Source organism: Chenopodium album, chromosome 22, assembly GCF_948465745.1.
Source record: "Chenopodium album chromosome 22, dcCheAlbu1.1, whole genome shotgun sequence".
Lineage (NCBI taxonomy): Eukaryota > Viridiplantae > Streptophyta > Magnoliopsida > Caryophyllales > Amaranthaceae > Chenopodium > Chenopodium album.
In genome coordinates this window covers 31,340,170-31,412,258 of record NC_137855.1, presented here as the reverse complement: position 1 = coordinate 31,412,258, position 72,089 = coordinate 31,340,170, and the positions used below count along the sequence as shown (strand labels likewise).

At 35.8% G+C, this 72,089-nt stretch overlaps 3 protein-coding genes, 1 non-coding gene and 1 pseudogene across 8 annotated transcripts; 1 reads left to right on the top strand and 4 right to left on the bottom strand.

Moving 5' to 3' along the window:
• Positions 1-5,333: 5,333 nt before the first annotated feature.
• LOC145606030 (E3 ubiquitin-protein ligase CCNB1IP1 homolog) lies at positions 5,334-8,213 on the top strand. Of its 4 annotated transcripts, none has more exons than XM_081662093.1 (8): positions 5,334-5,455; positions 5,680-5,752; positions 6,062-6,107; positions 6,267-6,297; positions 6,495-6,750; positions 6,874-7,037; positions 7,520-7,760; positions 7,843-8,213. In XM_081662093.1, exons 1-8 carry the CDS (start codon positions 5,386-5,388, stop codon positions 7,847-7,849), a joined length of 888 nt encoding a protein of 295 aa, XP_081518219.1. In that variant the 5' UTR covers positions 5,334-5,385; the 3' UTR covers positions 7,850-8,213. The 4 variants fall into 4 exon arrangements, with proteins under 4 accessions (XP_081518219.1, XP_081518217.1, XP_081518220.1 ...); XM_081662091.1 differs by having other exon boundaries at positions 7,490-7,760; XM_081662094.1 differs by lacking the exon at positions 7,843-8,213 and having other exon boundaries at positions 7,520-7,764.
• A 1,216-nt stretch (positions 8,214-9,429) lies between these two features.
• Positions 9,430-19,104, bottom strand: LOC145605466 (NADH kinase-like). Its single transcript, XM_081661522.1, has 5 exons — positions 18,821-19,104; positions 17,534-17,779; positions 17,312-17,392; positions 10,171-10,322; positions 9,430-10,099 (listed from the first exon to the last, which is right to left on the bottom strand). Exons 1-5 carry the CDS (start codon positions 19,007-19,009, stop codon positions 9,706-9,708), a joined length of 1,062 nt encoding a protein of 353 aa, XP_081517648.1. The 5' UTR covers positions 19,010-19,104; the 3' UTR covers positions 9,430-9,705.
• A 16,669-nt stretch (positions 19,105-35,773) lies between these two features.
• LOC145604764 (endoplasmic reticulum oxidoreductin-1-like) lies at positions 35,774-43,031 on the bottom strand. 2 transcript variants are annotated; one of them, XM_081660710.1, is made up of 11 exons: positions 42,771-43,031; positions 42,519-42,665; positions 41,222-41,356; positions 40,756-41,011; positions 40,322-40,432; positions 37,879-37,997; positions 37,289-37,393; positions 36,999-37,201; positions 36,569-36,692; positions 36,047-36,228; positions 35,774-35,923 (listed from the first exon to the last, which is right to left on the bottom strand). In XM_081660710.1, exons 2-11 carry the CDS (start codon positions 42,639-42,641, stop codon positions 35,905-35,907), a joined length of 1,377 nt encoding a protein of 458 aa, XP_081516836.1. In that variant the 5' UTR covers positions 42,642-42,665; positions 42,771-43,031; the 3' UTR covers positions 35,774-35,904. The 2 variants fall into 2 exon arrangements, with proteins under 2 accessions (XP_081516836.1, XP_081516837.1); XM_081660711.1 differs by having other exon boundaries at positions 35,775-35,923; positions 41,222-41,353; positions 42,771-43,030.
• A 1,655-nt stretch (positions 43,032-44,686) lies between these two features.
• LOC145604185 (secreted RxLR effector protein 161 pseudogene) lies at positions 44,687-45,463 on the bottom strand (annotated as a pseudogene).
• Positions 45,464-49,362: 3,899 nt separating this feature from the next.
• LOC145606440 (small nucleolar RNA R71) lies at positions 49,363-49,469 on the bottom strand. The gene has a single exon (XR_014105316.1). It is a non-coding gene; the product is annotated as a small nucleolar RNA R71 (small nucleolar RNA).
• Between the last annotated feature and the right edge of the window lie 22,620 nt (positions 49,470-72,089).

Below are 72,089 nucleotides of genomic sequence, written 5' to 3'. Positions count from 1 at the left end.
ACAGTATTTAAATTCAATTCTCTTACTTCTTTTGTCCATCCATTCTTTCACTTTACACTAGCTAATTACTTTGGGTTTACTTCCACTGTATTTTTTTAAAAAAAATTTAAAATTTTTTTGATTAAAATGTTTTAATTTGATTTATTTTACGATATTCACGTATTACAAAGCTACAAGTACTCCCCCCATTTTAAAATTCTTACTCCATTTCTCTAGGCGTAGAGTTTTAGGAGAATTTGGAAAAAGTAATAAAATATGAAGGTAGTGGGGTTGGTTGAAAAATAAAAAATTGTAAAAAACAAAAGTAGTGGAGAAATTGGAGGAGAGATAATATGAAGTATGACATTTGTTAGGTCCACTAGGTGAGAGAAATGAATTAAATATTATAAAAGTTTTCCAAATAAAGAAATGGAGCAAGTATTTAAAACGGCCGAAAAAAGAAAGTGGAACAAGTATTTAAAAACGGAGGGAATATCATTTAACCCTTGTTTATTATTTTTTTTTTTTTATTTTTTGACACAAACCCTTGTTTATGTTATTTTCCATTTTAATTAATTTTTTTGCTACTCCCTTCGTTTTTTTTTTATATGCATCACTTTGACAATTGCACTATTCACATAACATGATTGACTTAATTTTTTCACCTCTAAAAATAAATAAATGTTATTGTATTATATATCATTAGATTCGTCATAATGTCCAGTTTCATGATATAATTTTGTTATAATTTTAACTAATACACAATTAAAGATATTTATGGTCAAAGTAGCGTCTCGGCAAATGTGCCGGTCAAACTAATGCATAAAAAAAATAATTAAATAATAAAAAAAAACAGAGGGAGTTTATGCATAAGATCAATTATAGTTATGTATGCAAGGGCGGAATCATGGTGCTGGGTGGGCCTTGGCCTGCCCTTCAGTTTTGGTTATCTATTACTCCCTCCGTCTCCAAATGATAGTCCTTTATGACCTATTTTTAGTCTCAAATTGATAGTCCCATATGCTTTTTTCAAGTACCATTAATATCAATTTTTTATCAAAATTCCCTCCAATTGAACAATATTTGTGCAAATTTAACTTTCCCATGTAAATTTTGTTTTTCAATGTACTTTAATTACTTTATCTCTCTACTATTTTACATACCCAATGTAAATTTATCTTTTCAATGTAATTTTACTACTTTTGTTTGAGTTTCTTAATTCCTGTGATTTTTGCCCATAAGAGACTATCATTTTGGGACGGAGGGAGTAAATGTTAGGATAAGATTATATTAATTGCATTATACGGAGTAATAACTAAGTTGGTTTTGGGTGAAAATTGAGTTCTTTAGGTCTCAAGATTGAATCTTTCCATAACACTTTTTAGAGAATGTATTATACTTGCAACCTTAGGAATTTTGCATCATTTATACTCTCGCTTATTATGTCATATCATGATTTATACGAAAGAAAAATTATAATCAAGTGGATCGTGTTGGATTCATCTAATTTCTACCGATTAATTAATGATTGAAAATAGGTAGTCCATGATAAACCCTTACCGAAATTTATTATAACTACTGGACTACTGGTTGATTTGTAAAAAAAAATGTAGTCAAGTATGATCTTATTAGATTCATCTCAATGTTTAGTTTTATAATACCAATGTTTAAGATTTTTACTCAAATAATTTTAGATATTAACAACTAAAGATTTGTAATAAATATAAAAGTTAAAATTGTTGCAAGTAAAGTGTAATGAAAGAAATATACTTTGTAAATAATACTTCGTACATATGTAAGGTCAACTGGTTAGATGCTGTAAAACTTATGAAATACTCTCTACTATAAATCTATTACTTCCTTCGTTTTTTTTAATATTGCACCACTTGTCTTTTAAGGAAATGTCACAAATATTGCATAATTTCTATTTGTGGAAAAAAATATACGTGTTCACACTACAAATACCAAAGATACCCTTACTTTTCAACCCTTCGGTTAGGTTTTTAATTTATGCATATCATCACATGGATAATTTTGTATTTTTACCTTTCTTTCTCATCCTTTATTTCACTATCAAAAAATTTGTGCCCTACTTCTATGGTGCAATAAAAAAAGAAAGGAGGAAGTATATAATTTATAATTAAAAGATGAAGAATATTTAAATAAGTATGGGATGGGGATGGGGATGGGGATGGGGATGGAGAAAGGGATATTATTAAATAGGAGTGTTAAAATTAAATAATGGATGGAAGTGGTGGAAAATAGAGGGGAAAGAAGAAACACGTGGTGGTTAAATGATTGGTGTTAGTGGACAAGGCCAAGAACCTTGAGATTTTCTTTCAATTTCAATAGTCAAATTGGGGCTCATATTTGAGGAAGAAAGAGAGACAACAGAAAAAGATCTACGATACTTTCATGTTTTGAAAGCGCCTACACTCTTATACTACAAAGACAGCTTGTCCGCTTGTATAACTCACTGGCTTTATATTGTGCATCCTGATTTTGTAGGCCTCTTTGCCAACCTATATTGGACCATACGGAATGGGATCGGACTAATGAGTGATATTTTACCCGTAAAATTTAGAGACGGGATGGATTGCGTTAGGATCGGAATCTAACTAAACCAATAAATCGGTCAAAATTTTAACATGGACAAGATCGACTTTCTACATATTTGTAACTTTTTAATACTTCAAACGTTTCATAATGATTGACACACTTTGACTTTATTTTCTATTCATAATATAGTTTGTATTAAGACTTTGTTTTCTTCATCTTATCCAAACAGTAATACATTAGTCTATAAAAATAATTTAAGTTAAGTAAAAATAAATTTAGTAGCAAAAAAAAAAAAAAAAAAAATGTTCAGTAAAATAAGTTTACTATAATAAAAATAATCGGTAAGTTTAAAGAACATGTATAATAGCGAATTAGTATCATGTCTACCTCGTGTTTGTATCATGTCGTGTTTTTTTTTTTTTGTTTGTGTGTGTTTTGGGCCATGTCATGTCACGGGCTTTCTTGACTTAATACCATTTAAATGCTTTGATTGTTTCGGCTCATATAAGAGCCTATCCTTCTCATCTTCTTCACTATATTGGTTAGACAAACATCCATAATCAGCATTAAAGAGAGAGGAAGATAATGAACTCCTCCAAGGCCTTGAACATCAATGTCTTTTTCATTTTTCAAAATTTTATTTTACTACAGTATCTAAAATTGCTAATGGTGTTAGAGATTTAAACTAATAAAGTAAAACTGTTAACACTATTAGAGAATTTTTTTTAACTTTTCCTAAACATTACTACTCTATAGTCCTCTCTTAACTAGAAGTGATTGGGGTTGAGCACACAGACAACTATCCACTACATGTCTACATTATAGTTTGTACTCATATACACTTTTCTTCTGAAATTATTAGTTATATTACTTATATACTTATGTTAATAGCATGATTAAATTACTAATGTGTCCATAATTATTTAGCTTAAAAACGTTAAAAGTGAAAATTACTACAAAAAATGTTCATTATGCTTTCAAAAAAAAAAAAAAACAACATTCATTAACATATTTTGTTACGTTAAACTAAACAATGAAATAGCTTTAAAGATGTGTGTCATATGTTTTTTTTTTTATTATTATTATTATTTTTTATTTTGACAAATGTGTTCCATACTTCGTATGTTAATATTTTTTTGGCAAAAAAAAAAAAAAAAAAAAAAAAGAAAAAAAAAGAGAGAGAGAAGAAAAAAAAGTATTACTGTACTCCGTATTTTTTTTCCTTTAAATTTTTTTGGAAGCGGGAAAATGTTTATATATCTGCAGTGTTTTCAATATTTGCCCCTTTCGCGCTTTTCTCTTTCCGTTGCACGTCTCTCTCTCCTCCATTGAAGCGTATTCTGAGCTCTCCATTGTTGCAGCTTGTGAGCTTTCTCTATTCCCTTGAAGCGTACCCTTAGATCTCCATTGAAGCAGCTTCTGAGCTTTCACTCCTCCATTGAAGCACTTCTGAGGTAAGATGTTTTCCCCCCAATTTAATCATCGCATATCAATTTCACAATCTAGGGTTTAGTTTCGAATTATCGTTGCTTTAATTGTCAGTATAGTCAAATTAGGGTTCTTCTAAGGTTGATTATTGAACTTATTGGTTATAATTGCTGAAATTATGAAAGATTTGTAGTGAGCAATTTTGTTGTTAGAATTTTACTTTCTGCATTTTACGTTGATGATCATAAGAGAGTAGAAATTATGTGAATTTTCGAGCTTAATTTGATAATTGAGTCAAATTTGGTTGCTTATGTGTTAGAAATTTGCAAACCTAATTGAGTCCATGAGCAAAGCTTCTTTTGAGATTGTAGGAGCCCGAGCTGACCTTGGGTTTTGAGGCTCGTCGAGCTTCGAGCTCAAGCCTGGGCGTTACCGTTTTGATCTGAACTGAGTTGCAAAATCTTTCCTTCAAATTTTGTATAGAATTGATTTGGAATGAATTGTACTACTTTTGGAATTTGGACAATAGGTTTCTTCAATTTTTGATCAAGTAGTTCCTGTTTCCGCTGTTGATGAAGTAAAAAAAGTAGTTTAGGCTCTTTTTCTGTTGTTCGGCCTTGTTCCATATTTGATTGTGCCTTATTCCTAGAACTATAGCAGTCATGCCAATTAATTAGTGTGTATTTTTCAAGCCTTTGTTTTGAGCATGTTGTGTATTATAAACATGGAAGTGGCTAAAAGTGATAGATCAAAAGTGTTTGATAATTCGCCATACAAGGTTAGGTATTCCGTATGGGTATACAATTCACTACCTAGTATGGTTAAATTAGGCTAAAATGTACCACATTTAAGTATTAATTCAACTATTTTTTTGGTTCACGAGGGAGTATTAGGAAACTAAGTACAGCTACATGTGCTCATTGTCTCTACTGCAAACCATAATTGATTATGGCATTTGTATTGTCCATCTGTGTAGTCCACATTAGAGGTGATTGGAAAAAAAGATAGAAATTTAAGTTATTTGCCAAGAATTTTTGGAGTTGTGAGATATAGGGCCAAGCTACAATCAGCCTTGGTGAAAAACAAGAGTTTCATTACTTTTGTCCCTAGAGCTCTTAATCAACCACCTATCCTTTTCCCTTCTCCTGACCCTAGGCCGCAGTAGATAAGACTCTTGTTCATGTCTGCCCTGCAGGCTGTGCCACATAGTCCGTTTCAGTATTACCTTTGTATGCAATATATTTCAATTCTTAGTAGAGCATCTTTCATGCTGCTGCGTTGCTGAAAAGTTTTGTAAAAATTGTACTAAGTGCATTTTGGAAGCTTATGATAAAGTGTTATGGCTTTTTTTTTTAAACAGGATATCAGAATCAGAATCCTAATAATGCCATCAATTGAATTACTCACCTGAAGGTTAAAATGAGATGCAATGCGTGCTGGAGAGAGTTGGAAGGTCAAGCTGTATCGACCACTTGTGGCCACCTTTTGTGTATCCTGATGCTTGTTTCTGTTTAAATAGAGTCTCTAAAAATCTTTAGGTTTTCTTGTTAAATATTTGGAAATAACCTCTCTACTTGATATGGATAAACCAATGCATTTGTTGATCTCCTCATACTATTGTTAACAGGACAATGGTTGGTGATTAATTTGTTCCTCTATATACTCATTTTGAAACTCATAAGATTTCACAAGTTTCACTTAACATGTCATAAGGCACATCAGATGCAGGCAAGATACTCAACAGTGATGGAGCGTGTCCCATCTGTGATCAGGTGTTATCTAAGAGGTGAGGTCTTTTGGTGAATTCTGTGGATTTGCTGGATGTTGTATTGTTGTATTAATTGACTTTTTAATTTTTTTTTTTTTTTATTAAGAAAGAGAATTATTACTTCTGGTTCGTATAGTAAATATTCTGTAACAATTTTGGAATGATTTGCTCACTTGAAGTGTTTTGACAACTTGATTTGCTTGAGTTCTCTCTGGAAAATTCAGAGCACAGCTGCAATGAACTCTTGTTGCCCTTATCTATAAGTGATATTATCTGTAACATCTGACTGCTATGTTTAAATGATTTATCATTTCTCCATCCTTGCAGTCATATGAAACCTGTGGATATCAATCCAAATGATGAATGGGTTAATGTAAGTTAGGCGCTTTTTTAACTTTCTTTGTTTAGCAACCTGTTTGTTTGACATTTATCTATGTTCTGATCAGTATTTTTTAATTACATACTTTTGGGGATTGTTTTCTGTTTAATTTTTAACATATCTGTTTTGTTGTATTGTTCCTTGTAATTGCAGATGGCAATGGCAGGAGTCTCGCCTCAGATATGTATCCTTAAACTCCCTGATAAGTCTTAGTTGCAGTTTTTTTCATGGAGGTATAATTCTGTTTGGAATAAAATATGAGCTCAGTAATTGACATGCTCTGTGTCAATAAGCTGTTATCAGAAACAATCTTGTCAATGGATGAATTTTATCTATACTTTGTCTTGGCAATATGTTTTGTCTTTCCTTAAACAAGCCCAGTGATGAAAAGTGCATACAGAAGTGTGATGTTCTATATTGGGCAAAAGGAACTAGAAATGCAATGCAAGATGAACAGGCTAATGACTCAATGCCGACAAAAATGTGAGGCGTTGCAAGAGAAGTTCAGTGAGAAAATGGAGCAGATGCATACTGCATACCAGAAAATGGGCAAGAGGTGTCAAATGATGGAACAAGAGATTGAGAACTTGTCCAAAGATAAGCAAGAACTGCAAGAAAAGTTTGCTGAGAAATCTAGGTGAATATTGTCTGGTAGCCTTTTGATGTCAGGCCAATATGTATTATAATGGCTGATTATTTTATATATTTGAAATCCTTTCCTTGCTTCTAATACTTCATTTCAATTTTGTGCTGATGCCAGACAGAAGAGAAAACTTGATGAAATGTATGATCAGTTGAGGAGCGAGTTTGATTCAGTCAAACGTTCAGCCATACAACCTGCAAACAACTTCTATTCCAGACCTGAGCCTGATCTATTTTCTAACCCGTCCAACTTGATGGATAACCAAGATACATTAAGAAAAGGTTATATCATCTCCTTGTATGCAATTATGCATTCTGATTTTAGCTGCCTAATCTTGCTGCTTTTGTTAAATTCCTCCGTATTTAATGCCACTTTGAAATGAAATTCCTTGAGAAGCTTTTGTGTTGGGTGTCGTGGGAGAGCGGAGTAATTTTTCTAAGTAATGATACACCAATCACTATCACTGTGCACAATGCCAATAACCAAACAAAGTCAAATTCAACAATACATCAGTCTTTCATAGTGTACAGATTTTCAGTTACGATGACCTAATTTTTTCAATCTTTAAAGAGTTAAATCTTGTTATTTGAGGGTTTTTGATAAAATGTGTACTAATAAATTATTATAGTGTATAGTAAAAGTGTAAATATTTTTTGTTAGCATAATTAAGTAAGCGTTTTTGCATTTCTTTGTTAAGTCACCCAAGAAAAATCAGTTGACTTATATGTTGCAGATCGATTGGTTTTTACTCCTGATACTCCAGGACCAAGGGAGGATATCTGGCCAGCAAGGCAAAATAGTTCCAACTCTGGAGGAGCCTTTGATGTCTCAGCTTGCTCACCTGCAAGGCGAGCTCCAGTCCCAACTGATGCAGGAAACAGAAGGCCCGGTGGCCATCCTCCCTTTGGATCGGGAAATTCTAACCCCTCCATGACTCTCAGGAATCTAGTTCTTTCTCCTATAAAGCGGCCTCAATTATCACGTAACCGCCCTCAGCTTTTCACGTAAGTAATACCTCAATCTTCTAGATACAAGTAAGTTCCGTCTTATCTGGGATCTAATCACATGAAGATTTGCTTTTTTCAGGATGTGATCAGAAGTAAGCTCATTATCTTGCTGTTGCTATACATGCCCACAGAAGTCTTGAGCTACATTTTGGAGTATATTTTCCGTATAAGTTGAGCCTTGTCTGGCAGTTTAACACAATGATCAATTCTTGTGAAAAAGTTTGCAAACACGGCTGATGTTACAGAAGCAGTAGCTGGTTCAAGCTCCCCCTCTTGCCTTATGATATATCGAAATACATCTTAATGCAACAGAACTATAGAATTATAGTATTGACATTTAACACGTCAAATTGTACAAAAAAACACACAAAATAGCAGTGGTAGCAAAACTTTTATCTGTAGCTGCATAGTCAAAGGCTACGTTGACCTTTCCCTCTTTCAGGTGTGAATAAGGGGACATGTTTTATATATGTTGATTGTTCATTCATTTGCAAGGTCCATGAGTAATTTTTGTTGTTGGCAAGCGAAGGACAAACTTTATTGAAAATATATTCATTTGATTAGGGAAATATGCAAAGATTTGTAGGTTGTGATTTGTGAATAGATCTGTGACTACGTTTTATAATTTTCCAATGTTGCCTTACTAGTGCCTAATACTCCTCATTTTGTGAGGTTCATTCAGCTTATGATGATTGATTAAATGTATATTTTGAATTATGGCTTCAGGTTGAATTTGTTGGAACATATGGATATCTTTATTTACCAAAATGTATAAAAGCTTGCTATACTCCTAAATCCTAAATTAACAAGAAGCTAGGACACTGCAATGGTAAAATGTATATTTGTAAATCTCAATCAAATTTCCGTGCCATAAGAAAATTAAATCAAAAAAGGAACTCCCTCAGAGTATGGTGATTCCATTCATAGCATATCAGCAACCAAAATTGCGGGCAAGGGTAGCTAAAAATCTAGTAACTGTGATTTCTTTGCTGAACTTCTCAAGGTCTTCTGACCCGGAGAATTTCATTTCAGCATGTACTTCTGCTTTTGTCATTGCTCCGATCCTTAAAAGAGCTAGAACTATGCTTTCCTGCACTTGCTGAACACAAATGCTTTGGAGGTATTTCGCCTGACAGACTGAGATTACAAGGATCTTTCAAGTTGAACAGAACTATCTTATATACTTGTTAGCATCCCCAAATAGGCAAATACCCTTCGGAAGTGTAAAAGTTCAATTTTGTTTCTGAACGCAACAGATTTAGGTAATTGATGCTTAGTTCAGTTGCCCCTTATCTTGTCATGATGAGCCAGCTCATCCTTCTCTGTCAAACCAACTGTTTGCGAGACTCAAATGTCTTTGAATAGTGGACACCTGAAATAGAAATTGCTTGTCCTTTACACCAGTACATTTAGACTAGCATAGTCTTTAGTTAGGACTGTTCCGTGAAGAGAAATACCTAGCATATTGAACCAATATGTTCCCTGTAATTTTCATGTACAAATCCTGAAGTAAAGAGAACCAACAGATGATTTACACCAGCAGAGTCAGAATTGCCGTATTTAGATCAGGGGCAGAAATCATAATGAACACGTTTAGGTTACACCATCTCACCCTAATTTATCGAAAGACATTAACTGTTGGTCAGTTACCCCAAAAACAAGCAAGTCCGCAGAAAAATTATTTTTTGATATATGATGTAACCCTTTCTTAATCTGATACAGGATTATCTCAAGTGCTTCAAATATTCATCCTGACAACAAAAATGTGGATCAAACCCGAGTCAGTGGAATTTCCTGCTATGAAAACAGAACTATTTGTTATGTACAGACTTTTAAAATCATTCCCTCCAAAACTAACTACAATGAAATAAGAAAAAAAGACATTTAAAAAATTTATCCTTCTGTTTCATTAATCTCCAAACATGAAAAAGGCAAATAAATTTCACAATTTTGCAGCTTGCTCGTGAGAAGAGGATAACAAGTGAGGTGGCAGGAAAATCTTCAGAACAGGGGCCTTTGTTGATAATTCAATGATATCCCCTTTCTTGATAGGATGAGCAATATGACTACCATCAATGTATGCAAAACCTTCTTCCGTGGACCAAGCAATTTCCATGGTCTGATCGGACTTTACCCAACCATGCATCACGCTAGAGTTTGAACCCCTTGGCAATATGGGTTCTCTCACCATGTACTGGAGATCCTTAGACAAGATGGGCATCACAAATCCACCAGCAGAGCGCATAGCAGCAGTTGATCCGGCTGCTGTTGAAACCCTTAAACCACTCGACCGGCAATTTACTAACGGGCCACATGACTCCCCATTTCTTTTGAGCCTGCCAACGATAAGAAGATTGTATTACTTACATAGTTATATATGCCGCGAAAAACAAGATATACTCTTTACCTGAAAGAAAACCAAGACAATGTTGCAGGGCAAGGATGTGCAATCAGAAGATCATTTAGAGCGTGTGTCTTCAATGAGTGTGAATTCACACGCATGGATATTCTAGATAATTCAGAAGGCCTAGCACCTTTATTGAGAATTTCATCCAACACCTGCCAATTAGAAATTCAATTACAAGGTTCAAAGCCTATTAGCAAAGACAACAACCAAACAAAGACCAAAGAGAACAAATCACCAAAACTGTACGATGATTATCCATGTGCCTACAGACTATATTACAAAGTCACTCAACAATGAAAAGGAACTTCCTGTTTATTGCATTAAGAATTATTCACCAACTAATGAAAGTCATATAATTATACATAATATACATATTGTACGCAAGCTTATCTTCCCTATTTAACATTTCAAGCTCAGTATATAAACATGATGCTAAACTGAGAGATGAAGCCTTGCCACAAATCCATGATAGTCCTCATCACCACTTTGTATTCAAATTCAAAACACTATATACATAGAAAGCATCTGATCATTCAACTTTGCGTAAGGCAACCAGACCTTCCACGATATGACAAACAAGTGTGGAACACATGAAATAATCTACAAAATTGATTTTGCAAGGATAAGTAGTCATTCAGATCTTCCAAGAATTACAGTATTGGTAAGAGGCATGCTCGAAAATTTATCATCTTTCTCTAGTTTTCCTGTTTTAGTAGCAATGCCTCTTCATTTACCAAACTGCCACTCTGTCAAAAATTTGGAATTTGGTCCAATTCTAATTTCTACAAAATAATGGGTGATACATATGTTAATAATTTGATTGGAAATCATGGTACAATTTTCCCCAACTAATGGATAGTGTGAGCCATTTGGAACAATATTGATTGTACACTACATTGTCTAGATAGACTAAAACATCCGAAATTCATCCTGCTTTTATATTTTTATTCAGTGGTATAGTGAAAAATGAAGAGGGTAATGTGAAATTCTAGCACATCTAAGTTGCCATCTTCCCATTATAGCAAAATGTTTGAAATTGACCCAATCACGGCTCTGTAGTCTTATAAAATAATGGTCCCAACACACTTATATTCATCACAAATTCAATGAGGCACTAGCTGAACTGTTATATCACTCTAATGACAATGTAAGTGACATCTCAATTAAGGCTTTTCTTGGTAATAAGATATGGTTCGAGCTCCAAACTCAAAAATGGAACAAATAACGTAAAAAACAAATTGTTAATTAAATTATGCTTTGCTTATTTGATAACTCAAATGGACTGGAGCAATGAAAGAATATTTCTCAGCATTTACCTAGGCATGGAGAATTGCATGCAAAGGACTCTGTTAAGAGAGGCAGGGGTAAAAAAGAAGTTCACTTATAATCAAGAAAACAGGAATATGAAAAATAAAGGAGCCTCTATGAGCTTCATCAGACCCAATTTACCTCATTTAGTTCAACAAAATATATTGCAATTTCTTTCAATCCCCTATATCATAGGTATGAATGGAAAAAGTACTCCTCCCTCTACTTGGAACCAAATATCATTGTGTCCTATGATTTTACCAGTATGGGGCATTTGAACATGGGAATGATAGTTCATGAGTTAGAGAGTGGAATGGGAATTGAAGATTCATAATAAAATATTTAATTTCTTGTCTGGTAGTTGATAGGAATATATTCAGGATTATAAAAAGGAAAATTTGTGAGGAAGGTCCTTTTAGGTGGTCGACCTTGTGAGAAAGGCCCTTTTATAAAAAAAAGTGGCACAAAAGGTCCTTATATCATGTTTGGGTTGTAAGGAGGGTCCTTTGACCATTTTCCGGCGTTGACTTTTCTATTTTCCGGCCAAAAAAAGCCACGTGTAAAGCATGTGACTTATTAAGTTACCTTTTTTCTCTATTTTCTCTCATTGTGGGGAGGATTAGCCTTGAATTACTTTGAATAGCCTTCAATTTTAATTTACGGGATTACAATTGAAGTTTTTGTGTTAATTATTTTCAAAAATTAGGGTTTAATAGGGGAAAAAAAGGGAAAACAAGGGAAAAGAGGAGGGAGAAAAAAGAGAACCTAGATGTGGCTTTTTTTGGTCGGAAAATAAAAAAGTCAACGCCGAAAAATGGTCAAAGGACCCTCCTCACAACCCAAACATGATATAAGGACCTTTTGTGCCACCTTTTTTTATAAAAGGGCCTTTCTCACAAGGTCGACCACTTAAAAGGACCTTCCTCGCAAATTTTCCTTTTAAATATATTGTTGCTTCCTTAAGGATATAACATGATTTTATAAAGATACCTTATACCTTCTCTTCCATCCCCTACTACATATTAAATTTGAGTAAGTCATCGTACATCATTACTGGTCAAGGAAAGGAAACCACTTTTCTCATGTTTCTCAAAATATGGCAAAACACAGGAAAAGTATTAAAAGAACATAACTGTGCCATATAGTAACCAATACCACACAAGGCTTGGTATTTCAAACAGAAAAGGAATACAATGCACACAAAATAAAATTTTGCTATATTTTTCTCCCTTATTCTATTTTGTTTCTAATTATATATGCACATGTTTTGGTATTTTGATTATATTTTGTTTCCCCTTAAAAGATGTTATGATTGGTGATATTCCCTCACACATGATTAATTGGAAGGTCTCTAATATAATCAAAGATAAAGCTTGGTATTTGAATGATATAGAGCACCTTCTCCCCCAGCATGTTCTCAATATCATCAAGGACACTTTCTTGTCAAAATTTGCTAATTTAGAGGATTTTATAACTTGGGATTTGAGCAAGGATGGTATTAATATTAGATCAGCTTATCACTATCTTTTGAAAGGGAAGTGTTTAGTTTCTTCTAATTTAAATTCTTGGAAAAATCTATGGAAAATTCAAATTCCATTTAAATATAGAATGTTTTTGTGGAATTGTGCTCATTCGATTTTGCCAGTGGCTGAAACTTTGGCTACTTATATGCCTCTTATTTCTCCTATATGTTCAAGAGTCTCATATACATATTTTTAGAGATTGCTTTGCTTCTTCTATCTTATGGAATGATATTTTTGCAAAAATTTATCTTCCAAAAAATTTTGATTTTGGTATCTTTAAAAATTTTTCTTGGAAGACTTGGATTAGTTATAATCTCGGTTTAGATAGAAAGTGGAAATTGGTTTTTGGTACTGCATTGTGGCACCTTTGGTTACATAGGAATAATTCTATCTTTGAGGATAAACAAATTGGTCCTATTTCCCTTTTTACTAAGTTTTATTTCGATTATAAGATTTCAGTTTCTTTGTTGCAGGTGAATAATAAAAGAAAAAGCGGGGAATCAAGTTCTTCTGCTACAACTTGGGAAGCACCTAGAGACGGCTATTTCAAGATTAATACTGATGGAGCTTGGCTCAATTCAGCTGATTCTTCTGGGAGGGGGTGCAATAAGGAGATCAGATGGTTAGTGGTATGTGGGGTTCTCGTGTAAATATGATGCTATTTCTCCCCTTCTTGCTGAGTTATATGCCTTGAATGATGGTCTTTCTATTGCTGAGGATCTGGGGGTGAAGAAGGTGATTGTGGAAACGGATGCCAAGGTGCTTAGGGATATGCTCATGACAGCAGGTCCTAATCCTCATCACGAACTAGCTGCTACAATCTGTGATGTTGCTACTGTTCTGTCCAAGTTTGAGGTTGCTGTGGTTACTCATATTCCAAGGGAAGCTAATGAATTGGCTCACCGTCTTGCTGTTTTTGGAAGGGAGATGGCTGTGGGATACAAAACTCATTACTTGGTTCCAGATTGTGTCTCTGAATTATATGAAGCAGAGAAGAACAGGGTTGCTGCAGCAGCAACTAATCAGCAGTTGGGAGCTTCACCTTCTCTTAGTCATGGATGTTTATAGCTTTTGGGTTGGCTTTATGGATGTTAATGGTTGTTAGCTCTGCTTTGTGGATGCAGGAAGCTTTTGGGTTTACTACTGCTGTACATAATGCTCCATGTAGGAGTCTTAATTCGGATGTATTTATAGCCTATTGCATAGGCTTATTTTGCTACAGCATTGATTTTCAGTGTAAATACTTTGGGATGTACCTTGTAAATATTAAGGCTATAGCCTTTTAATCTATATATCTTCTAGTTATGTTAAAAAAAATATACTTCTAAAAAGAGTATAGCAGGCATACAGTCTTGCTGAACTATTTATAATCCTTTCCTTTCTATCTTGCAGCAAATTACAACTGCACATCTTCCTAATAAAAATTCTCTTGTGATGAAATCCCAAGATAGCCCATTAGAGGCCCTTAGTTCCTGGCAAAAAAGTTTAAAATCCTTTTCACTTCAAAATATTAAAAAACCACCAGGGTTCATCTGTACTCCTCAGTCCTCACGACAGACCTTTGCCTCCCTCAAATATGATTCGGTAATCCGAAGCTGCTACTGACCCTTAATGTAAAAGCATACTTACCCCCAATATGGTTCCAACAACAACAACAACAACAACAAAGCTTTATAGTGGTTCCAAATTATATTAATTCAACGAGCTGCTTAAGGTAAGGAGCCCCCACACACCCTTAATATACTTAACAAATCTTTGTGCACCATGTCTGAGGCCTGACCACATTTGTTGCTCACAGCAACTCAGCCAGAGGTTATTGTAAGTAAAAATATACTGCCTTAGGCCTTGATAAGCAGAAGAACGTGACAGCTTGCATATTCAGCTCCTATATTTCCTCGCACCGTAATGTTTGAAATTTCTCATACAGGTTCCAGTCAAAGTGCCATATCTAGGATCAAAATTTACCAAACATTTTCTTCAAGAACATGAAGAATTTTAAGAGGCTGTCACCCTCTGAAATACAACAAAAAGGAGAAACCTATTGCTTTGAAGAATACTATGTCCTATAGTCAAAATAACTATAAGCATTTACAATCATTTTCACTAATAGAAAAGGATATCTAATCATCTTATTTTCCTATTACAATTGGATTGCATCAAGGGTCTGCGTTAATCCCTTTTCTTTTTGCGACGGTTCTAGATGAAGTAACTAGGCCAATTCAAGATGAGGTCCCATGGTGTATGTTTGCGGATGATGTCATTTTGGTGTATGAAACTAAAAATGGGGTTAATGCAAAATTGGAGCAATGGAGACAAAGGTTGGAATCTAGAGGGTTTAAGCTAAATCGGAGTAAGACTGAATATTTGGTAAGCCACGATGGTACACAAAGGGGGACAAGCGATGTTGTAGTGAGTTTGGACGGAAAGGATTTGACTATGAGTGAGTGTTTTAAATATCTTAGGTCAATCATCCAAAAGAATGGTGACATTGATCAAGACGTGGCTGGGGTGGCTTAAATGAAGAGCGGACACGAGTGATATGTGACGTTCCTTTATAGTTGAAGGGGAAATTCTATAAGGTTTCTATAAGACTAGTGTTGCTTTATGGTACCGAATGTTGGGCTTCGAAGGAGGAGCACATTTAAAAGATGGAGATTACGGAAATGCACAAGCTAAAATGGATGTGCGGGAACACTCTAAGAGATAGAATCAAAAATAAAGTTATTCGCAAGAAAGTAGGTGTTGTAGGCATTGCACATAAACTAAGGGAAAATCATATGCGTTGGTTTCGGCATGTAATACGAAGACCCCATGGGCACGAAGAGTGGAAGAGTAGGACCATGGAGAGGTCAAACGAGGTAGAGGGAGACCGAAAATGACGTGGTAGGAAGGGGTTAGGAAGGATATGAAGCATATGGATTTGCATGAGAATAAGGTTTTTGATTGTAAGGGATGGAGGAGGAAGATTTGTGTGGATGAATATACGGAATAGTCACTTTTGGTTCATGTAGCCTACCCCACTTTTGGGATTAAGGCTTTGATTGATTGCGATTCAAATTACATGTCAAGCTTTCTATTTAACATTTTTTTTGTTTGATTTTCAACTTTTTTTTTTTTTTATTAAATTTTTTAATTTTTAAAATATTTTTTACATATGATCTTAGCAATGATAAATATTAATGCCTCTAGTAAGTTAGAGTCTTAAAAGACATGACATATATCATCTGAGGTAAATAGACATTACATCTGGGCTTCTAGCCTCGATTTTGATAAATGTTATAAGCTTCAGTAAGTTCAAATTTGAAAATAATCATTCTGGATCAATTGCAATCTATGAAGTGCAGCAAAGTGACATTGATTGTGCTAAGAATCAAGCTAATTATGAGTTAACTTCACACTCACTGAATGTAGAAAACTTAAACTCGCTGAATGTAGAAAAATGATTAAATAGAAATTTAAGCAGAGAAGAAAATACAAATAAGATATTACTGAATTGATGAAATCAGGGTATATAATCACCAATTACAACCTAACCAACTTTCCAGAGGTCAGCATTCACTTTGAAGTGATTACTGATCAACTCCTCTAGCACTAGACAATCTCTAAATGGATCTGCATAATTTCCCTAGTCCTTTTAAAAAAAAAAACATCACCTTACTGCCCTGCACGATACTCAAGGCTCTAATAAACCTACTGCAAAATACCACCACTATCCTTCCCTCCCCACTTTCATAACAAACTCTGCTGTATTACATCTTTTTCCCTAGTCTTCCTTATAAAATAAGTGAGCATTGTTCACTGCAGATGTGATTAATTTTCTAACACTTTAGTAGCTTATCCTACCACAATTTATCAATTTTTATTAGTTTTTACTACTTGGTTCTCAAGATACAAGAACTCTAACATCTCAAATCATCCTCCAATGGCTATTCCATTAATTTCTTCCTGGATTGTAATAATAATAAAATCAATGAAGTAAACACTTTCTCTAATGGTCAGGAATCAGGATACAACCCAGTAGACGGATATAATCCTGCACAAGAGACAGTCTTATTCCAAAATCCATAAAGTCCTGGCCTTCAACAAATATTTTCCAAGGTAGAACCTCAAGAGCAGTCCCCAAGCAAAACCGCAGTCCTCAAAGGCCAAGAATGTGGCTCATTACATTACACATTCTTAACAAACAAGCATAATAGTTAACTGCACTTGACTCTGGAATAAAGATGATGACCAATAGCAAACTCAGTTTCAGTTATTCTATTTTCCTTGATGTTTTGCAACATGATAAAAGGCAATGCTTGCAATCTCACCTGTTCGAAGTTGTTGACTGTAGCTGCACAAAGGTAGCCAGCACTTCTAGTGGCATCAAACTCATCTTTGAATTGTTCAACCTGTACCAGAGAAAGCAAGTTAGCTAAAACAACAAGGTTTGGAGGGAGGGGGAGGGGTCAGTTGTTGTGGAGAGAATAGCCAAGACCCAAATCTTAGAAAAAGAGAAAAATCAGCGACATGCAAGTTTGAAATACTTGTACCTCTTCAATCTGTGTGGGATCCGAATTTACTCCTAAAACTGGAATGCTGTCATCCATAAAGTGACTAGCTTGCAAAAGAGTGCCATCACCTCCAATAGTTACAACCAAATCCACATCTCGGATTGGGCGAGTTACATCATTGTGAAATAGTGTTTCCCACTCAATCGACTTTCGCTGCAGAATTTCCTGACATAAGCTTATTGCATCCTTGTGAACCTGAATTCTATTGTTTAAATGTCGAAGTATCTGCAGTTTTGTACAGAATATATTAGGACTCAGGTGACTAATACAACAGCACTTGCAGGAAACTGTAGCAAACAAAAGGGCATATTACTGCATCTGCTACAACCTTTAAGGATTCAGACAACAGATCAGTCTAATGCAAAAGATTCACATACAGGCAGAAAATTCACAAGCGCATATCCTCAACCTTGCAATGGCAAATAACAATTTAACAAAATTCTCGATTGAACAATTTGAAGATTTTGAACTCACATAGTCACATCTACTACAAACAAAAAAGTAAAGGTAGTCTAAAATCTAAATAAACACTTGATTAGTCCATTACTACCCAAAATTTTATTACCAAATTCCTTTCTATCTTAATAAGCTTACTTGAAGTAGGACAAATGTGCCCTAATGGGTGATGTAGCACCAACAACATTTTGAAAATTGGAGTTCATACTCAATCTTCATAGCTTATCAAGTGTCCTCAACTCCAACTGTTAAACTACCGAATGGAAAGTTTCTTTTGCATTGACAAGATTAGATGGCCTAGCACGCTACATTACCAATTGATTTTTACAAGAGTCCCCCCTTTTGCCTAATACTTGTTCAATTAATCCTGACTATTATAGAGGTTCTTAAGTGTCTTGGGAATTCATAACCCGCGTACAAACATTTACGCGATGTTATTAATTATAGAAATCAATCCTATATTCCTGTACCAATAAGCCAAAACAAATCAATAATACCCAAATTCAATACCGGCAACCTTTGATAATCTCTCACACACTTATCTTAAATAATTTCAATTTAGACATCTACCTAGTTCATACCCAATAACCCTTAACGTTTTATATGTAAATGAACAAACAAAAGCCATAAATTTTAAACAAATACACCAAAACCGCATAAATTCATCATGTTTCAATTGATGGGCATATGTAATAAAATCTAATAACTTCATGAAATACAAGAAAAGATGTGGGTGTCAAATATTTACATTGAAAAATGCATGAATTTATGACATATACCAAAACAATTAAGAATGAAAGAAAAAGAAACCTTAGAATTGGAAGTTTCAGAAAGAGAATCAGAATGGCGAAGAGGGTGAACATCAAAGGGTTTCAAGAGCAACAATAGCTTTCTCCTAGCCATAGTTGTATCTCCATGAAAAAGCATTCGAGTGAGGAGATTACGGGGTTGAAATGATGTCGCCCAACTCAATGCTGAGGCTGTTAATGCGACACGCATCACACCGCCGCATCACTGGCCGGTGGCCGCTACTTCTGTCCCTAAACTCACCGCCGGTGCTTCAACTAAGACAACGAGGTGATGCTTGTATTAGATTTTTGTTTTTTTGAAGCAATTAAATTAGAATTTGATTTCATTTACTATTTCTGAATTTGATGCTTGTAATGCTTGTTTGGCATCGTTTTTGGTTTTCAGTTTTCTGTTTTTTTTAGAAAAAGTTGTTTCTATTTTTTAGTTGTCAGTTTTCAAATTCATCATGATTTTAATAAGTTTAACTATTTTTTAATTCATTATATGACATATATCATATAATTTTGAAAAACAAAAAACTAAGGGCTTGTTTGACATCATTTTTGGTTTTCAGTTTTCTGTTTTTTTGAAAACTAAAAACCAAAAACAGGAAACAAGAAAAAGGTGTTTTCACTTTTCTATTGTCAGTTTTCAAAATTATCATAATTTTAATCAGTCAAAATAATTTTTCATTCATTATGTGACATATATAATATACTTTTAAAAAACAAAAAACCAAAAAACAGAAAACCACAGTGATGCCAAACGAACCCTAAAAAACAGAAAATCACAGTGATGCCAAACAACAATTAGCGGTTTTGTTTTAAATTTGGCAAAAAATAAATTTAATAAGTACACTTGCTGACGAGGACAGTATGCCGGGAATTTTATTAAAATGTAGCATATTTGTGGAATTTTGTTCTTTTCTCACATTATTCATGGAATTCGCTCGATAATTTTGGCAAAAAAGTAAATACAAAAATTGAATTGGCGGAAAATTATTTAACCAAATTTTGACAAGTTTTATGTTTTATAGTTATTGATTTTGATCAAAATAAAGGATTACAAAAGATATGATAGGTATAAAATGACATAAAGACTTGCATGGACCTGGTCCACAATAAAATTATTTTGGACACGAGGTTTATAAACATGCAACTGACATTATACGAACATAGTGACCCTTATTTTTGACCTTGTAACTTTATTTTTAACATAGTAACCTTTATTAAAACTAGCATAATGTTTAATATTATTGTGAACTTGAAGTACGGCATTATGACCCTAATTTTAACATAATCACCTTTACTATTCATATTTTTTTGATAAGAGCCACAAGGCAATTAATTATTATTAAAGAAGGAAATGTAGTCTGTTGCTACAATATCAGAAATAACTAAAGGACACTCCCCCACCCAAACTCAAGTAGAGTACTCAAGAGGGCTAAGATGTGACATTACATGAGCAGCCTCATTAACTTCTCTAAACACATGAGTAAAAGTAATAGAACTAAAATCACTAGAAAAGAATTAAATCTCACGAAGAATCACACCCAAGTATGAGCCATCCACTTCTCTTGACTTCACCCTGTTAATTACATGAAGACAATCGCTCTCAATGATAACATTCTCAACATTGCATTGGATAGCAATTTGTAGTCCCAAAATAATTGCCTTAGCCTCTGCAATTTCAGCATTCCATTTACTTTTTGTCTGCAAACAAGCAGCTCTACACACGCTAACTTCATGGTCACGAATAACCACGCCCAGCCCCGATCCTAGCTCCCTAAAAGTTGTTGCGTCAACATTGATTTTCAGGCTGCCTACAGGTGGTGGTTGCCAACTAGCAGCAGCACGCTCCGCCCACTTTACAACAGGGGTCTTCTTTTGTATTCTCATCTCCCTTGCCACCCTGTAAGCCTGGAGGTAAGATTGTGCTTCAGCCACAATTTCAGCTGGGTGTTTAGCCTCTCTCCATGTAAAACCCGATTACGCTCGAACCAAATAAACCAGACTATCATTATTACTTCCTCGGATGTATGCTTTGAGTGTCTCCTCAAAACCCATTCAAACCAGTCTGTAGCAGATACAAAGGGGGCACTTTCATCGACTTCCGTCAAACCTGAAAACCTCCATACAGCAGTAGCACAAACACATCCTCTCACCGCATTATAAGTAGATTCTTCACACCTCTCACACCTACTACAAAGCTCTGGAATCGTCTCAATTCTCCTATGCAAACTAGCACATGTGGGCAAAGCATCTCGGCACATTCTCCAGGCAAAAACTCTTACTTTCGGAGGAACATCAAGCTCCCATAATTTCTTCCAGAAAGTAGACACCTTAGAAGAGCTAGGAGCCCCTTCTAGCTTGTTTTTGAAAATTTTAACAAAATGGTATCCAGACTTCACAGTATAATTACCATGTTTTGTATAGCACCACCCAAAAATATCATCTACTTTCCTAGAGCATAAAGGGATATAAAGGATCTCCTCAGCTTCAAATAGTAAGAACACATGTCTCACAAGATCCTCCTTCTAGCAATTATTATCCATATCAATCAATTCAGCCACCTTCTTTATCGAACAATGAGGAGGACGAGTAGAAATTATGTAGCTGGAATATGGTCTGTCCACCCAGGGGTCCTTCCAAATGTTTTTAGACTTACCATCCCCTACCACCCATCTACCCCCCTTCTTGATTAATCCACCTGCAATTCAGTATGCTACGCCAGATGTAACTAAGCCTGCTCCCCAACACTGCACTCATAAAATCTGAATTTGGAAAATACCGTGCTTTGAGTAGCTAAAAGACTTGGGTTTTGGATAAGTCTCCAAACTTGTTTTGCCAGCATAGCTTCATTGAAGTCAATCACTCTCCGAAACCCCAATCCACTCTCCTCTTTCAGCTTGCACATCTTTTTACACGCCACCCAATGAATTCTCCTCTTGCCTTCTTTACATCCCCACCAAAACCGCGACTATCATTTTTTGAATATTTGAACAAAGACCCACAGGTAATTAAACAAACTCATCAAGTAAGTAGGAGCCGCTTCGACTACTGCCTTTAATAGGACTTCCCAACCAGCAAACGACAAAGTTTGTTGTTTCTACCCTTTAATCTTTTTCCAGATTCTTTCTTTCAAGAAAGCAAAAGCGTGATTTTTTGAGCATCCAATTGAAATAGGCATCCCTGAGTACTTACCTTGTTGCTCCACACAATTAACGCCCAAAATAGCCACCAACTCTTCCTTCTTGTCCTGTCCCACATTCGAGCTAAAAGATACCTCAGACTTCCCAAAATTTATCATTTGACCCGAGGCCTCTTCATATCGAGCAAGAATCTGCTTCACAACATGAGCGTCTCTATTATCAGCTTTACAAAAAATAATGCTATCATCGGCGAATAGAAGATGAGAAATTATAGGGGCATTCCTGCAAATTCTTACTCCATAGAGTGACTTCCTGGCAACTTCAAGCTGTATCAGATTTGAGAATACTTCAGCACAGATAATAAATAAGTATGGTGATATGGGGTCACCTTGGCGGTCTCTGGAACAAAAACATTCGATGCCTCTCCATTTACAACAATTGTGTGTGAGACGGTAGATACGCAACTCATAACCATACAAACCCAATCAGGTATATAAAATATTTCATTAAAAAAATTAACCTCTTATAGCCTATATATTACCAAAATGACTTTTATTTCAGCATAGTGACCATTTTTGTTATTATAGTGACCTTTTTTTTATTAATAAAATAACCATAGTTTCTCCAATGTTAGTCGTCCACAATAAATTAGTGTGAACCAGGGCCATTTAAGAATTTGTAATAAAATGATGTAAAAAATTATCAAACTTATTTTAAGAATTTTTTTTAGGGAAATTCTCTATGGTAACCACAAATTTTTATTTTTCTCAGTGTTAAAGTGGGAAATTTTTTATTATCAATGGTAATCACGAATTAATATTACTAACTCAATGGTAAATTAAGTTAGACAATTTGTTAATTCCTTAACCATGGTTAAACTATTGGACTGCAAAGACAAAAGTACCCCCCAACGAATTCTTTCTTCTTCCTTTCTCTTTCCTCCACCCCGCTATAACTCCCTTTCCAACCACCTCCTCCCCCTGTCGGCGTCCAACCTCCCCCACCTCCGGACTGCGACACCTAGCAAAACCGATCCCGGCCAACCAAGAAATTCTACTGCTACCTTGCTTCCATTCGAACCGCAAAACCCAGAAACTCAACAGCAAACCCCTGAAAAATTAACCCAAAATTAACAAATTCGATCAACGACCCCAAATTCGACCCCAAAATCACTAAATTTAACCCCAAAATCAACAAATTCGACCACTAATTTGAAAAATTAGACCCCAAATACCAAAAATTTCAACCCCCAAATCAACAAATTCGACCCCAAAATCAATAATTTCAATCACTAATTCGACATATTCAACCACTAATTCTATAAATTCGACTAAAAAAATCAACTAATTCGACCCCAAAATCAACACATTCGACAAATTCGACCCCAAAATCAACAAAAAAAAAACTAGAAATTTCAACCAAAAATCGGGGAAGGAAATTAGAGGGAATCGGGGAAGGGATGAGGGTGGCTGATTCCGGCGTCCTCGAGAAGCAGTTTTAGTGGTCTGAAATTAATGCTTGCTACTGGAAACTGAGTGCGATAGAGTCTTTTGTGGGACCTTGCTGTTCTTCATCATCAAAATCCATCACCACAAACTGGTTTTTTGGTGGTGGGGGAGAGAGAAGAAGAAGAGATTAGAGATGGAGGAGGGAAATTGGGGTTTACGGTCAACGCCGTGTATGGGGAGGCTTGGCGCCGCCGGCCGGGAGTGGAGGAGGCAGGCTGAACGCCGACAGGTGAAGGGGTCGGCTTGGTGGCTGTTTGGGTAGGGATGGGTTTTTGGTTTTTTTTTTTTTTTTTTAAAAAAAAATAGGGTACTAATGTAAATTCATTATTATTTGACCAATAATTACCCTGGTTAATTGTTTAATGATTTTTTATTTTCATGAATGTTACCATTTGCTTAATAACATAAATTATTGATTACCATTGATAATGAAAAAATTCAGACTTTACCACTGAGAAAAAAAAAATGTTTGTGGTTACCAGAGAAAATTTCTCCTTTTTTTATAGCTATATAAATATTTGTGTTAAAGATATGTTAAATTTTTTTTTTAATTTTAAGTAATTATATTGTATAAGGTTTAGGGAATATTTTTGTATAAGATTTGTTTCTTTTACAGAATTTTATTCAGCAAAAAAAAAAAAAAAAAAAAAAAAAACCCACTAAGGATACACCGGGAATGACACATGTCATTGCTGGTGTGTCTTTTAATATATAGTTACTAGATTAGTCCCGTGCGACGCACGGATTTCTTTAAAATATAGAGTATATATTTTATGTATTCTTACGTATCAAAAAAAATATTGAGACATAATCATTAGTTGTAAATGCTAATTTTATAAAATTAATTTTGAAGAAGAACAAACCGAATATGTAAATTTAAGCATATACATAAAAGTGAGTTTTTTAACATACGATTTTAATTAAGCAAATAAAAAATGATTTTAAACTTGTAATATATAAAGGAAAATAAAAAAAATTTATAAATCAAAGTATTTTGTTCGATGAAGCATAAGGGAAAAGATATATTAGATACCAATGGTTGATGATAGAAGAAAAACAAATGAATTAAAGAGTATAGCTAGATAAATTGAAAGGAGAAAAAATTAAATTTGAAATTTGAAACCAAATATAATGACGCCAGATTTTTATTTAGGCGGGAAAATCTTTCTTATAAAGCTGCCACGTGGACAAGATGATGTCAACGGTTATTCCTTTAGTTTATTTACTAGTTCAAACCCCGTGCTATGCACGGTTTTACAATAATAGTTTACAATATGTTTATTAGAAACTGTACAAAATGAATCATTAGAAGTACAAAAAAAAAAAACATAAAAAAGTACAATAAACATTATGATATACCGTAAGATTAATCTCAATGTCTAACTTACATTACAATTAATGTGAGATGGAAGAATTGTTTAGGTTTTAGTATACTCTTTTCTTAATAAAAAAAAGTATTAACTATTCATGTTATTCTGGTTGATAACCAAAAAAAAAAAAAAAAAAAAAAAATTTGATGATATCCTAATAGTTCTCGTGTTTTATAATTTTACCTAACATTTTATTCAATACCACTATATATTTTTTTTTTTTTGAAAGCATACCACTATATTTTTTAATTTTATTAAAATTATTATTGTATATCACTCCCTAAATATAAGGCAAAACCTTCTCCTTTAGATATAGTAACAAACTTAATTATATCAATAACAAAAAAAAAAAAGAAAAAAAAAGTAAGTAACAAAAGATTTTGGCGGGAAAATTTTTTATATGGTGATGACACGTGTACTTAGGGGATAACTACGGGGATATTTTAGTATATAGGTATAGATAGATAGATTGATTGATACTAGTACACAAATTTTTAAAAAAGGCTGGTGTACAGTAATATATTGTATGGTGCGGTTATGCCGCGACCCATTTGAGGATTATGGGCCTCTCACGTGTCTGATTTTGTTTTTTTTTTCTCCTTTTTATTTTTTCTCTCCAACTTTTTATTGAAGGTAATAACCTTTTAATTATACATATTTTGCAGGATAAAGCACGTTGTCCTTGGAAAATTTAATTGCTAATGAATGATGTCAAGAAGTTGTTGGCTCACTTTGACGTTGTTTTTTCTTGCCATGTATATCAAGAAACTAATCGTGCAGCAGATTACGTTACAACTATAGGCCATCAACTTACAGGCTATGAAAACATTAACCCTAATGTAGATGTTAAGTTTTCTTATTTTATTTCTTTAGATAAGTTAGGGTATAGTTTTGAAAGAAGACTTACCTAACTTTTGTATGTTTTCTTTAAAAAAAAAAAAAAAACCTTCTTCTGCTTTTTTTTTTATTTATTTATTTTTTATTTTTATTCTTTTCTCTTTCTACTCGTATTTATCTATTCTTACTCCTCTTATTTATCCATTCTCACTCCCCTAATTAACTCAGGTGGTGGTTGTGAAAGCTTCGAGGAAGAAAAAAGTTAAATCGAAATTGTGTGCAATTGAAAATTTTAATGAAGATATGTTTTTTACATTGCGAAATTTGAATGTTTTTGGTGCTCTGATTTTAAGAGTAACTTTTGTTTGTTTAAGGGTAACTTTTGTGTGTTTAAGGGTAACAATTTTGAAAATATGGGTCGCTCTTGTAAAAATAATGATCACTTTTGAAAAATAAAAACTAATCGATAATATTACGGTTGACATGTGCAAAATGTTCGATGTAAAGTAAAATTATTGTATTTCGGGGGCATACAAAAGTTTTTTTTTTCTTTTTATTGGGTGAGAAGAGTATTTATTTATGATGTTACCTATAATATTAAACAAATGTAGTACATGTTAAATGACGCTCGTGTATTACTAATACATACGAAGTATATGATATTATAAAAGAAAAAACCTTTATACAAGTTGGGTAAATAACATGATGATACCATACATGGTTAGTTTTAAAATTTTGGGTTAACCTTGCTCTAAATCTCTAATGATATCTTAGTTGAAATATATATGGAGTACACAAATAACTTTGGTCTCTAATTGACAATTTCGCGTTGTTAACCTTACAGTGGTGTGTTTATTTATTGTATATAAGAGCCGGTATAAGAAGTGGCCTGGTATAGGCGTATAGCAAGTTACACACACAAAATAGAAAAAGGAGAGGTAGTTTGAGAAGCTAAGCTTCTTTAGTTTAAATTTTAAGAATGTTAGATACAAAATTGTCCATTGCTGGATTTGGGTTACTTGTTAATGAGTTGTGAAACCTTTGTAGACTGATTTGGGTTACTTTTTTACTCAATTTTATCATTATAAGACAAGAAGAAAGGGTGGACTTCTCATAATTAAGTCTCGTGGCTTTTTATTCTTTACTTTGAACAGCTTTTTCATGTATATATCGTATGTCTTTATGAATTTATTTCTTCCACATTATTGTTTGTTCTTGCTGTCCACATTGGTTGTGGACATTGGTTGTTTTGCTTGATTATTATTTAAGGTGAATTGGGGTGATTGTTCTTATTTAATTCTCTTGGAGTTGATCCTCATGACTGTTGTGGCCTTGTGGGTATTAGAGCTTTGTTCACAAACATGCTCACTTGTATTTCGAGTTTAGCCTCAAGCTTAAACTAGCACTAATTGGGCTTAATTAAATAAATGAGCCTTGATTTACCTTTGAATTGATTTCTTTTATGTTTATATGCATCCATTAAATTTTTTTTCTTTTTTCTTTGAATAATATGTTTAAATAGCATTTAAATTTATTTACGATATAATAACATTAATGGCTAAGATTTCACGCCTATGTATTGAAATAATTTGTACTTTTTACAAATGAATATAATACTACTAAATGCCAAAAAACCTAAAAAGATACCAAAAAAAAAATAAAAAATAATAATAATAATAATAATAATAATAATAAGATACCAAATAGGTTTTAAGATAATATAGTTTTATAGAGCATAAACGAACTATAATTGAGTTGTAAGCAAACTTGAAAATCCTCGTAATCAAACAAAAACAGTGCTCACGTCTTTACGAACATTATTAAGTCGAACATAATTATATAATGTATAGTTCATAAAAATATCAACTCATAAACCATGTATACTGTATAGTTCATAAAAATATCAGCTCATTTATACCCCTAGTTTTCCTTATGGAACTTATGAAATTGAGTCTTTCTAAGACCTGGTTATTGGATTTGTCTATTGTACAAGGGTGTGATATCCCCTATCCTTTTGACATATTCCAAAAATACATAATTATGTATTTTGTTTGATGTGTTTTTCTCTTATTTATCTTATGTTAGAGGGGCCAAACGTTCGCAGACAATTGGTGAAATGATATTTCTTAAGAAAAAGTGTAACCTTCTGTTCTTCCTTGGTGTATTATTGGAGATTTTAACGATCTTTTTTTGCTTGCTAATAAAAGTGGTGGGAAGCCCCCTACTGTTTCTCGGTGTTTTCGTCTACAAAGGTTTGCTCAATTTTCTCAAGCTATTGACATTAACCCCTTGGGGAATCCATTTTCTTATAAACATACAACAAACTCGCATATTGTATATGAACGACTTGATAGATAATTTGTGAGTCCTCAATGGGATTCCTTATACCCTTTCGCAACTATTTTATAAGAACATTTTTCCATTTCTGACCATGCTCCTATTGTTTTTTTACGGATAATCATTCAACCCCAAAAATATCCTCTTTTAGATTTCAAAATGCATGGACTTTTGAGATAGAAACTCAGCAAATTATTGCTAAAGATTGGAAACTTCGTTTCACAAGTTCCTGCTTCTACTGTATTATGTAAAAACTAAAGCATGCTAAAACTGAATTAAAACACTGGAATCATTCTAAATATGGGAATGTTCAAAATAAGTTAAAACTCAATCAGTCTAAATTGCTGGTAAAGGATTAATCGGTCGTTGGTCAATCACCCTAAAACCAAACAATATTTCTACCTAAACCAACCTAAGACAAGTCTAGGGTAAGTAGAGGATCGTATCCATAGGGAATGGGTAAGGACACCAAGAGTATGAAACGATTTCAATCTAGTTCGGTCACAAATTGGGGGTTTTGATTAGATAACTACTATGGAGACAAACACTAGGGGGAAATGGGAATCGACTCCAACCGAACCAACGGATCAAATCAATAGGCAAGCATGAACATAAATTATTGGGTGATAGAGAGGGCACTCAACATTATCTCCTTCTTTCGAAACCACAACACTAAGCATTCCTAAACCAAACTCAACTAACAAGATAGGCCAACCAAGTCTTAACAATGGGAAGTAGATTACTAACTCGGGTTTGTCTTTCGATCGATCCAAGAAAGAATTAAAGGCACAAGCAGTTGGGATTTCTCACCTAATTGTCGCAACTAAGACTGCTACATCATTCAAACAAGGAACCATAATCAAGAGGAATTTAGCATAATCATATAGGAGTAGGCTCACAACTAGACTCCATCTTTCAATGCTAGCATAGAAGTGAATATATGAGCAATAAGTGGCCAACCAATTACACATGCAATTAACCAATCCCTTAACAATCAATCATCAACCCAAAATGAACATGCAAGCTTAAACATCAATCAACCCATGGCTTGGTTGGGTCTTCACCCAACCCCTAGCTAATTAACTACTCACTAAACATGGTGAAGAACATCATAACAAGTTCCAATTCTAGCATTAAATTAACAAGTTGTGAGGAGTAGTAGGAATAAGGTAGATTGGACATGCAACAACAATTAAACAAGATCAAGAGAGAAATTAACAATTCAAACTAAATAAAAACTGAAATTAAAGAGTAAGGGATAGAGGAAAGAGATTACTTAAAATGCTTCAAAGTTGAGAAATTGTTGAATTCAAGAGAACAATCTTCAATTAATCTACTACAATGATTGAGTTTGAGAAGATCTAAACTAATTAATGAGGGTTTAGAGAAACTAAGGGCCTAAGAAAACTAAAGGGAAAGAAGATGATCTTCTCCAAGGAAGAAGATGCAGAAAACTGAAGCCAAGGGCCATATTTATACACCCCGAAATCACATCGTAAAATCCGCCCAAAAAATTTGGTTTTTCATGTAAGAGCGCCCGCTCCTCAGGCTGGAGCGCCCTCTCCTGGCTCTTGCGCGCCCTCTCCTCCTGCAGCAATTTGAGGCAGTTTGTGGAAGATCAGGAAGGAGCGCCCGCTCCTACTATGGTGCACGCCCTCTCCAAGCTGGGAATAATAAAGAGAGGCAGATTGTGGCGCTTGGGGTAGGAGCGCCCTCTCCTCAGGGGTTGCACGCCCTCTCCTCTTGTGCTTTGCTTCCAATATAGTTCTTCATGTTCATGCTATAAGACCAATTTCTCCTTGCATCTACAAACACGAACACACACATTAAAAGGATCGGGATAGCCAAAAGTTGTAATCATACACAAAAAAGGAGTCGGAAAGGGGGTAAAGAGGGGAAAATGACAACAAAATTGTGTTAAAAATGCCATGATAAGTGGACAAATAAAACACTTATCAATTGCTCTTAGTGGAAGCTCAGTTGCTTCTTTACCCAGAAAATTTCCAAATCCGCAAACCCTTACACGTCTTATTCGTCAACGAGAAAAGCTCCTTCTCTTTGGTAAAAAATGCTCGAAAATTATGGTTAACTAAAGGCGATCGTAGTTCTAGATATTTTCACGAGTCTATGAAATTTCATTTAAGTAAAAAACAAATTTTCAGACTACAAAATGATGACAACCAATAGGTTGATACTCCATCTAAAATTACTAATCTTTTCTTTAAAGAATTCTCCATGTGTTTTAAGTCAGATCATCCCCATGAACGATCCATCTCCCTTCCCTGGATTGAGCTAGTTATTACTCATTTAGATAATCTTGATTTAACCCGTTCCTTTACGGATGCAGAAACAAAATATGTCTTTTTTTTTTTTTACATATCTCCCTATAAGGCCCCTGGATAAGATGGCTATGACCCTAAGTTTTCAACATTACTAGAATATTAGGACATGATATATGTAAAGCCATTAAAGGCTTCTTCTTCAATGGTGCTCTTTTAAGAGAGCTTAATCATACGATTATTACTTTGATTCCTAAAATTAATATTATATCCTACTAAGCCTAGTCAATATAGACCTACTAGTCTTTGTACTATTATGTATAAGGCAATTTCGAAAATTTTAGTTGCTCTTCTTAAGCCTATCTTAAGAAAATTATTGGTCCTCACCAAAGTGCCTTTGCCCCTGACCATGCTATTCAAGATATAATATAATATTTTGGAAATTTTGACAATTACCACCTTCTGTTATGTCCATTTTAGCAATTACCACCCTCTATTTTTTTTTTGAAAATTACCACCTTGTATTTTCAAAAAATCAAAAGTTACCACCTTCTTGCCCCCCAACTACCACGTGACGTCATTTTGGGCCCATTCTTTCCCTTTCCTCCCTATTTCCCTCAAATTTCTCATTCCTATTTGGATTCTCATCTCCCCTTTCACTTTTTTCCCCCAAACCACCAATAAGTGTTCGTCAATTTTGATTTGGAGGAGTGAATTGAAGTGTTTTTTATTGTTTGGGGGAAAAGAAGTGAAAGGGGGGATGGGAATCGAGTTAGGAATGAGAAATGTGAGGGAAATAGGGAGGAAAGGAAAGAATGAGCCCAAAATGACGTCACGTGGTAGTTGAGGGGCAAGAAGGTGGTAACTTTTGATGTTTTTGAAAATAGAAGGTGGTAATTTTCCAAAAAAAAAAAAAAATAGAAGGTGGTAATTGCTAAAATGGACATAACAGAAGGTGGTAATTGTCAAATTTTCCTAATATTTTGCTGGTTCATGAGATTTTGAATCTCTTTATTAAATCTAAAAATAAGCAAAGATCGATGGCTAGCTCTTAAATTAGATATGGAGAAAGTTTATGACCGTATCGAGTGGGATTTCATCTTATGGGCCATTCTTGCTTCCTTCGATTTTAGTCATACTTGGATAAATTAGATTAAGTCTTGTGTTACCACAATCTCTTACTCCCCTGCGATCAATCATACTACTACTAACCTTATTAAGCCCTCTTGTGGCTTGAGGCAAGGTGACCCCCCTTTCCCCTGCTCTTTTTGTTATTTTTATGGAAGTTCTTTCAAAAAAAATTGCTTCTGCTTAGTCAGAAAAAGTCACTTGGTATTGGTATCAAGATTGCCCCTTCAGCTCCACTTATTCCTTGTTTACTTTTTGCAGACGACAGTCTTTTATTTTGTAAAGCTATTGCTACATCATGTAATAACCTGCGAAGTACGTTAGCTTATTTTGCTTCGCTCTCCGGTCAGCTGATTAATTTTCATAAATCCTTTATAGTCTTTTCTAAATATGTTAGTAATCGAAACAAATCTATTATTTTAGCAAGCTATTTTAATATGTCCCGTAAATCGTTCTTGGGTCGTTATTTAGGTGTGTTTTTTTAATTCGACTAAGTTCAGTAAGGATAATTTTCAACATATCCTTTCTAAAGCAGATTAAAAAAAATGAACTCTTAGTCTTCTAACTTAGTCTCAAAAGCTGGTAAGGTTGTTCTTATTCAGAGCCACCTTGAGGCAATAGCCTCTTATGCTATGACCACTACTCATTTACCTACATCTGTCACTTCTTCTTTTGATAGGATGAATAACGATTTTTTCGAAAGCAGTCCTGTAGACACCCAATTGTGTCTCCCCAAAACCAAACCCAGTGATGAATACCTTTCGCGTCGAACCATAATCGAACGAAGTGAAAGTGTGAAGAGTCTAGTGTTGCGGATAGCTTTGTTAAAAATCTTCTTTCTGTTTTCAAAAACCTACTCTATGTTATAAAAATAGCCGGTCCAATTTGGTTTGGTCCATGACAAGGGTCCAACAATGGTGTAGTTGGATGGGGCTCGAAAAGAGTTTTCTAACAATATATTATAATCCCAACTCCGATGAATAATGAGGAAGTTATGGCCAAAATACTAAACTGGGCCCGGTTTGGTTTTTACATACGGCCCAATGATCTAGAGGAGGGCCTATTATCAATTATCATTTCTAATGGAGTTAGGATTGATAATTATGTTTTAGAGTTTTACTCGGAACAAAATAAGTGTTTTTACTAAAATACGATTTTACCCTTTAAACACGGATTTTACGACTTAATTATATTGAGAAGTGGATTCCGCGTACATAACGTGTATTTTCCCACGCAGCGCAGTGCGTTGCCTGGCGACCCGGTCCTGTCGCCTGGCGACGGAGCGTGTAGTCTGGCGACGAAGCCTGTTTTATTCTGTGTTGAACTCGAACTATTTTCTATCGGATTCTAGACTTTTTTCCCGTTTTAAATCAATCAACTCTCATTAAGAATTCTCTCTCTTCTCTCTCGAGCAATATAGCTTATTCTTTCTCTCTTTAGTCTTTCTAAACTACCCTTTTTACAAACACAATACCGCATTCACAAGATCTAGAAACACCTAGCCAAGTTCGAAGTTGCCTTCGCCTTAGACGTGAAAGGTTGATAATTTTTGAGGGTTTGGTCCCAAATCCAGTCTAAACTTTTTAACTCTTTCTTTAAATTCTTTAATTTAATTCCTTGATTTATTATTTTGATTGAAGTTTACTAACTTGTGTATTTTGTTATTAGAAAGAGGTACGAGGCTTCAAAGTAAGTAATTAGCTTACTCCCTTTTATTTCAATGTAGATTGCATGCTTAGATTTTATAATTCTTAGTGTCATGTTAGGATGCTATTTATTGCTTTCTAGTATCATGTTTAGGGTGTCTCTTATTCTTTCTAATATCATGTTATCATATTAGTATCATGTTAGGGCTAAAGCTTTGATCTTTAATGCTTAGTGACATGCTAGGGTTTGTTATTAATCATGTTAGTATCATACCTAGGATCTTGCTATTAATGTTATGCATTATTCATGATGATATTATTATGATTTTGATGATCATTATGATTATAATGTTGCTTGATATATATTGTTGTTATTGCATGATCATGTCTTTTATGCATGTTTAAAGGGAATTTGTACTTGAAATCACGCCTAATAAGATAATTAATAATTTGGTTTAGGCTAATATGATTTTAATTCAAGTGATCGCCAATAATAGTTTTATTTGTGCATTATTAATATCCAACCAACATAGATTAAACAGGTTTAGGGTTAACCTAATGATTGCATGTTAGTCTGAAAGCGCACATAAATACGAGTAGAATAAAGTAGAGGTCTATTTTATAGGGCGGATTCTCTCTCTTTTAGATTGGATTCGTACCCTCATCCCCGAACACCAGTCTTGGTTCCAGACCTATTGGAGTTGACGATCTCATGGATCGTTAAGGGGTGTAACTTTCACCCCGTGAACGGTTTACAAGTTCCTAAAACTTGTTGGCGACTCTTTTGCTCTTGTTTCCTTCCCTTTGGACGCCGCCATACTTAAGTGTATGATCACAGTGGGGTTCAAGTTTGGGATAATGCTTGAAATATTCCCTACAAGTCCCCAACAAAGATAGGATTGCCTATGATTGCTTGGGATACTATATGTCAACCTAGCTAAAGCCCAAGGTGGTCTTGGTCTTTGTAAATCGGATGCTACTAACTCTGCTTTCTTAGCCAAACTTGGTTGGAAGATTATGTCTGACCCAACTGACATATGGGTGCAGTCTATCACTGCTAAATATTTACGTAAATTCCAGATTCTTACCTACCGTACTCAACCTAGAGACTCCTGGATTTGGAAAAAAATTCTTCATATTCGCCCTCTCTTACTAAGTGGACTTTGCTGGAAGCCTGGAAAGTAGGTAATGGATCTTCTATCTTTTTTTTTTGGATGGATACTTGGGTGTGCTCACACCAATCTTATTGGCCTTCTAAATTTGGACCCTAATCAAATTGCGAATGTTGATGTCACAATTGATATGTTCATTACTGATAACAAAACTTGGGATGTCCCTTTTCTTCTTACTGCTCTTCCTAATAATATAATTCAAATTATTCGAGGACTCCCCCTCCCCTCCTCCCCTGTTTCAGATGAACCATGTTGGGGTCTCTCTAAAGATGGTCAATTCTCTGTTAAATCTGCTACTTGGCTTGCTCATTCCCATGTTCATCCTACCTCTAAATGGGAATTAAGATGAATGTAGGATTTGGATATTCCTCCTAAAATTCAGATTTTCCTTTGGCAAATCCCCATAATAGTCTCCCTACTTGCTATACTTTATCTTCACGTAATATTGTTGTCCCTACATATTGTGCTTTTTGTTCTAATCATTCTGAATCCTAAGATCATCTTTTCCTCTCTTGTCCATTTTCTATGGGACTTTGGTCTTCTTCTTCAGTCCTTCAATGGCTTGGTCGCATCCCTCAGATTAATCAGATCCATGATTTATTTTGCTTTCTTAAAGTCACTTCTTCTAGACTCCGTAACACAGTTATTTTTAAGAACTCTCCTGTTAATATTCATTGTATTTTAATTCGAGCTTTCTCTATGTATAAGGAATGAGAGTCACGATCACTTCTTGACGCCATCCACTTTCCTACTATGACACCACCACCGTCTCCTCCTACCCCCCTACCTATTGTCTCGTGGTCTCCACCCCCATTTGGTTTTTGTAAACTTGATTTTGATGGTTCTGCCAATCAGAATTCTACTACTGCAGGTGTGGTCATTCGGGACCACCTAAGTAATCATGTAACCAGTTGTACTTATAATTTAAGCTCTTGTTCAGCGTTCCTTGCAGAAGCTATTGCCCTTCGCAATGGCCTCCTTGCTAGGTAATTTAATATTACTGATATTTTTATTGAAGGCGATAATCTTACTGTTATTAATATTTTGCAGGGTCATTTCAACTGTCCATGGAAACTTTAGCTTCTTATGGCGGATGTCAAGGCTCTTGGATTCTTTTTCGAACTTTCAGGTAAGACACACCTATCGAGAAGGAAGTCGGGCAGCAGTCTATGTTGCCTCTATTGGTTATTCTACTCCGACTTATTAAGATATAGATCTGTTTTTAGATAGTAAATTTGCTTATTTTTACTCCTTGATAGTTTAGGTCACAGTCTTGTGAGAAGCCGTACCTAATCTCCTCCATGTAATTTACTTTAAAAAGTTGGAGGTTGTGGTTCAAGTCTTCATAATCATGTCGCTTTGGATGTTAGTTTAGACCCTCTCAAGTATTAACAGCTACCCTAACAAAGTAACAATCAACAGGACACCCTGATTTCCTAATGACTAACCTAGTATTGATAGTTCCCCACAAATTTTACTTAATTTTACCTGTCAAATCAAGAAATGTACCATAAAAGAGACAATGAACATTCAACTAATGTTCACTAATATCACTATTATTATTATGTTAATGTACAAAATTTGTAAATTCTTTACAACATGTATGTTCTTATAACTACAAATCTCTACTCAGCTTAATGATTGACAAACAAAACTGCTGCTGAAGATTTTATCACATCATGAAGATTTCTTTGACCTGTAAATCATTTTTTTGGTTTTAGTATGTATAAGAAACCTCGACTATGTATAAGAAACTTCCACTGAGTATATAAATTGCATAAACAAGTCTCATATTGGACAATTACTGTAAGACAATCACCTTAGATTGTTCAATGACTGCCATATACTCCGTAGTGTGCCGACTTCATGAGAAGGAGGTTCTAAAACTCGGCCAACTATCTTGTTAGAAGAAGGTGCCATTTCATGCACCAGTTTGACTGATTCCGAAAGCCGGTTAAGCAGGTTTACCAATGCAATCACTTCATTCCTTTGCAATTGTAGCTGCACAATAAAGAAGCACAAGTGTAAACAATAACCAATCAGTACTTTTCTGAAAGAATTTACAGTATGTTCAGACAGCAATGGAGGGAAACTCGGGGAAAGGGAAAATTAGAAAGAGAGGGGAAGGTAACGTGTCATCCCTCCAAATCTTTACAACTTTAAAAGTACTTTGGTTTATTATAAAAGGGAAAGGAAGTTGGGTACTTATGATTTCCTTCCCTTCCCATTCCAAATCAATATCTAAATATGGGAAAAGCAATCCATTATGACCACTTTCTCATCATATCCTCGTATCCAAATACATAGTCAACTAAAAATAAAATCTTTGATAGTCACTCACAGATTGATTTAGATGGTTGTCACCCTCAACTGAAAGTAGGATCTTCAGTGCTGTGCCAAGACCAAGAACTTGTAGTTTACCCCATAATCTACACTTTTCACACCCTACACAATCCATCAATGCACTGCAAAATATTTACATGTCAGTCAAATCTTTTAGTCAGACATGATAATGCTGAGACAGTACATAACTAAATACTCCCTCCAGACTCTTAATTTTTTAGTCAATGAGATAGTACATAACTGCATACTCCCTTTCTAAATGTTTGAGTGAGTCGAATTTCATTAACAATCTCGAATCAGCTAATTTAAACATGAATTGTTAAAACATGAATATGGTGGACTAAAATACTATGGTCAAAATTGCGCATTTGCAAACATAAAAGTCAAAGTAGAACAATTTAAAAAGAGTAATTAATAATGTGACATGCCTTATATTTCTAAACTGCATTTGAAGCTGCTGCTTCAATTCAGGACCACTTTGTCCTTGCCACAGTTTAGCTTCGTCAAAGGGAAGTGGACATGCAGCACGAAGCTTCTGATTATAAAGCAATTGTTTCAGTAAGGACTGAGTTTTTAAGTCATCTTCATGATTACCAGTGTCATACTCAGCTTGCTCCAAATAGTCTGATGCCTATACCATTCAGATAGGTGAAGCTTTAGAATGCTGATCTGCACTTCAATTATTCTCTACAAAACTAGGTTCTCTAATCAAACATACCTTTGTTACAGCTCTGAGCACAAAAAGGAAAGCAAAATATAAATTTCGAACACGTTCTGGATGTCTCAAAACTCGATCATGCATTATGTCAAAATTCTGTCCCCACTGAAAATAATAAAACAAGAAACAAAAGATTTCAAGATAACAAAATGCAGCGATAATAAGCCAATTTTAACTAAAGAATTTCAATAGCTATTTAGGCCCTTATGGCCATATTTGACATGCATATTATGTAATACTCATTTGATTCTTTACAGAATAAATGTTTTCTGAGGTCAATGATTTGTTAGTTACTGTATCGACATTCAAAACTGACTAGAATTTCATCAGTACTTTGTAGTGACAAAAACTATCATCAAATTGGTAGTTTGTAGTAATTGAGAACAAGGAGATGAGAAAATTTCACTGAGTATGGAAAGGAAGAAGCATGCATTAAAAATCCAACTAGGTCAAGTGAAAATTCACTGTAGGTTCAATGAATAACAAAGGTTGGGGATGTTTAGATTGGCATAAATTATGATGTTTTTCTCCTCCTATAATATCATTTAATAGAACAAAATTTGATATCAGGTTGGAAGAAATTATGATACCGTGTTGGTGGCTTCATCAAGGAGATAATCTGCAGCAATGTGAACTGAAATAGATGCATGCAGACCAGAAATCAATTTGTAAAGAACCTTTTTTTCTTGGCACATCTCTCCAGATGCATCTGCACACAAAAGGAATATGCTCAACCCTCAATAAACTATCGATTAGAGCATATATATGTACATACACACCACAGAAAATTACACATGTTTGGATAACAATACAGTAGGAAAAGGGAGGGAGAGGAAAAAGAGAGAAGGGAAAGGGAGGTGAGGGGAGGGGAGGGAGAAGGTGAACTTCCATTTTCCCTTCATATCTCTCTAATAAAGGAGGGATTTAGTTTATCAAAAGGAGAAGGAAAATGGATCCTTCCAATTCCCTCCCCTTACCTCCTTGCATTAGATATCCAAACAAAGGATGATCCATCCTTCCTTTTCTCTTCTCTTCCTTTCCCTCCATTTTTCTCTATCCAAACATAGTGTTATAGAGTACATAGATTTCAGACAAAATTGGCATGAATGAAGCATTAATCTAGAATGTATATTAATAATACCGGTAAGTTGTGATCAAAAGCATTTTTCAGTTTCTGCAACATCAAATATTAACCCTCTTCCCTAACTACACAAAAAAGTTAAGGAATTTGCCACCCCCCCCCCCCCCCCCCCAAAAAAAAAAAAAAAAAAAATAATATTCAGATAACTACGGTGTTTGGCAGAATTGAAACTTACCCAACAGACTGTAAAGTGTCTGTACACAATAGATCATGGTCCTAACACAAGAAACATACAGGCCTACTACTCTAAGATACAGAGATGGAATTCCGCATGAACCCTAAACGCCAAAAATTAGGATCAATGATCTATTCCAGATGAACCATAAACGCCAAAGAGCAGACTTCCACGACAATAGGGAAATACATCACCTTAATATGCACAATAGTAGTGACATGCCAAGCCAAGTAGGATTAAATTCCAATATTCCATCAAGGATCCTTCTATAACCAACGGATACTACCTAGGGTTATTCTGAATGCATCTACCAAAACTGTATCAATCACGTCAATAAAAATCTGATCTCATATCTTCCTATGTAACAATGTTGATAAAATCACGCATGATGTTTGTCTTGCACTATCAGAAATTTCAAACATGCCACAAATTTCCATGTTCATTAATTGTGAAACAAAACAGAGATATAAAATGCAAAATGTATAAATGTTGAATTAGTATAAATCCCAGCACTAGATATACTTGACAAGGAAAGGGCACACTGTAATCAGTGAATCAGTTCAATGAATAAGCAGTCTTCTACAGTAGTAAACAAGATAAAAATCTCACTTTCTAAGATACAATCCCAACATGGAAAGGCTAGAATTCAAATTGAGTCTTTTCCTGTTTTAGTTGACATGTACATAAACTTAAATAATTACAATAAGTAGCCTGACAATAAGCACTTCATAACCTAGAAGAAAATAAATTACAATTTTAGTTGATATGTACAACCAAACTCAAACGATGTCTGGGATTCATTAAGAGCCAGTGACACGTCACCACATGCAAATTATGAGACTTAGGTTAAAATGAGGAGTTGAAGTAGCATAGATAATGGTATATCATAATAAGATTAACAACAAACAAAAATATAAAGATTAAGAAAATAAGAAAATTCTGATTTTGATTCCTTCCTTGAGACCACCTCACTTCATTACTACCTTATCATTATAAGACAATGGAAAACTATCACTGCTGTTTCCGTTTTAGACATGGGAGGGGGAAGAACTGAAATTGAGTAATTGAGGAGCTGCTAAAGTTAGTCAATCAAACATTCAAATCCACAAGTGGATTACATCTAGTTGTGGATCCTACTCCACAATCTTCACAAAACACCACAGTCTTTTACTTAATAGCTCTCCCCAAATAGAAATTCTTCCAGTGTTTTGAGCGTATGTTACTGATTATCTAATAATATGCCCTTAATCAGCAATAGATAATTGAGTAGCCTGACAACAAGCGCTCGACAAATTAGAAAGAAAAAAAAAATTACAAATTTAATTGATAAGTAGTATGTACATAGTTATCCAAACTCAAAAGATGCCTGGAATTGTGTGAATTATGAGTTTATAAATAAATACCAATAAAAAAAAATAATAATAAAAAAATCATTATTGGAACTTTATGAAATGATAAGACTCAAAAGATCTTTTTAAGTGAAACTGAAGATCAAATGATGAGCATGCAAGAATCATGGTATCCTAGTAAGACTAAAATAATGAATGGAAGTAAATAAAACAAGACTACTCAGTTTTCTCATGCACATCAGTGTATTCCAAATTAAAAGTAGCCTATTTTGAAGAAAATTAAGCCGTTCTAAGTACCAACTAGGAATAAAGTCACTTCATACACATTTAATGTTAGAAACTTGTGAATAAATGAAATAATCACATACATCTTGGGCAATTTTCTGAATATATCGCATCCCATATTCTCCTGGCTGAAGGACCTGTATAGCCCGTATAACGTTCTGGATTGAGCAGTAGGTTTACATAGGTCATTTCACCTGAAACCAAGCAGTAATTGGTAACTTAAAATTAAAGAAAGGATATCACAGTAACTTTCATATGACATGAATTTCAACATGAAAATTTCAGTCGAAGATGACAACGCAATTAATTAATTTTATTATGATCAAAAGAAGAATCCAAAACCATTACAGTCAGCAGTCAACTCCTTAACAAAATTATCTCACAGAAAGAAAGTGCTTCAACATTAATTTATCCAGCCCTCTAGAAGCTTAACATAGGCAGAGGAAGGAAAATATGCAATGTGGAATTTCGACACCTTAATGAAACCATGCCAAACCTACAAAGAGAAGGAACTTACTGTTATCAGTCTCATCATCACTTGTCCACGGATTATCAACCTCTGCCCAGCCTCTGAACACCTTTTTGTCTAGTGTTCGGTCAACTATAGCTTCGGGTTTCCCCTCTTGGCACATCAAATCTTCTTTCCTGAGGACATTAGATGGCTTTCTAAAAGTTTCTGGGAATTCATTTTCTGGACATTCACAGACACTGCAATCACGTAATCTGCACATCCCATCATCAGGCCAGAATGGACAATTGCACCACAATTTAGCCTATCACAATCACAAACAGTTTAAAGTTAACAGATTTGTTTATTATGAGCCTCTAAGGAAAAGGTCAAGATTAATTACTAAAACTAGAATATGCAGAATTGCTATTTAGTGAGGTTTCCTTGTCATCCCTTAGGGACTTAAGATGAGAACTTGTGAAGATTAACTAATAGCACTAGCGCTCTATATTTTAGCCATAAAAATGAATTATACCTTGAAGTATCTGAAAAAAGGTGTAGTAACGAGCTCTTGCAGCAAAGGATGCAACACTTCTTCATTTAGAACATTTACTGTCTCGTAATCACAACAACAATCCTCCACCATTCCTGTAAATTTACATGACTCCTGCTAAAAGACAATCAGATGTCAATGCCATTTTTCTAATGATTATGATGAATGATCCCTTTAACATAAACTGAGAACCAAAATGAAATAGCACAGTGACAAACTATGAGTAATTATATAAGATTTGGACGATCAACAAAGGAACTATCCTTAAGTTATTACGGACTATATAGTTTTTCACATTTCAAGGATTCAATATGAAAAATTCAGCAGCATTTCCCTATATTTTCTGTCGAGGATTGGATTTGGAATATCTTAGATACATACATCAACTAAATTCCCAAAACTAATACAGCTACTCCATAAGGCCTGTGGGCTGTATAAGAACACTTTTCAGAGAAACGGCTCACTCCTAAAGTCTAATCAAGGAGACATGCAGAATACTCACACATAATTAAAATGCGGCTTCATATCCTAAATGTTTCGTATTATTAGCAAACAGCAGCTAATGAATGAGCACTTTTATACAAAGAAATGACAACAGAAGACTCAAAATAGTTTCTTTCCTTCAACTACCGAAAAGTATTAACACTATATTACAATTCGTTCAATCCTAATATCCTAAAAACACTTACAGATCCTTGTTTCTCAAACCCCTCCTCCCCCCATCCCTCTTTTTGGCAGAGGTAACAACTACAATCAACAACATTTTAAGAAACCCAACGGCCCATATAGTAAAAAGCTATACATCATGGAATGGCAATGATATTGTAGGTAATTTTGTACATTACCATGGCAAGAGAACTCCATACCCAAATGTGTGTTTTTCTTCATAAATATCTATTACCACTCAATACCACAACTCGTCCAAATTCGTTAAAATCAACTCCAACAGCCACAGGCCTCACAACATGGTTTGGACTTTCCTTGCATTATAAAAAGAGAAACCACTCTTTGTCAAGATTTCATAAATATCGCGAGCAAACTACCGACAATGATCTTATTTCAGGCGTAAAAAATTACTAACAATTCCAACAAAATTACACTTCGTATAAAATTGATCATTCTTCAATCCTATTTATCTTAAAAACAAACCATCAAATTGACCCAAACAAACAAACCCCATTTCAATTTAAGCAAAACCCATCAATAATAACATGCATTTAAAGCAGAATTCAAATTATCATTGCAAGAAAATTAACAAAAAGAAAGAAAGAATATAAACCTGTTTGCAACGATTGGATTTCCAACTAGATTTTGTGCTCATTGCAAGAATAATCGCCATTACAGCTACCATTGCCACCCATCGCCATCTGATTCCACCCTCACTCTTCTTCTTCCCATCCATTAAAACCCCAATTCTTGCTTAACACTTTCCAAAATACGAAAAATAATTATAACCCAGTAAAAAAGTCACTAAACAAGTAAATTCAGCTACAAATTTTGAAATATTGCGAAAACTTTACAAAATCGATACCTCAGACTTGCAATTTTAGGCGAATTTGAGCAATTTGAGCGATGAATTGGAGCAACAATTTGTGAAATTTGAGGGGAAGAATTGATCATTCAAATGGTTGATTGAGAGGAATCAAGCGTTGCAAAGAATGGAAAAATAGTAAAGGGGTTTGGGTGTTGTAATTGTAAACGCACATTGATTTGATTAAATGCGAAAAATTGAATGTGATTTGAATATTTGATTTGATTTCAGTGAAGTGTTACGATATACTACGAAGAAAGAATGGATGTAATAAAAGAAAATTCAAATGTGAGTTATGAATGTTGTGGGCTGCTGGAAATATGAGAAAAATGACGTGCTTCGACCAATCACAACTCGAGGTTTTGGCAAGAGTTATGTTTTGACTCAAAAGATTGTCTACACTTCTAGATTCAAATGGTTTTTTTACGAGCCTGTTGAGTGCTGACGAGTGCGGGGTCGGTAAAGGTCGTAAATTATAAGATGCACCGTGCCTATACTTTTGAACATTTAGTATAAACATCTGAACATCGCAAATTTTGAACATGTAGTATAAACATCTGAACATCGCAAATTTTGAACAATTAGTCTAAAAATCTGAACAATCGCATTGCATCATGCGGTCATGCCTATACTTTTGAACATTTATTAAAAAATTCTGAACAATCGCAAATTTTAAACATTTAGTAAAAAAATCTGAACATCGCAAATTTGAACATTTAGTAAAAAAAAATCTGAACAATCACAATGCACCACGCCTATACTTTTGAACATTTAGTAAAAAATATGAACAATAACAAATTTCAACATTTAGTAGAAAAATCTGAAAAATCGCAAATATTGAATTATTACGTATCACACAAATTTTGAAAGAAGTTTGTCTGACTCGTTATAATTCAATAGTTTTGTAATACAAACTGAACATTTACTATATACCAGTACAAAATAAGCATTTCTTTATAAAATATGAACATAAAAATTGCATATTTGTGTTCAGTTTTTGTGACATGTTCATATTTTTTTACTAACTGTTCATTTTTTTTGTAAAATGTTTAATTGTTTTTACTAAATGTTCAAAAGTATAGACGTAGTGCACCTATCTAGGTGCACCATGGTGCACATAATACTAATTGGGTGGAGGTGGTCATAAGCTATGTCGGCTGAGGTTTAAAAAATCAGCCCATTAAGTCAGGTCATGTCAAAACTTGGGCCAAAAATACTTGCCCACAACCTGCGCAAATTTTTAGCTAGTCCAAAATGAATATTTAATATAATAAAAATGAACATTTTCTTGCTATAGGATATTTATTCTTACAAATTTAACTGTTCATTTTCATACTATCAGATATTCATTATTATAATATTAATGTTCACAATTTGGTCATTCTTTATTAATGTTCACAATTTGGCAAAATGACGCATTCTTGTAATATCATATGTTCATTCTTAAAATATCAGATATGTTTTACAACAAAGGATTTCAAAGAGATCAAAAGAAATAAAGCTTTTAGATACCCAATAATTGTTGTGTATATTTCCTTCAGATTATGCGGGGATGTATAGTACCCTTGCATGAACAGTGTTTACTCAATACATTAAACATCCAGTGAAATGTCTAATCGAGCATGAGGTTCTGAGCGGCAATATTTACTCTTGCATGGGAAGCTAAACTGTGATGTTTGGCGATATTCTTAATCCGTTTATATTACGCAATACGATGCGTATTACAACCTCCCCCTTGAACGGATTTCTATAGGATGACTCCTATCTAAATTTTACATTTATGTAAAAATAAATATTACCGCTATTGTACCCTATATGTTTATCTGTCTCATTAAAACCTTTCCAAGAAAAACCTCGTGGGATAAAAACTTGAACGAAGGAAAAAGAGCACAGTATATATAGGGCTTCCCCTAAAGTTAGCACAGATCACAAAGACGACGCATGCCGGCCATATGCACGAGTTCTTGAAATTTGCTAGGTGGTAATGCATTCGTGAATAGATCGGCTAAGTTGTTGCATGACTGGATCTGCTTGACATCGATCTTGCCTTCTTTTTCCAAGTCATGAGTAGAAAAGAACTTGGGGTCGTTTTGTTTTGTTATATCAACTTTAATGTAGCCTCTTTTAATTTGTGAGATGCAAGCAGTGTTGTCTTCAAAAATTGTAGTTGGGCCTTCTTCGATTTTGATGTTGCTTTCTTTTAGTATATGTTGGGTCACAGATCGCAACCATATACATTCCCTACCAGCTTTATTAAGGGCAATCAATTCAGCTTGGTTTGATGAAGTTGTTGTTAGTGTCTGCTTGGTTGACCTCCAAGAGATCGTTGTATTGCCATAGCTGAAAAGATAATCAGTTTGTGATTTTGATTTTACTGGATCTGATAGGTAACCTGCATCAGCATATCCCACGAGAATAGGATTTCCATTTCTTGGATAGAAGAGCCCTAAATCGATTGTTCCACGTATATAGCGAAGTAGGTGCTTCATTCCATTCCAGTGTCTGCTTATAGGTTCACAACTATACCTTGCTAATAAGTTCACCGAAAATGCAATGTCTAGCCTAGTGTTGATGGCTCGGTACATCAAAGCTCTTATTGCACTTAGATATGGCACCTTTGGACCAAGTACAACTTCACCTTCTTCTCGGGGTTGAAATGGATCATCTTTGATGTTTAGAGAACGAACAATCATTGGTGAATTCAATGGGTGTGCTTTGTCCATATGGAACCTTTTTAATACTTTCTTGGCCTAGAGGTATGCAGTCACAACATCCATCAAACGCATTTGTAGTCCTTTGCATGCTAATACACTTATGAGGAACCTTCGTGTCGTGGCATCTACCACAGGTGAATATGTTTCCTCATAGTCGATTCTCGATCTTTGAGAAAATCCTTAGGCTACAAGTCTAGCCTTGTATCTTACAATTTTGTCCTTTTCATTTCTTTTTCATATGAACACCCATCTATACCTAACGTGTTTCACTCCTTTAGAGTTTGGACTGCAAGACTGAAAACTTTGCGTTAAGCTAGAGATTTTAATTCAACCTGAATGGCTTCTTTCCATTTTGGCCAATCACTCCTTCATTGACATTCATCTAGATGATGGCTCGATGTCCTCAACATCAGTGATGATTTATGTGGCAATTAAGTATGCGAATACATCATTGACATAGGTTTGTAACTCTATCCCACTATTTTCTAGTGTGGATGTAATTTATTGAAATTTCATGATTGTCGATGATATCGATTTTATGCTCCCCCTCAGATGGACCATTCGACTCTTTGGTTTCATCTTGGGGGTTGATGATATTTCCATCATTTTGGATTTGATCCACTTTATTTGAGGAGTTTTCACTCTTTCTATTCCTCATTTCCACTCTTTTGGATTTTCTTGGCTTTAGATCTTTAGCTTTGAGGGGTCTGCCACGTCTTTTGCGTGCTGCAAATTTATCTGAAAGTGGATTCTCCATTTTCTTTGCTGGGATTTCAATCCTAGCAGGACATTCACTGAAGGTATATGTGACTTTGTCACTCTTTTTGTATCAGTGAATGCGTCCGACAATTGATTTGCGATGTTTTGCAAAAGTATTACTTTTTGCACTTCTTGTTCGCACGCATTTGTCCTTGGATTAAGGTGTGATAGATTTTGGGAATTCCATGATAATACTTTCCAGCATGGGCTCTCTTTAATTTATCTCCCCCTAAGGTTGGGAAGACCGTCTCATTAAAGTGACAATCTGCCAACCGAGCTGTGAAAAGATCACCAATCAATGGTTCGAGATATTGTGTGATGGAAGGTAATTCATAGCCAACATAGATCCCCAACCTTCTTTGTGGGCCCATTTTAGTATGTTGGGGCGATGCTATGGGAACATAGACTGCACATCCGAATGTTTTTAGATGTGTCAGGCTAGGTTCTTTTCCAACTAATAGTTGCAATGGAGATGACTTATGCATCGCACTCAGTCTTACTCGTAGCAAAGCAGCGACATGTATTATTGCATGTCCTCATGCAAAAGATGGGAGTCTTAATTTCATGAGTAATGGCCTAGCGATTAATTTTAATCACTTTATTAATGATTCTGCAAGGCCATTTTGTGTATGAACATGGGCTACTGGGTGTTCCACGTCTATCCCAATTGACATACAATAGTCACTAAATATTCGAGATGTAAATTCTCCAGCATTATCTAGCCTTATCCCTAATCCTTTTGATCGGATAATCCGAGAATTGAGCCCTTAAACGTGTGATTTGCGCAAGAAGTTTTGCAAATGCAACATTCCGGGTGGAGAGAAGACTAACATGTGACTAACGTGTTGAGGCATCAATTAATACGAGAAAATATCTGAACGGTCCACATGTCGGGTGTATTGGCTCGCAAATGTCTCCTTGTATTCTTTCTACGAATGCAAGATTTTCACCTTCAAATTTACCTTTTGAAGGTCTAATGATTAGTTTGCCAAGTGAACAAGCTGATGTGTTCATTATATATATATATTTACCCCCGTCCCTTGGTCGTAATTAGTAGTGTTTTTGGCTCTTTCGAGCCACTTTTATTACTAATTTGTGTTTTTCAGTGTTTTTGTAGTTTTGCTTGAGTTTTGTAGGAATTTGCGTACTTGGAGCATTTTCCCGGGTTTTCGAGGAGCATCTACAAGTGTTGGAAGACCGCGACCACTTTCGATAGCCCAAGACCGATTGGAAGTAGCAAATCGGTGACTAAGGGCTCAGTTTTGAAGATACGAGGCAGTTGGACCGAGTTAGGAGGCCCAAGGAAGAAGTCTCGAGGCCCAAGATGATCCGCCCGGACCACCATGGGGTCGCCCGAAGGCGCGCCCGGCCGGGCGGGGCAAGCAGCAGCGAGAAGAAGCCCGCGCCCGGAGCACGCACCCGGCCGGGCGCGAGAAAACTTAAGAGGATAAAAAGGCGGGCCCGGTCGGGCAGCCCCTTGCCCGACCGGGCGCGTGTGTTTTAGGGGAGATTTATCTCCGATTAATTATGTTCAGTTTAGGACTCTTGCTTAGTATTAATGTAATTTTATTAGGCAAGATTACTTACTTCTTTTCACTTCTCTTGACTCTAGTTTTAATTTCTTCTCTCTCTACTTAGACTTTCTCTCTCTAGATTTATTTTCTCTTGTTCCTAAACTCCATTGTAATTCCGCCGTCTTGGTACGATTTCTCTCTTATTAATCTCAGTATTTTTATTCATTCAATTTCTTATGTCTTGTTTAATTATTATGTTTTGTTTAGCTTTAATCATGTCTGAGTATTTCTCTTTCTAGGGTTTAGGGGGATCTAATAGATAATATGAAGGGGTAATTTTATGATTATTAATTGTTAATGCTTAATTGATTTCCTATTGATTGTTTAAATGCTATGCAATTAGATTTGGCCAGGTTTAATTGTATGAGCTTAGCAATATTGATTCGAGATTCGAGAGATGAGAATTGATGGTTAGGCTTAGTTTCAATAGGCAGATTAATTTATAAATGGTTAGGTCGAGATTCGAGAGATGAGATTTAATGCTGGTAAATTAACTCTGTGATTGTAATACGTAGCGAAAGCCCTTTATGATCTGATTAATTAATGCATTGATAATTGATTATTATGTTTCATCCTGGAATATTGTTTATTAGTGAACCTATGCCCTAGGCTTTATTATTATTGATTTCTTCCCTGGTTATTCTCCTTGCTCATAAGCTTCGTAGTATAGTTTATAATCACAAACAAATTAGTTACTTTAATAATTTAGATTATAATAATTAATTAGGAGTAGAAAGACTTGTTTCCCTGTGGATTCGACCCTACTTCCCTATCTGCATAAGCTAGTGGACTTAGGTAATATTTTTGATTAGGTGATACGACTTTAGCCTGTCAAAATTTGGCGCCGTTGCCGGGGAGACGGTTTTATTTTTTTTTCTAATTGTTTTTGTAGTCTAGATTATTTTTCTTTTGCCTCAAAGGACATTAGTTCTTTGATGTAGTTCTAATATCTGTCTTTTTAGTTCTTTGTTTATGCCCAGGTGTTCCAGATCAGGTTACATTCCATTCGATCCTGAGATCGAGCGCTCTTTCCATAGACAAAAGAATTTTTATATGCAGATCCTGGCAGGTTCTGGGAGTAACGATATTCCTAGAAATCCATTACCTAACTCTAGTGATTCGGAGCACTCTTCTGATTTGGAATTAGAGATGGGTACACCACCACCACCTCAACCTCGCAAGCTTAGCGATTATTCGCAGCCATCCCTGACGGATTTTCCACATCTTTCTCCTACACCTGATCTCGAGGGAGTCCAGTTCGAGATCAAGCCCCAGTTTATAACGATGATAGAAAGAAAGCAGTTCAGTGGAGCTAAGGGTGAAGATCCTAATCTTCACATTGCAGATTTCTGTCAATACTGCAATACTATTAGGTAGAATGGGGTAACGCAGGATCAAATCAGAGAGATTCTTTTTCCCTTTTCTTTATGTGGAAAAGCTAAATTGTGGTTTAGTGGTTTGAATAGAGCTGCACTTGGTATTACTAACTGGGAGACACTTGCTTTGAATTTTTATAATAAATATTACCCTGCAGAGAAAACAGCTTTATTGAGAAGTGCCATTCAGAATTTTGCCCAGGAGCCAGATGAAGCATTATATGAGGCTTGGGAAAGATTCAAGGATCTGCAGAGGGAGTGTCCCCACCATAACTTGGCAAAGTGGCAGTTAATTCAAGCCTTTTACAATGGATTAGGAAATGCATCTAGGATAATTTTAGACTCTGCAGCTAGCGGTAGATTTATGAATCTTAATGTTGATGATGCAGGTCAGGTTATCGAAGATATGGCGATACATAATTCCCAATATGTGAATACTAGAGGTTATGCTAATAAGGGCAAGCATCATGTTGATTCAGTAACCCTTATGCAAGCTCAGCTTACTTCTATTTGCCAGAAATTAGATAACCTTAGTACTAATATTCCTAATTCTGTTGCTAATGTTTCTGCTGTTTCTAATAATGCTAATGATGCTTTTTGTGAAAATTGTGGAAGTGTAGGACATTTTGAGCAAGATTGCAGGAGTTCGATGGAGCAAGTTAATGCTTTCCAAACCTACAAGCAAAATAACCCATACTCCAACACCTACAATCCTGGCTACCGGAACCATCCCTACCTATCTTACCGTAGCACCAATGTTCAAAACCCTCCACCTCCACAACAACCACAACCAGCACCCCCTCCACAGCAAAATTATTACCACCCTCATGCTAACCAGAAACCCCCATCACAAGCCCCTACTACATCTTCTGACCCTGCTTTATCAGAAATTAGGGCAATGTTGACCAGTATGCAAAAACATATGAAGAGTAGAGACCAACAAATTGACTTTATTATAGCCCATAATAAAGTCATGGACACCCAAATTGCCCAATTATCCTCTACCCTTCAATCTCGCCAGCAGGGAGCCCTACCAGCGCAGGGAATTCAACCTACGGAACATGCAAATGCAATTACCCTAAGGAGTGGTTCACACTACGATGGGCCTCCAATGCCCAAAGAGGATGAACCTGATTTAATTAATATTGCTAATCCTGATTCCGTTGTACCAAATGCCCCTGTAGGGCTCCAGGGTAAAATTGCTAATACTAATATTTCTGATGATTCATTACAGGGTACAACCTCAGGGAAGGATCCACCCCAGGGGAAGAGTAGGGAAGCACCACCAGTTATCAAATTACCATTCCCTAATCGCCAACTAAAGACTAAGTTGGACAAGCAGTTTGGTAAGTTTCTGGAGGTTGTTAAAAATTTGCAGGTAACGGTCCCTTTTACTGAACTTATTACACAGGTTCCTGCATATGCTAAATTTATGAAAGATATTTTGACTAGGAAGAGGGCCTTTAATGAAGTAGAAACTGTAGCTTTTACTGAGGAATGTAGTGCATTGTTACAAAATAAATCTTCTCCTAAATTAAAGGATTCTGGTAGTTTCTCTATCCCTTGTCATATTGGTAATGTCTTCATAGATAAAGCATTGTGTAATTTGGGTGCTTCTGTTAGTGTCATGCCATCGTCTATCTGTTCTAAATTGAATATGGGTGAATTAAAAATTACTAATATTACTTTGTAAATGGCAGATCGTTCTGTTAAATATCCCTTAGGTATTTTAGAGGACGTCCCTGTTAGAGTTGGTAAATTTTTCATCCCTGTTGATTTTGTTGTTTTAGACATGGCTGAGGATACACAAATTCCCATTATATAGGTAGGCCTTTTCTCCATACTGCAGGAGCCATTATTGATGTCAAAAATGGTAAACTAACCCTATTTGTTGGTGATGATAATATTACTTTTAATTTAGGGAAGGTTTTGAAAGGTCCTATGCTAGAGGAAAATTGTTGTTTAATTGATGTTGTTGATATAATGGATGATATTTGTGATGATAGCTTGACACAGATTCTTGCAAGGGATCCCTTGGAAGAAATAATTTGTGGAAATTTGTCTACAGGTGATGCGAGTATCTGGAGTAAAGAGGTGGATGTCATTGAAAAAGCTCTTGCCATAGGAGAACTTGATGATAACGAGAATAAAAAGGTAGTAAAATTAGTTCAGGAATCAAAACCTGCAGAGGTAAAGAAACCTGAACTAAAATCTCTCCCTTCCCATTTAAAATATGTTTTTCTTAATGAGCAGGAAATGCACCCTGTGATCATTAGTACTGCACTTGATGACCCACAAACTTCCCAACTTCTAGAGGTTCTTAGAACCCACAAAAGGGCAATAGGGTACAGTATTGATGATCTCAAGGGTATAAGCCTAGATTTTTGTATGCACATGATACACTTAGAGGACAACTACAAGCCCTGCATTCAACCCCTGAGGAGGTTGAATCCTAATATGCAATAGGTAGTCAAGAAAGAGGTTATGGAATTACTTGATGCAGGTATTATATATCCTATTTCTGACTCTAAATGGGTAAGTCCTGTTCAGGTGGTTCCTAAGAAGGGTGGGATGACTGTTATAAAAAATGATAAAAATGAATTAATTCCCACTAGAACTGTTACAAGGTGGCGTATGTGCATTGATTATCGTAGATTAAATATCTCCACTAAAAAGGACCATTTCCCCCTCCCCTTTATTGATCAAATGCTTGAGAGGTTAGCTAATCATAAGTTCTTTTGCTATTTGGATGGGTATTCGGGATTTTTCCAAATTCCGATCCACCCTGAAGATCAGGAAAAGACTACATTTACATGCCCTTATGGCACTTTTGCATATCGTAGAATGCCTTTTGGTTTATGTAATGCACCTGTTACTTTTCAACGTTGCATGATGAGCATATTTTCTGATTTCATAGAGTCTATTATGGAAGTCTTTATGGATGATTTTAGTGTCTATGGTTCTTCATTTGATTCATGTCTAATTAATTTAGCTAAAATCTTGAAAAGATGTGAAGAATGCAACTTGGTCTTAAATTGGGAGAAGTGTCACTTTATGGTGACAGAGGGAGTAGTCCTTGGTCATATTGTATCTGATAAGGGCATACAGGTAGACAAAACTAAGATTTCAGTGATTGAGCAATTACCTCCCCCAGTTAATGTTAAGGGAGTTAGGAGTTTCTTGGGTCATGCGGGGTTTTATCGCCGTTTTATCAAAGATTTTTCTAAGATTGCTGAAGCACTAACTCAGCTTTTTCTTAAGGATGTCCCTTTTGTTTTTACTGACGAGTGTCTTAAGGCTTTCAACAGGATTAAGCAGGCTTTGATATCGGCACCCATCATATGTGCACCCAATTGGAATCTTCCATTCGAAATCATGTGTGATGCAAGTGACTTTGCTCTAGGAGTCGTGCTTGGACAGAGGAAGGACAAAGTTTTACATGCTATCTACTATGCAAGTAAAACTTTGGATGAGGCTCAAGTCAACTATGCCACCACGGAGAAGGAGTTTCTTGCTGTTATTTACGCTTTAGAAAAATTTAGATCATATCTAGTTGGTTCTAAAGTTATTGTTTTTACTGACCATGCAGCTCTAAAGTACTTGATAGCCAAAGCTGAATCAAAGCCTAGGCTACTCCGGTGGGTTCTCTTGCTCCAGGATTTCAACATTGAAATAAGGGACAAAAAGGGTGCAGAGAACGTAGTGGCAGATCACTTGTCACGAATCAGGTATAATGAGGGTAAGGATTTTCTTCCTATAGATGATTCATTCCCTGATGACAACCTGTATGCAGTTGTAGAGCAACACCCCTGGTATGCTGATTTTGCTAATTATTTAGTGGGTGGTACTCTACCTCTTGACTTGTCCTACCAACAAAAAAAGAAATTCCTTTCTGATGTTAAACATTACTTTTGGGATGATCCTTTTTTGTTTCGTGAGTGTGCAGATGGATTATTTCGCAGGTGTGTTCCCGAATGGGAGGTACATGGTATTCTCACTAGCTATCACACTTCACCTTATGGTGGACATCATGGTCCCTCTAAAACGGTGGCCAAGATAAATGAGTCAGGATTCTATTGGCCCACCATGTTCAAGGATGCTAACATTTTTGTGCAGGCTTGTGACTCTTGCCAGAGGACTGGCAACATCTCGCGGCGGCATGAGATGCCTCAAACTGGGATTTTGGAAGTTGAAATTTTTGATGTTTGGGGTGTTGATTACATGGGACCGTTCCCTTCTTCTAGGGGGAACCGTTATATTCTAGTCGCTGTAGATTATGTATCCAAGTGGGTGGAAGCCATTGCCACTCCTACCAATGATGCCAAGGTGGTCCACAGGCTCTTTAAGAAAACCATCTTTCCTAGATTTGGAGTACCTAGAGCCATAATTAGTGATGGAGGATCCCACTTTCATGAGCGGAAGTTAGATACCCTCTTAAAGAAGTATGGTGTTTACCATAGGACAGGGTTAGCCTACCATCCCCAAACTAGTGGCCAAGTCGAAGTGTCTAATCGTGAGATTAAGGTCATCTTAGAGAAGGTGGTAGCAAAATCTAGGAAAGATTGGAGTGATAAGTTGGATGACACCCTTTGGGCATATAGAACCGCATTTAAGACCCCAACAGGTACCACCCTTATAGACTTGTGTATGGTAAAGCATGTCATCTTCCGGTGGAGTTAGAGTACAAGGCATATCGGGCTATTAAGGAGCTCAATTTGGATGCTAAGCTAGTGGGAGAAAAGAGGCTTCTACAACTTAACCAGCTTGATGAGTTTAGGTTGATGGCCTATGTTAGTGCGCGAGTTTACAAGGAGAAGACTAAGAGATGGCACGACAAGATGATCCTTCCGAGAGAATTCAAAGAGGGTGATAAGGTGTTGTTGTTCAACTCTAGACTCAAACTTTTCCCAAGAAAGTTGAAGTCAAGGTGGTCGGGTCCTTTCACTGTAAAGAGGGCCAATAAGTTCGGTTCTGTAGAGTTATTTGATGAGCATGGTAACGAGTTCAAGGTAAATGGTCAGAGACTCAAGTTATATCATGAAGGGGCTACAATTGGTGCAGTTGAATTACTACACCTAACTAGTTCCAGTTCACCTTGAGAACACTATGGTAAGAAGGTCGTGCGGGACCTAGATAAACCAACGCTTTGCGGGAGGCAACTCGTATTTTACTTGCTTTTATTTTTATTTTTATTTTTCTTCTTTTTATTATGAGAGGAGAGAAGAGAGAATTTAACGAGTTTTATGAGTTTTTGGTACAGATTAGAGGAAAAGAGTTAGCCAAATTTTGAAGAAAAACTCACGTCTCTCTTTGCTCTCGGGCCCGACCGGGCGACATTTCGCCCGACCGGGCGCGAGAGTTAAGGTTTGAAATTGCTTAAATTGGCCCGACCGGGCAAAGGAACGCCCAACCGGGCGCGAGACTTGACGTGTACATACATTTTATTGGCCCGACCGGGCGGACATTTTATTGGCCCGATCAGGCGGACATTTTATTGGCCCGACCGGGCGGAGGAATGCCCGAACGGGCGCGGGAGGAGGCTTGAAATTTGGAAGAAATTGGCCCGACCGGGCGACCAGGCGCCCGACCGGGCGCGAGAATGAGTTGGGGGTTGAGTTGAAGATCGCCCGATCGGGCGAGCCACTGCCCGACCAGGCGCGAGAAACAAGTGGAAGTCAAAAGCCGATCGCCCGACCGGGCGAGCCACTGCCCGACCGGGCGCGATGGCGTCCGTTCCCCCCTTTTTATTTCTTCTTCCTTCTTTCTTTCTTCTTTCTTCTTTCTTTCTTACCTTTCCTCCATTGTTTCTCTCTCTAAAACCTTAAGCTCTCTAACTTCTCTTTAAGATCTCTCCTCCATTTCTCACCCAAATCCAAAAATTTTTACATATTTACACTCCTCTCTTCATCCTCTACACTTCTATACCAAAAATTTACATTTTCCACAAACTTTATTTTCGACCACTACCCTAAATGGCGGCAAAAAGAGCAAGGAACCTACTCGGAGGAAGCTTGAGCGGCTCTTCTCAGCAACATGATCCAGCCTTGCAACTTCCCCAATGGCCGACAATCAAGATCGCGACGCCGGAGCAACGGGAGAAGCTTGAGGTGCTCTACGGACGCGAGGTAATTCCCTCACGGTGGTTACACCGTCCTACTTTAGAAGCTTTAGGTATTTATGGTTTTGTTAGGAGATTTTTAAATGATATTGGTATGAGAAAATTTGTTGATATGCATTACTCTACATACCGTGAATTAACTTGTGAATTCTTGTCTTCTTTAATTGTACAAAATCATAAAAGTGGTCCGAAATTAATTTTTAGGCTTAATAATAGAAATATCACTCTTTCTTTTGTGGAATTTTGTAAATTATTTGAGTTAGAACCTGATTTGGATCGTTAGTGGAATGCCGAATTTAAAATGGAAGATGTTTATTTTGCTTTGACTGGTATTTCTACTGTGAACGCACAACATGCTAGTGCTAGGCCGATCCACCATCCCATCCCCAAAATGTGGCAAAGATTTGCCGGTGTCTGTTTCCTAGGTAGGAACGAAACTCATAACTGTCAGACCAATGAATTAGCTGTAATTGGCCATTACATTTTTGGGTTCGGGAAATTGAACATAGCCAGATATATCATCCACTATCTAGGTAGGCACGCCACGGCCAGTAACACGGCCACTCCCCCATCCGTCTTGGTGGCATTATCACTAGGATAGCCATCAAGAAGGCCGGTTTTGTAGAGAGTGGACCCCACCGCATGACTAACATGGGACGCGACACCTACATTACCTCTAGGTACCTCGAGGAGCTGGGTTGGTTGAGGGTAGATGGGAGCCAGGTCACCCATTGGTGCATTAGGACAGGGACTGAGCAACCCTTACCTATTTTTCCTTTGCCCAACCCCGACCTGACCGCTTTTCCCCCAGGGCAAGAGTCTTACACTTATGCCCTGTTAGTTGCCCATGCTAGGGGCGAGGATCCACAGCAGGCCCAGCCACAGCCAGTAGTTGAGCCTATTCCACAACCACCTTCACCACCCCGACAGTCCTATTCCGTCCCTCATGGTGACTCTGACCCGGTTTGGGATTTGCAGAGTATAGGTCAGGCCATAGGTCGCATAGAGCATAACCAGACTGATATGAGACGGATGCTTGGGTCCGTCGACCATAGGCTAGGCTACCTAGAGAGGAACCAGGGTAGGGGGCTCTACCCCATGTATGATGATTATGCTCGTCGGGGCAACATTCCCGACGATTCTATTTACCCGGACTGGTTCCAGCCACCACCTCAGGGATACGATAGGGATCCCACTGCCCATGGTATTTACACAGACTATTCTTCGTTCCATGGGTACGGCCAGGACATGCCTTTTGGGGGACCCGGGGGGGGGGGGAGTTACCATGCTAACTATTTTGGTGGTAGCTCTTTTGGTGCAGATGGTGCAGGTTCCAGCGGTGGAGCAGGTGGGTCTACACGGATGGACCAGGATGAGGATGAGTAGCCAGCTGGGCTAGCCTCGAGCCAATGAGGACATTGTCTGATTTTGGCTTGGGGGAGATTTTTGGATTTGGTATATATTTCTTCTTCCTTTTTCCTTATTTTTATTTCTTTTTGGTGTGTTTTGTTAGTTTAGGTTTATTGCTTTTTAGGTTAGTTTTATTGCTTTCCTTATATGAAAAATACAAAAAAATTAAAAAAAAAATCAAAAAAATAAAAAAAATACGTTCCAATGAATTGTAAATCATGCTTCCCTGTGCCCCTTACTTGAGAAAAGTTGTTTTGATTCTTGGTATTTGATTTTGAGCATTGTGGATTTGTTGATTATGATTTGAAGTTTAATTACTTGGATTCCAAACATGCGTCAATTTTGCCCAACTACATGTGAATATAGTTCTTGACTAGTTGATTTGGTTAGGAATGTGTGATTAGTTCCTGGTATGTCAATGAATTTGAATATTGGTTTGCAACTATGAATAGTGTTTCATGACTCAATATTATGCACATGTAGAGGACGAAGGCATTTGTTCTTTAGGTAGCCTTCAGATTTATTTAGATACATTTGTTCCCTTCTTGCTACCCATGTTGTTGCTTGTGCCCTTTTATTGTTTTTAGCCACATTACAAGCCATGTTTGCCCCATTGGTTACTAGTCCCAAGCTTGGCTTGGGGGAGCTATTAGTGAGTGAGGTGAGGGAGTTTGTAGTGTGCACATTATTTGCACAATTTGGGTGGGTTTTGAGAAGTTATTTGTTCTTGATCATATTTGTTTTGATGAGTTTAATAGTGTATATATTTCTTGAAAAATAAAAGTGTGATGAAAAAGAAAAAAAAAAAGAAGTTCAAGGAAAAAAAGTGAGAAAAAAAAGAAAAAAAAGAAAGTGAACTTCTAGAGAAAAAAAAAAGAAAAAAAATGAAAAAAAGAGGGCAAAAAAAAAAAAGTTTGATGTTCAAATTGTCTAAGTGAAAGTTTATCAAAAGAAAAGAAAGAAAAAAATTGAGTTTCATTGTAAATATTTGAGTTTGAGTTCAAAGTTTGTTTATTCACTCTAGTTTATACTGTCATATGTTTATGAGTGAATTTTGTAAGTATTGGGTTGATTTTTATGATTGGAGTGTATTTGGTGGATTTGTGTTGGAGTTGGTTATGTCGGAGATGTGTATGATCATTATTTTTGATCATGGGTTTATTTAGGATATGGCTCCCTTTTAGCATAGCTTTTCTCTCACATATTCCCAAATTTATCCTACCCTTCACCCTAGCCTTACATTACAAGCTTTTAAAGATCTTCCGACCTTGTGCATAAAGTTGTGTAAATGTGAAAGTGTTGTTTATCAATGCAAGTTATGACTTGACATATTCCGAGTCGACTATTAGGTTGAGTGTATGTCTTTTTAAACACACGAGTGTTGTGAGTTTGGGAGGGCATTGTTCACATTAAAGGGGTTGGGATGGAGAGCGATCGAGTACATCTTTTACTCACCACATAAATGAGAGTTGAGTGTGTGAGCACTAGTCTTGAATTCTATATGCTCTTGTGGTTTGCTCTACTTGACAATTGTTGGGGAGGAAGGGTGATTAGATGGATAGGATTGGTTGGTTTTGAAGCATGCTCATTTGATTTGCCTAGAATCGTTTGTGCTTGATTTTTATATTGGGGTGAGGCATGTTTTATATGTTCATTGAGGAGCTCTTTGCTTAGGGACAAGCAAAGGTTTGGCTTGGGGGAGGTTGATGTGTTCATTTTATATATATATTTACCCCCGTCCCTAGGTCGTAATCAGTAGTGTTTTTGGCTCCTTCGAGCCACTTTTATTACTAATTTGTGTTTTCCAGTGTTTTTGTAGTTTTGCTTGAGTTTTGTAGGAATTTGCGTACTTGGAGCATTTTCCCGGGTTTTCGAGGAGCATCTACAAGTGTTGGAAGACCGCGACCACTTTCGATGGCTCAAGACCGATTGGAAGTAGCAAATCGGTGACTAAGGGCTCAGTTTTGAAGATACGAGGCAGTTGGACCGAGTTAGGAGGCCCAAGGAAGAAGTCTCGAGGCCCAAGATGATCCGCCCGGACCACCATGGGGCCGCCCGAAGGCGCGCCCGGCCGGGCGGGGCGAGCAGCAGTGAGAAGAGCCCGCGCCCGGAGCACGCACCCGGCCGGGCGCGAGAAAGCTTAAGAGGATAAAAAGGCGGGCCCGGTCGGGCGGCCCCTTGCCCGACCGGGCACGTGTGTTTTAGGGGAGATTTATCTCCGATTAATTATGTTCAGTTTAGGACTCTTGCTTAGTATTAATGTAATTTTATTAGGCAAGATTACTTACTTCTTTTCACTTCTCTTGACTCTAGTTTTAATTTCTTCTCTCTCTACTTAGACTTTCTCTCTCTAGATTTATTTTCTCTTGTTCCTAAACTCCATTGTAATTCCGCCGTCTTGGTACGATTTCTCTCTTATTAATCTCAGTATTTTTATTCATTCAATTTCTTATGTCTTGTTTAATTATTATGTTTTGTTTAGCTTTAATCATGTCTGAGTATTTCTCTTTCTAGGGTTTAGGGGGATCTAATAGATAATATGAAGGGGTAATTTTATGATTATTAATTGTTAATGCTTAATTGATTTCCTATTGATTGTTTAAATGCTATGCAATTAGATTTGGCCAGGTTTAATTGTATGAGCTTAGCAATATTGATTCGAGATTCGAGAGATGAGAATTGATGGTTAGGCTTAGTTTCAATAGGCATATTAATTTATAAATGGTTAGGTTGAGATTCGAGAGATGAGATTTAATACTGGTAAATTAACTCTGTGATTGTAATACGTAGCGAAAGCCCTTTATGATTTGATTAATTAATGCATTGATAATTGATTATTATGTTTTACCCTGGAATTTATTGTTTATTAGTGAACCTATGCCCTAGGCTTTATTATTATTGATTTCTTCCCTGATTATTCTCCTTGCTCATAAGCTTCGTAGTATAGTTTATAATCACAAACAAATTAGTTACTTTAATAATTTAGATTATAATAATTAATTAGGAGTAGAAAGACTTGTTTCCCTGTGGATTCGACCCTACTTCCCTATCTGCATAAGCTAGTGGACTTAGGTAATATTTTTGATTAGGTGATACGACTTTAGCCTGTCACAAGCTTTACAATGAAGTTCATTTGATTGTGGGATCCGTATATTATTTAACGGATGTCCATTTGAACTTTTTAATGATTTTTATTATCATGCTTGTTCTAAGATGACCCAAGCAATCATGTCATATATTAAACATTTCCTGGTTGTCTACCTTGTATATATTTAGACACCAAATATGTTTCAATTGGACTGATATAAGTAAATTACATTCATGAGGAGTATGCTTCTAATTTTTCAAGAGTCATTATTGCCAGATTTTCCTTTGACGAGGTACATATACTCCTTTTCCTTTTCATTAACGGTTTTCATGTGATAACCATTCAGACGTAAATCTTTGAAGCTTAATAGATTGCGTTGTGTTTTGCTATAATATAATGCGTTTTTTATTGTCACTTTTGTACCTTTTGGTAATATTATTCAAGCTTTTCCTGAGCCCTCAACCATATTGACAATGCTAGCAATTGTGTTGAGATTGGTATTTATTGGCTTGATATGAGTAAAGTATGACTTGTTGCTCAAAATGCTGTGTGTGGTTGCGCTATCAATCAGGCATTTTTCAGCATTTGTGTTGTTATTTTCCATTGTCTTCACATGAATAGAGAAAGGGTGAGTATAACTGTCATCTATAAAAACACGTATGAGAAAGAAAAATACATCTTAATTATAGCATATTTTACAGTATTAAATAAAACACACTTGATACTTGGAAAAACATATGCCTATAAAAGAACTTATATATGACTCTGGATGAAAAGGAAAAACAATTACAACGAACAAACAACTCGAAAATATAAGACAATGTCGATGAAACAAATACCACAGGACAAGCACATGATCGATGTAGTCTAGACATTTTCTATGTCATCAACAAGACAATCGGCTACATCGAGTTCAGGGTTAGGGGAACTTTGTATGATAAAATCAATTTCTACTTGTTTCCCTTGGCCCCCTCTTGAGGCAACATATAGGTCCACGAGGTGTTTTGTCGTACGACAATCCTTGGCCCAATGTCCTTGTATTTTGCATTTAAAACACTTTTCTTTCGGCCTTCCTTGATTTTAAAATTTTCCCCTTCCTCTACCGCCTCTACCTCTACCTCTCTGGGTTGGAGTATTTGAAGTATTTTGACTCCCGTTTGGACGTCCTCTCCCCCTTCCTCTACCCCTATTGTGGTACTGGCCTCTGCCCTGAAAACCTCCTCGTATAATATTGTTATTCCAGCGCCTGCCTATTTTTATGGCATTTGTTTCTTGTATTGCACTGGTACCTGCTGGTCTCTTATTATGATTAGACAGTAGGATTTAACTCTTTTGTTCCGCGACTAACAGTATGGAAATTAAGTCACAAAATCTTTCACAACACCTTTCTTGGTATTGTTCTTGTTGTACCATATTATTTGTGTGCATTGTAGTGAGAGTTTTCTCGATCATGGCTCTTTCAGAGATTGGTTCTCCACAACATTTCAATTGTGAAGTTATGCGAAATATAGCAGAGTTATATTCACGTATTGAGCTGAAATATTGAAGTCTCAAGGTAAACCATTCATGCTGGGCCCTTGGCCCAATTGTTCTTTGTAAGTGTTCGAATCTGTCTTGGAGGCAAACTCAAAGTTCTCTGGGATCCTCAATGAGAATATACAAAGTTTTTAATTCGTCATGAATGTGGTGTTTTATATACACCAAAGCTTTAGCTTGTTATAGAGGAGTAGGGTTTCCCTCTTTGGTGATAGCGTGTTCTAGGCTTTGTGCCCTTAGGTAGGCTTTTGCGTCCACCCGCCATTCCAAGTATCTTCCTCCGGAAATGTTTAGAATTTCAAAGTCCCAGTTTGCAATTCGAGCCTTTTCTGATTACACGAAATTTTTTAGAAATTAGTAAAAGGGAAGTCAAATATTTTTGTATTTCATATATAAGGTTTTAAAGATTAGATTATATCACTATGGAATGCAATTTGTGTTGGTTCGAGTACCCAACTTACAAATAAGAGGTTGGGGGTTCGAAACTTGGTAAAAGCATAAACCCCACAAAATTAATAAAGGCTGCACATTTTTATATTTATTATTATCAAAACTTTAATTATTTAATATTGTATGATTATTTATTGATAAAACAAAGTTTGAATTGTGTACTGTTTTGGGAGTAAAAACACAATGGGCATTCAATAATCTTTGTATGTTGTAAGCTGACAACGCATGCAAATTACAACCAAAATCAAGAATATCTTTGCATGTTGTAAGCTGACAACGCATGCAAATTACAACCAAAAATCAAGAAATGCATGGTGTAACATTGACCGACTACGCATGCAAATTACAACCAAAAATCAAGAAATGCATGGTGTAACATTGACTGACAACGCATGAAAATTACAACAAAATTCAAGAATTGCATGCAAATGCATACATATTACAACAATATCAAGAATTGCATGGTGTTTGCATGTCTTTATGCCTGACAAAGAAAATATGCGTTTACATATATATGTTTGTAACAATTTTTATTTCCTCTCTCTTCATGCATTCTTATCCTCTCTCTTCGTTCATACTCATCCTTACTCTCTTCATTCCTTCTTAAAGAAATATTCATACAAAATAATTAGGAGAAGAAAATTACATATATCCAAGTCTAAAAATAAATAAGCTTCATGAAATTATAGGCAAAATTAAACTCATGTAATAAAAGGAATTTTATCTTCGTACTTTCGGCCATAAATTGCCTGCCATTTTAGGTGGCCTTGTTCCCAAAATAAAACATAAGCCGACCATCAAGGCGACATTTTGAGAGTTTGGCCCGTCCATACATACAGGTAGCTTAAAATGCAAATCTTGCCCTCTATAAAGGTGGCTAATTCGCTTAAAGTGGTCAATTAGTCGCCTTGGCGACATTTACTACGATGTAGTAGCAGTGGTGGCGGTATTTATTTCATCTCTTCCTCTCTTATTAGTATTTGGAGGAGGAGGTTCGATTTCGGTTGGTGGTACTAGGGAATTATCATTGAGGTTAGGAGCAACTTGTGGAATTTCGACGGCTTCGGCGACATTAGTGTTTCGGGCTTGATTTGTACTTCCTCAGGCTAGTTGTATTGTACCACAAGGTATGGCATTATGCTCTACTACGAAATATATATGTGAAGGTGATATATTATTCAAAAATGTATAGGTGTTCCATTTTTTAGTAATGAATAATTTTATAGTTGGATTTAAATTTAAAATTTGAAAAAGCAAAACTACCTTTTAATTAATTTGAGCAAATTGGTACTGATAACGTGTTTTACAACAAAAGATTTCAAAGAAAACAAAAGAAAGCTTTTAGACACTCCAATAATTGTTGTGTATATTTCCTTCAGATTATGCGGGAATTTATAGTACCCTTTCTTGAACATTAGTGTTTACTCGATATATTAAATATGCAGTGAAATGTCTAATCAAGCAGGAGAAACTGAGCGGCAATATTTACTCTTTCATGGGAAGCTAAACGGTGATGTTTCATATCACGCAATATGATGCGTATTACAACAAGATATTTATTCTTATAATATTAATGTTCAAAATTTTGCAAAATGTTCATTCTTGTAATATCATATGTTCATTCTTATAATATTAGATGTTCATTCTTATAAAAACATATATTCATTCTTATAATATTAGAGGCCGTTTGGTTGGGGGTATTCATCAAAGGGAAAGGGATGTTGCTGTTTGGTAATCGTTTTTTTCCATTCCCTTTACCCCCTCCATTCCCCCAAATTCTTCTAAGCTCATCCCCCACCCCCATAGGTATTTCCATTCCCATTCCCTAGCCACCCCAACACCACCATACCACTATCCTACTACCCACACAAACCACCGTAAAACCCAGCCACCGCACCGTCGCTCGTCCCCGCCCTTCGCCGCGCCTCCCTCGCCCCTCGCTACCGCTAGGGTTGCCTGCCTCGACCTCCCCTCCCCCGATGAAACCACCCCTAGCCCCACAAAACCCTATCCCCGATCTCCCTCTCCCCCGAAAACAGTCACCAGGCCGTCCCACCACCCTCAAAACCCTAGCCGCCAGGTGACCGTTTTCGGGGGAGAGGGAGATCGAGGCTAGGGTTTTGCGGGGCTAGGGGCGGTTTTTCGAGTGAGGGCAGGTCGAGGCAGGCGCGGCTAGCGGCGGCGAGGGGCGGGGGAGGCGCGGCGAAGGGCTGGGAGTTGTGGAGGAGGTGCGGCGAGTGGTGGAGTGGCTGGGTGGTGGCTGGAAATCGTGGAAAGTGAAGCAATGTGGTGGTGGTGCGGTGGTTGGACTGGTGGTCTTCCATTCATTTATTATTCAAAACAAAAAAAAACCCCAAAATTGGGAAATTTTCCTTCCATTCCTTGTCTTTCCCTTTGTTATTCCATTCCGATTCCCCCATGCGAACCAAATGGCCCTTTAATGTTCAGAATTTGGCAAAATGTTCATTCTTGTAATATCTTATGTTCATTCTTGGAGTATCAGATATTCATTATTATAATATTAATGTTCACAATAATTTTCATACTATCAAATGTAATTAATTAACCAAAAATGAAATTTTAGATAAAATTAACCAAAATTGCAACAAAATTTGGCAAAATTCCTTCATAATCAAATAATTTTGCTACAAAAAGTCTAGCTTGTAATTAAACAATTATGCTACTAGTACAAAGAAAATTACAAAATTATCGATTTTTTTCGAGGTCGTTTTTCATATTTTGTAGATGCTACTCTACTTTCATATTGAATATCCATGTTTATACATTGTCATTTTGATCTCTAAGTTTTTGTAGTTTGATAGATTATGGTGGTTTTGAGAGGAAATAGAGAGAGAAAATGATGGTTAGAGAGAGCAAGTGATGGGTAGAGAGAGAAAATGGGTCTGACACCTTTTTAAAATGAAAAATGGTTTTTTTTTAAAAAAAGAGATTTGTATCCGTAGGCGTCGTTTGAAGAGCGCCTACGTCAAAGCATGGTGTGAATATGCTTGGCACTCATAGGAAGTGGGAATTGACATATACGATTATATTAGGGACACGATTAGGGACAAGGAAAGTAGGGAGCCGCCAACAAAATTTTAAGGAACTTGTAAACCGTTCGCGGATCATAAAAGGCAACCACAAAAAGGGACAACGATAGGCAACAACGATTGACCCGTGAAGGTTACACCCCATTCATAATCCATGAGATTACTAACTCCATATGGTTCGGAACCACGAAAGGAGGATCGGGGATGATGGTACGAAGTGAGTCATGGAGTCACATTCGCCCGTGTTGGCCTCTACTCGATTCTTATTATGAGAAGTATTCCTGCGATCTCAAAGGCATGCAAACAAAGATTCAATTCACTCCAAACTATTATTATGCTAAATTGGTTGAATATTAATGCACACATAATTCTAAAATATTAGTGATCACTTGATTAAATAACAAGATTAAAGGAACCTAAACCAATTGTCCAAATTATCTTATTAGGCGTGATATTCAATTACATATTCCCTTTAAACATGCAATATGGTGATCAATAAATAATAATAATAGAATCAACATTAATATTGGAAGCAATTCAACAATAATAGCGTTATTCCAAATCAAATAAAAATAATCCTAATCATGATACTAGCAATAAGAAAATAAAATAAGTAATTAAATTAATTAATTACTCACATTCCGCGCGTTCCTTTAAATTGCTACATCATGAATAAATTGTTAGTAACTTCAATAAAAAAATAAATCAAATTGAAATTAAATTAACTAAAAAGTAGAGTTGATTTGGTCCAAACCCTCAGTTAATTATACCTTTCACGCCTTGGTTTAAGGACGGAACCTCGGGTTAAATATGGACTCCTTGGAGTGCTTAGGGGAAGAATGATGTAATTAGGAATATAGGTTTGAGGCTTAGAATATAAGAGAAAGAGAAGAGAATGATTTTTGGTAGAAAAGAGAGGAAGAGAGAAGGATTTGATGATCAAGCTTGTTGATCATTGAAAAAGGGGTGATATGACCTCTATTTATAAGGAAAAAAGAGGGGTCGAATCAAGAAAGGATAAGAATTCGAATCGGATAAAACTCTTGCGATAGACATCAGTTTTTGCGGTTTTTGTTTTTATCATATCTTTTGATCCAGATATCAGAATAAGATGAATAAGATATCGTTGGAAAGCTCTTGAAATCTACTTTCTAACTCAATTAGAATCAGATTAAAATATTTTGTATAATAAAAGATATGGCCGAAATAGTGGGACGGTGTCAGTTTTGGATAAAGTTTCGTATTTCGCTCACCAAACGCAGCTCCACCCTCACCGAAGCCATCGAACCCCTCATCTAAAACGCCGACCTCCCATTAAACCACCGAACCATCACCTCCACCCTTTCCTCCGCCTAGATCCGAAGCATAAGCTCACAGCTCTCACCCCTTTGACCTTCGATTCTCACCGCTTTGCCGTGAGAATGGTGAGAATCGATGGTCGGGGACGACAACATCCAGAAGATCCTCGCCCAGATTTTGTGAGGAAGGAGTTCCTTCCGGGACAGTGACCCGAAATCCCAAGCGAGGCGAGGGATGAATTGCGGAGGTGTACCACCGGCCATTTTTAAGATTCTCCGGCAAGGTAGGAGTTGCGGCCCAAGGGTTTTAAACCTAGATCTCTAAAATCCGAAGAAAAAGGGGACGAAGGTGAAAGAAATTACCTTATGTGAACGCAGATTTGCCGACCTCGTCGAATTTCTGCTAGGAAATCTGGCCGGAGAATTAAGCAAGAGAAGAATTTGGTGGTCTGGGATGTGAGTTGTGACGGCGAGAAGGAGGAGAGAGAGGGAGGGTTGTGGGTGGGGATTTGGGAATCTCAATTGGCGGTGGTTGAGGTGGAGCTGGCGTAGAGTCACCGGCGGTCGGAAGAATCTGGGGTAGTCGCCGAGAAGGGAGATGGTGGCTGGGCAGGTGGTGGCTGTTTTTGGTGGTTGAGTTTTTTTTTTTTTTTTTAAATATCAATCTAACCATAGTTAATATTTAATGAAATAAGGTTACGAGTGAGATGAAATCTTTAATTAAGGTCATTTTGTATAATAAAAAAAAGGGGAGGTTACCATTGGTGCGTAGCAAAAGTTAGGGGTCGCCGTTGAGAATTTCTCTATAATTAATATAAAAAAAAAGTCTTTGATTATTTGTGAGTTGCAATTTATTGTCAAAATATTTTACTCACCCTTACATGATATCATACATTACACAATAAGTAAGCAAAATACCTTTGATTTAATTATAATTTACTTGTTTATCTCATCTCACTCTCTTCCTCTCCCACTTTTACTTTGGCACCACTAGTAACCAAGCCATCAACACCAAGGTCTTTATGACACAATATTTTAGCACGATACTAAGGAAAATTTTGAAATGATTTCACACAAATATTTTCACTTTAAAAGATTTGTGACAACTTTCAAGATAAAACTTCTTTTAAGAGAGATAGATTGCAACCTTGTATTTTAAAAGATTTTACGAATGAAATTTATTAAATATATTTTTTTTATCAATTCAGAAAATTAATTTTAGATTTCAATTAAGCTTATGATCATAAAATAAGCCCAATCCATTTTATTTAAGCCTTAAGGCCCAAATATTTCACAACCCATTATCCATCAAATTGATGAAGTCCAATTTCTAAGTTTCCTAAATTTTGTAAGAGACTAAAAACTCTTCCTCTCCAAGCTACTGCACTTTATAAATATGTTACAAAACAGCAAAACCCCAAAATTTGCCTATTTTTAGTTTTTCTTTATTTATTTTTTTTTGTTGCTCCTTTCTCTTTCCTTGCATGAAGTGCAGCCCCTGTTGCCGCTACATTAGCCTCAACCTTCTACCACAACAGCTCATCCACCACCATCGCCAAAACCCATTGTCGTCGCTTGCCAACCATCATAAGCTCATATCCCTCTTTACTCTCTCTTCCCTATTTAATTTTAATTGTTTTATAAATATACTTTTTACATTCTCTTTCACTCACAACTCTTGGAAATTTACATTGTTAACTTGTCTTATTTGACCACCTTTGTTGATTTAAATAATATGCAATATATAATCATGTTGGATCTTGTTAGATTTGTCTTGATTGTATTTTCGCAATATCGAATTGAATTTTTTTTTTTACCACCTTTGTTGATTGTTTAGGGTTGTGAGTTTCTGATATTCAGGAGCATCAAGGAAGGCTTGTGGTGTTACAGGTTTAATTCCTATGGTTTTTGTCATGAATGATGCAAAGGCATTATTTACAAATGAGAAACTAGGATTTAGGGTTCTCCAACGCCATTTTCAAGATATTGCACACAACTCATAGACGATTGTGCCGTACTCAAGGTCTAATGTCGCACTGAAAAACGCACGTGAAACATTTTCTAGATTATATTCGTGATCTTGCTTCTTATCATGGCGTACATACATAATGTTGATAGCTAGCTTCGCGTGCATATGTTGCGCACGACATTGACAGTCGCTCTTTGGTGCTGATGGCGGAAGGTTAATGTAACCCAAACACTCGGCTTTAACGTGCTTGGGTTGTACATTATGATAAATTAGGTCTATATTACATTTTAACATAGTATTTTGGGACTAAATAATAATCAGATTGAGTTCGTTTAAGGATAGATACTTAATCTGTTTGGACTTGAAAGGGTTATATATCATCTTTTATCGCATTCTAAAATCCATAATAAATTACTTTAGCGTTAATCCAATTTGAAAAGTGGAATTTTCGTATCATTATCGCACTACCCACTTGGGTTAGGGTGCTAAAAGATGTCTACGCCCCTCGATATACTCCCTCTGTCACTTTTCTATAGTTGCATATTCTATTTTGGGCATTTCCATTTCTATGCTTTCCTAAAATATAATAAAACATTTACACATTTACGATCAATTTACCTATTCTCACATTATCTATTATCCAAATATAGCATAAATACAACCACTATTGTAGCTAAATATGGTTCACTTCCCAAAAACAAACCAAATTATTAAAAAAAAAGGTAAAAGTCCATTAGAAGTAGGTTGGTGTCACATATATTGTACATGATAGTATTGGTACCGATATAACATAGGTAAAACCGGTCAAATCTTGTCTTTTGGATCACCTTTTATACCGGCATTTTACCCATATTGGCCTTCATTCGCCGGCCACGTGGTGAACCGCTTTCGGCGACGACATGAATACCCACAGCCCACTTGAAATAATGGCTATGTGGACCGAGACGTGACACCAGGTTGATTATCTTCCTATAAACACTCAAACATAATTCACTTCTAAAGAATGATTTAATCTCTCTAAAGCCCCCCCCCCCCCTCTCTCTCTAGAACTCTCTCTAATCTCCTTTCTTACTCATATCATCTGTTACTGACTTTATCATCGGTTCGATTATTCAAGATAAAATCCCGATTTAGCTAATCCATGTTGACTGTGTAGGTACCACCGTACCATTTGGACGATGAACCTTTACCGACCCCAGATACAAGTTATCGAAGCTTAATCAGAACACATGATACATCAACTAGTATTAGTTTTAAATGTTTTAATTTAAGTAAGCTTAATCGAATCATGGCATATTGCATCCTCTCCTACTAATATCATTCGTAATATGGCATAAAACTCTTGTTTTGTTAGTTAGCACTCGACAAACTTAAACCGCGGCCAACTGTAGTTTTAGTTGGTTTATTAAACTAATACACTGATCTTAACTGCAATTATTGTAGTAATTATTCCACTATATGATACATCAAGAAATATAATTAGTCAATGAGTACAAAGAAACAAGTATCCCATAGATGATGACATCTTTACCTTTTAAAATGTATGAGAAAACACTTATGAATAGCGTGAGGATTATTATATCCTTAAAATGTTTATTTACTTATATGCCCTTCTTAATATGATGTTAATGGCCTCTAAGTTTTTTCCTTATGTGATTTGCTTATTTAACTCTTATAAATAGTGTCTGGACAAGCAACTATACTCTTTAAAATGTTTATTTACTTATTTGCCCTTGTTTATGTTAATTGTCTTTTTTTTTTTTTTATAAATCTTAAGAATAGTTTATGGATCGGACATTTATACTCTTAAATTTTTTTTTTTTATATATGTTCTCTCATTATGTTGCCAATAAAGGAAAGAGCTCCCCAAAATGACTGGCTATGACATCGCGCGTGTTAGCCACTATAGTCAGTATAGGTAGTCATTAATCGGCAATAATATAAGTCTATATTACATAGTAATAGACAACAATATTTATTCTTTTTCTTTTCTTATTAATTTTTTTTTGTACGTTCAAAAAGAATTAAAAATTGAAAGATGAAAGAATTAAAAGGTCAAGCTTCATATATGGAAACATAACTACAAAACAATGTCTAATATGAATAAAAAAAACAAAACAATGTCTAATGGTAATTATACACTGAAACTCTATGTATGATGTAAAAAACAGTTCGAGTTAATTTTGATTGATTATGTTGAGTATTAGTGTGATTCTTTTTAATTACCTTGTATGTGATCATACAATATGCCACCTTCAACGTAACAGACCTGATAATTGCAATCTAAGAGAGTCACAGTTGAACCCTCTTGAATTAATTAAGTGTATTTTTTTTTTTTTTTACTCGTCAATTTAATTCTAGCTATACAAATGTTGATTAGGGCAGATGTCTTAACACTCGTCAATTTAATACTTCTGATCATTGTGTCATTTAGTTATAATTTATACTCATAGTCTACCAAGCAACAAGCTACTCTCTAGTCTCTAGTATTATTCCAGTGTAACATCTATGCATGAAGCACATGATGTTACACTATTGTTGTATTGTTGTAATGACATGTTTGGGTCTTACATATTTCATCCCATTGTCAATATGTGGATATATAACATTCACAGAAGGATTATCTCGACAAATGTTGATAGTTAGAGATATTAATCGTTAGAAACATGCGTTAGCAAGCGTGATAATAGAAAGGTGTCAACTAAAAAAAAACACAGGAATGAAGTGTATATATATAACACTCAACGCATTATATAACACTATATTTTGTGTAATTGTGTTAATAATGTAACACCCCAAAATCTCCCTCTACGGAAATACCAGTATAATACGTATAATTATACCATAGAGATAGACTTGGGCGTATTACCGCCGCGTGATTACGCAAGGCTACTCAAACTTACTAAATAAAACCAATACTTTGCAGCGGAAACTCAACTTTCTTTTATTAATACTTATGAAAATAGTAACATTGTGATGAGTACTATAAATAAAGACAAGACCAACATTCCTAAACTAGGTGAAGCAAATCCCGGGACTCCCATATGCTCATTCATGACTCCACCTGAAAATAGTCAACACTGCTTACCATTACGGTAAATAGGGCGAACCAAAACAAATAGGAAATACGGATTAGCAAAATATGCTAAGTACGATAAGTGCAAGATAATGTAAACTCAATTTATTCGCAAACATGCTTTAAAACCAATTCCAATAAATAATCCAATAATTCCAAACTCATTATTCAAAACCAATTCCAATGATTCAACATTCAAAATAATTGATAAAACAATTCCTTTAAAAATCCAAGTCCTTATTGAACCAATTTCTTTAAATCCAATTCCTCACCCAAGTGTGCACACCCCCCAAGCTAGTCTCCTTATATTACAAGGCTATTCTTGAGGAAAGACTAGGTCATATAAAGTCCATAGTCTTATCAATAAACCAAATCCGCATAGTGGGATTACTAACATGCTTATAAAGCATTAATAATAATATTTCAATGGTTCAATAATAAATCCTTTTAAGATCCAACAAATCCAATATAATTCAAACTCCTTTTTGATAAGTCCACATACTTTCAAAATCAAAACCTTTTAAATAAATACTTGAGAATAAAATCTCATATTAATACTTTTCAAAATCAATAACTCTTCCTTGAAAAAAACCTTTTATTTAATTCAATAAACTTTTCAAATCAATTCCTTTAAACATGATAAGTAATTCGATCAAACCATTCAAAACATGATTTAAAAATCAATCATTCAAAATACTTTTATCAATACCTCCAAACATAATTTATTTCAAAATCACAATTCAAATAAATTTAATTCAATCACCAATCAAATCATATAAAACATGTGATTCAAACCAATCACTTTCAAAGGTATCTAGCCACCTAACGTACCTTGATCCTTGCTTAGCTATACACACCAAAAGAACCTCAAGAATCTTGGTAGAACACACCCTACAATAAA

Coding starts and splice junctions, on each gene's coding strand:
- LOC145606030 (XM_081662091.1), top strand. CDS start 5,386: ATGAGATGCAATGCGTGCTGGAGAGAGTTGGAAGGTCAAGCTGTATCG. Junction 5,753..6,061: donor GATCAGGTGTTATCTAAGAG/GTGAGGTCTTTT, acceptor CCATCCTTGCAG/TCATATGAAACCTGTGGATA. Junction 7,038..7,489: donor CCAAGATACATTAAGAAAAG/GTTATATCATCT, acceptor TATATGTTGCAG/ATCGATTGGTTTTTACTCCT.
- LOC145605466 (XM_081661522.1), bottom strand. CDS start 19,009: ATGCGTGTCGCATTAACAGCCTCAGCATTGAGTTGGGCGACATCATTT. Junction 17,393..17,533: donor ATCCCACACAGATTGAAGAG/GTACAAGTATTT, acceptor TCTCTGGTACAG/GTTGAACAATTCAAAGATGA. Junction 10,323..17,311: donor CAGTCAACAACTTCGAACAG/GTGAGATTGCAA, acceptor TCTAATTGGCAG/GTGTTGGATGAAATTCTCAA.
- LOC145604764 (XM_081660710.1), bottom strand. CDS start 42,641: ATGGATGGGAAGAAGAAGAGTGAGGGTGGAATCAGATGGCGATGGGTG. Junction 41,357..42,518: donor AATCCAATCGTTGCAAACAG/GTTTATATTCTT, acceptor ATTGTCTTTTAG/CAGGAGTCATGTAAATTTAC. Junction 40,433..40,755: donor TGATGATGAGACTGATAACA/GTAAGTTCCTTC, acceptor GCTTGGTTTCAG/GTGAAATGACCTATGTAAAC.